This window comes from Pithys albifrons, chromosome 5 (genome assembly GCF_047495875.1).
Source record: "Pithys albifrons albifrons isolate INPA30051 chromosome 5, PitAlb_v1, whole genome shotgun sequence".
Lineage (NCBI taxonomy): Eukaryota > Metazoa > Chordata > Aves > Passeriformes > Thamnophilidae > Pithys > Pithys albifrons.
Window position 1 is genome coordinate 38,411,773 of NC_092462.1, and position 72,089 is coordinate 38,483,861.

Consider the following 72,089-nt stretch of genomic DNA (forward strand, 5'->3'; position numbering starts at 1 on the left):
AGTTATGCAAGGTCAAAGTGAGTTTCAGTTCCAAGGAGTATAAGTTAAGGCCAATAATGTTGGAAGTGCTTTCTGTGGAGAAACAGCATACATTTGCTTTGAAATAGAAGCATTTTGCTCTGAGCTCCCTGCCTGCCAAGCAAAATGTTAGTAACTGCATCTAATACTCCTACTCTCAAACAGACCAAACAAATTCAGAATTGTGTTTATCACTGATTCTAAAATTCTTATACAAAAGCATTTTTTATCTTTTGGATAAAATGAAACTTCTGGTTTCCCCCTTAATGCTAAGAAAGTGTTAAAAGCCTTTTCAACGTGATGGTAACACAGAAAAATTATTTTCTTACAAATAAAGGATTGCAGGGAAATCAGAGGTATGAGAATATTTACTAAATAAGAATATGATATTTTTATGTGAAGAGTCCCGCCTTACTAAAGTAATCCCATATAATTTTTTTCACTGAAAGGGTTGTTAAACACTGGAGCAGGCTGCCTGGGAAGTGGTGGAATCACCATCTGTCAAAGTGCTCAAATAGCATGTGGATGTGTCACCTGAGGACATAATTTAATGGTGAACATGTGGTGGTGCTGGGTTGACAGTTGTAATTGATGATCTCAATGGTCTTTTCAATCTTAACTATTCTATGATTCTCTAATTTGCCTTCCATCTTGAAATTTTTTGCTTTTGCAAAGCCAATAAAGACTTTATCAGTAATTGCTGCAGCAGGGGCCTATGAGTGGAAATTCCCTCCATAGCCTTTCAGTCCATTTCACCAACTTGCTTTCCAAACTTTGAAATATGGGGGTTTTGCCATAATTTGCAAGCTATATAGTTGCAACCAGTGAGGGATGCACTTGCTGCATGCTCCAGATCAAATCCTGCTGGTATATAATCCAACAAACGGTTAGAGGAAGGCAAATGCATTAAACTCCTCAGACCTCTCCTTTGGCACAGTTGATGCTGGAGGGATGTGCAAGCATTCAGATTATTCTTTTCCATCCCCTTCTGTTATGTCCAGAGTTTCCTTAATGTAGCAGCATACCAGGGCCCAGGAAGACCATTAATATGTTATAGATACTTCTTCACAGTCAATTTCAGGTCAGCTTAGGAAAAACCCCTCTTTTTCTCAGATTAAATTAGGTGTGTTATTGTTGTCCATCAAGGGTAACTCAGAAACAACTTGTGTGGTGTGGTATGTGTGTGGAGCCCTCCTGCTGCTGGCAGCACTGGGTTTTTTTCTACCATGAACAGAAATTTGCCTTCCTTCATCAGGTTGTCTGCATGGAAGCAGACTTTTGCTGTTTCAGGCAGTGGCCAGTCTCAGAACTGGTTTCAGGTTTCTGTGTATTTTTTTTTCTTCCTATTACACTACAATTCACATTGTCGTTATCAGTTACTTGTTACGTGATAAAATCCTGCAGCCCATTTTTCTGTGTATAACTTCTAAACCTCTGAGTCTGGCTTGGAAAGTAGAACTGTGCAGTCACACTCAGTGATTTCAAGAGAAACATGACACTTTGCACCCAAAAAAGTCATTTTGACCTTCTTTTCCTTCTAATTCAAAGCCTAGAACTTGATTTCTTTTTAGGAAGGAAATTCTTAGCCAGACCCCGTACAGTGAGTCTTTATGCCATTGCTTGCCACCATCTGACATGAACTATTTGTCAACAGATTAGAGTTCAGGTTGGTTGTAGGGTGTCATAGTGGTCTGAAAATGAGTAGTTCCAGAAGCACCACAGTGTGGCCCATGTAGAGGTTCCTAAAAAATTTTATGTGGAACCATTGAACAGGCAAGGTTGGAAGATACATTGAAAAGCCATCTGGGCTAACCTTTGATGGGAAATTGTGCATAGATGAGAGTATTTAGATGACCTAAAACATCACAGAGCTCTCTGTCCCAGAGGATATGTCTTTAACAAGGCTTTCCTGAAGTTTGGAATTCTTTTATTCTCTTGACTGGAACTGGTTCATGTTCTTCCCTCATAGGAATTTTGACATTTCACCTCTCAGGCTGTGGACTAATCTCCAGCCAGTGGGTGACACATTCCTCTTCAAGTTCTTCTCTGTTTAGTCATCTGATAAATGTGTTTCACCAGAATTCAAGCGAAACTTGGCCAATACCAATCTGATTCTAGATAGTGGGGAAACACTCTGTGTCCTATAAGATGACATAAGACTCTACAGATTTACTTCCTTAGTGTCTACCTTTCCTTCACCTTCTCATCCTTGACTATCAGACACCCTACTGCAAAGTGCGAAAGGTAAAGCTGTAGGCGTGGAAAGGTCAAACATGAAAAATAATGTAACTGCATTTCAGCCTGGTACTAACAAAACATGAAATTCAAAACAATGCTTTACTAGATAAGGAAGAACTGATTGCACATAGAGTGGTCCGAGTCCTCAACTATCAAATGTTCTATCTGAACTCACATCATTTAAGGCAGGAAACCCAGAAAAATCTGTTTCCTTCAGATCATGCTGACGTAATGGTATATAAGGTAATTAACATTCTGGATTTCAAACTGACCTACTGGAATCCTCCAAGGGAAAGTGAGACAAGAAAGCAAACAAAACATTTCCTTTCTTTTCCAGAGAAAGATAAATAGGAACTGCTAAGCAAGCTCTGACAAGCTTTAAAATCTGATATGAAATTGGATTGTATTATACCACCTAAAGAGGATGCCAGAGTCATCAAATTTTTAAGACTATGTTGTTCCACTAAATAAACCTCTGCTTAGGAGTGAAAAAGTAACAGCTGATGACCAGAAACTCTTTTAATCCAGAACTGAAATGCAGTGTGTCAGACTAAAAACTGATGGTTTAAAAACCCTAACAGTTTTCTAGACATTAGAGGGAGCAAAGCAAATCATCTTGCAAAATGTTTATTGTTTAAGCCACTTAGCTAGAAAAAATGCTCAGAGGCATAAAATCTTCAGGAAAATAGTGGAAGAGATTTCTGAATGGCAGGGACCAATTATTTCAGTATTGAATCCAATTTTAGCTTAAAAAGCTAACAAATGTGCTTGAAGTTTATTACCCTTTCTCCTTTCCTTTCCCTAATTCAATTAAGTAGATGGAAAGAAGAGCAAGAGAGAATGTGCTTTCTTTCTCCGCACAGAGGTGGCTATTGATATAGTACAGGCTGAAGTCAAAGGTTCTTGTGACAAATTCATTTAATTTGCTCTTTTGGTATGTCTACCAACTCCTGCTGTCAGAGAAGATACACTATCATGGTGGATTTTAAAGCTGTTCTTTTAATCAAAGGTGCGATGTAAGGCAAGAGGTTTGCCATTTACAAGCTTCAAGTTTTTTGCCCTTTTCTTGGCCACCAAGTAAAAGAGTGGTGCAGGATGTGAAAAAGTACACTGATCTCCACTGGATTTAATGAGTATAGTTTTAAAACTAATTTTATACAAATTTATCACTCATTTCATTTTTTGATATGTGAGTGGAATTATGTATCCAACAAGAGATATGCAAAACCCTCAAAAGCTGCCAAAGAATACAAGTTATACAAGCAGGCATGTCACAGGCTGACTTAGTGACTCAAATCTTGGCAGCTGCCCTATAAACAAAGCTACTGAATTGGTTAGAATCTGTCTAATCATAGAACTTTTTAGTAGCTCACTTTCAAATATATTCTTTAAAGAATTACTAGAGAGTGAAAATTTGATTAAAATGCATGAGCTACTAATGAGTTGAAAAATTCGGTCTTAGAAATCCAATCATAATACTTGTATTTCAGTCTCTGGGTTTTAATCAGACATGAATAACTGCTAAACCTAAAGCAAAGATGTGCAAATCAAAATGCATTCTCTTTCTGTATTACTGTAATTTACATTTCTGCTTTGGGAGTCAGAGTGCTGCTCCTGTGCCAAACACTGCTGTCAGAGCTTCTGATCACCTACAAAACTGACTTTGAATATCAGGCAAATAGGATCCAGCAGTCTAATTAGAGGCCTGTTCATACATTCTGAGCGCTTCAAATACACAAAACCTACCAGAATACAAGGAAGAAAAAAGTAAAGTAACTAGAAACCAGTAAATATGATTTTGCAGGTCAGATCTTTTCTCAGAGCTGTAATATTATAGAGGTAGCCTAGCTCTAAGACGGGGTAGCCATGATGCTTCTTAGCAGTTATTTGGCTGTTTATAGAAGTGAAAAATGTATTCATACTCCAATAGCAATGAGTGTTAAGCATTAATATTTGTTGAGAACACTTTTGATAGCATAAAATTATATGATTAATTGATAGCAAGCCCCTTACGAAAAATCCCAGTAAATGAAAATTTTGAATGTTTGCAATACTATAATGCTACAGTCTTTAGAGGTATTATTTTTGCTGATCTGCACCTGTGACTGTAAAATCTAATCTTGTGATAGCTCTTTCTCATTTCATTTCTGCTGGAATGTTGTGCTTTGACTTTCAGAACTGAGAACTTTATCACCTCTGCTCAGAGAGGAGTGAAAGAGTATTTATGGTGAGTTTGGTTTGACATTTCCATTTCATTTAGAAATTGAATGAGAACTCAGTTAATGAAAATTTCCAACTACTATTAGCAACGCTCCAGTTTGTCACATGGAGCAGCATTTACTGTTAGTGAGTGCCCAAGTCCACATAAGATAACAATTTCTTATGCATTTTCTTCTGAATTTTGTAGCTGAGAAGCTGCGACCCAATACATCTGGAGATGAACTTTAGTTTTTTAGGATAGGCCCAAAATGACTTTTAACTGAATGTTTCTTTGAATATCCAGAAATTAAGAGAAGTTGTAGGCAAAGAGCTCACAAACTAAGACAGCTAATTCAGCCCACTTTTATCCAGAAGGCAGAGAGCAATGTCATGCTGGAGGGAGATGTTGGAGGGAGGCAGAAAATTCCAAGTCATTTCTTTGAGGGATTCTTACATAGTTCTCACCTTCCCTGAGTACAAGTGATGTCCAAAATTCTTAGTCTTCACAGGAAGATTTGACATGCCTTCAGGACCTATATGCTGTTAATATTTCACTGGTATATGTTATCTCTTTATTTTTTTTCTATAGACCTTAACACAGATTCAGCAGACTTGGAGACTGGGTCTAGTTTCACTGAAGCTGATGACATCTACGCTTTTCCCTGAAGGTTAGCATGCGTTTTCAAATACTGCTTTGCATGCAGATGTTTCCATAAAATCATGAATGTTTCAGTGATAAAGTTGCATTTAATTTGAGGACAAAGATGTTTTATTGTCAATGCAGCATCAAGGCTTGAAATTTACAGAAATGAAATTACTATGATTGCTTTTCAAACTATTGCTAATTGAAAATGCCAGTAACAAAGTCTAAGATGGTTTTCGTCTCTATATTTTCTAAACAGACCCCACAGATCTTTGCTGGCACCCTGTAGTATTTTAATTTATGCTACCCATGTGGTTTCATATCAAATGATTTAGAGAAACTCTAATTTTGAATTTAATTTCAATGTGTAGAGTGATTACTGAACCATTTTTCTTCCTTAAACTGTATAAATTATTATTTTTCGAACAGTATGGTATGATAAAAAACTGAGAGAAAATTAGTGGTCAACAGCAACCTTACTATTCATACCAATTTTTATACAGACTCTGTTGTTCATGGAAATGAACCTTACTTTTTCAGCCACAGAGTTTGCACCATATAGGTGTCATAGAAAAATATCTGTGCTGCAAGATATAATACTTTCTTCAGTTGAGTTGAGTAGCACAAAATTTGTACTTTATGGAAACATTTTGTTCTATGCTTGGGAGGGGTTTTTTTGTGTGTGAGTTTTTTGGATTTGCTTTTTTTTGTTTGTGTTTGGTTTTGTTTTTGTTTTTAATAGTTGGCATATTAGGCATAATGGGGAATGGCAATGAATAATGAGGCTACTCAGATGGTATATTTGATGATTTTCCAAGGATCACAGACACAGAGGTGGGCCTCCTTATTATGTTTTTTGTAGCACTTTAAGCAGAACACACTGTTGTATTCAGTAGACAGTTCTGTTCAAAAAATACAATGGCAGTGTATGTTCTTTTATACTTCTTCCTGTCATTATTATTTGGGTGGGCGGCTTTCAAAGAAAAGTTGGATTTTCTTTGAGTCATTGTTTTGTTTTGTTTTCCCCTTCTACAACTAAAAATTAATAATACTATAAAAAAAAAGTAAATTTGTCCTGCCACAGAAATGGACTAAATGATCTTAAATGTCTTTTCCAACCTAAGTGATTCCATGATTCTAAAGACTGTCATGAAATATTTGAGAAGTGTGCACTATCACAGACATTTCAGTGACTGTGATTATTTAAGATAATACATAAAATAATGTGTAAGAAATTAGATAAGGCAATAGATTTACCTCAGCAGGTGGAATTTTAGGGATAGATAATATGTCAAGGATTATACTTCACTAATGTATGAATGTTTAAATTAAACACTAAATTTAATTTTGATATAGTTCAGAAACTGAGAAGAAAAATCAAATTAGGCTAGGTAAAACTTGCTCAATAAAATCTAGTTTATACAGATTTAAGCATATTCCATGAACTACGTACACCAGATTTGGGAGACAAACTGAGAAATAATAGTTCATAACTTTTGTAAAAGTTACAATCTTCAGGCATGTGCATAGATAGTGAATGTTGCTCTAGAACAAACAACAATTTCTATTGCATGTGTAGTCTGTGAGTGTGTAGATATATAGAATCATAGAATCATAGAATCGATTGGGTTGGAAAAGACCTCCGAGACCATCAAGTCCAACCCTTGGTCCAACTCTAGTCCATTTACTAGATCATGGCACCCAGCGCCACGTCCAATCTGTGTTTAAAAATCTCTAGGGATGGTGAATCCACCACCTCTCTGGGCAGCCCATTCCAATGCCTGATTACTCTCTCTGTAAAGAATTTTTTTCTGATATCCAACTTAAATTTCCCCTGGTGGAGCTTAAGCCCGTGCCCCCTTGTCCTATTGCTGAGTGCCTGGGAGAAGAGACCTACCCCCACCCGGCTATAACTTCCCTTCAGGTAGTTATAAACAGTGATGAGGTCACTTCTGAGCCTCCTCTTCTCCAGGCTAAACAACCCCAGCTCCCTCAGCCTCTCCCCATAGGACTTATGCTCCAGTCCCTTCACCAGCCTTGTTGCTCTTCTCTGGATCCGCTCCAGCACCTCAATATCCTTTCTGAACTGAGGGGCCCAGAACTGAACACAGTACTCAAGGTGTGGCCTCACCAATGCAGAGTACAGGGGAAGGATCACTTCCCTGGTCCTGCTGGTCACGCTATTTTTGATACAGGACAGGATCCCATTGGCCTTCTTGGCCACCTGGGCACACTGTTGGCTCATGTTGAGCTTCCTGTCAATTAGTACCCCAAGGTCCCTTTCTGCCTGGCTGCTCTCCAGCCACTCTGTGCCCAGCCTGTAGCGCTGCAGGGGGTTGTTGTGGCCAAAGTGCAGGACCCGGCACTTGGCCTTGTTGAACTTCATCCCATTGGAATCAGCCCATCTCTCAAGTCTATCCAGATCCCTCTTCAGAGCCCTCCTATGGCTACATATACGTGAAGATATGTGTGTGTATATATGTATATGTAAAAAATTGCTATCTGCATTTTCTCTAGCCTTGCATTAATATATAACAAGCACAGTAACTCTCTTAAATCAAACCAACAACAATACTGACAGTTGTCAGCTAATTTGTGAGCATTGCTGAGGGCAGTGTACTTAAACAGATTTACAAATGCAGAGATGGATAAAAGCTCCATAAAAGAACACTATATCTGTTTGAAGTAAAATTGCCAGAAGGATTTTGTACAAGGAAGTTGATTCATTTTTGTAAGAACCATTCCAGAATAAGTAGCAGAGAATTCAGTATTCTCTCCCCATCTCTGGGTCTTTTTCGAGAACTTCACTGTTCATACATATTTGAAAGTAACTGTTTGTAGTGTTAATTGCAGAAATAAATCTTCAAGGTCAAATGCTGTACAACATTTTGAAGTGTTAGTCATTTATGTAAATAAGAATGGCTAGATGAGCTAAAATAGAACTATTTTTTTCTGAGGATTTTTACATTCCTTTGTTCCAAAAATATCTGTACTTCCTCTGATCTTCTGTGGGTTTTGTTTGCAACTGTGGGAAAGTGCACTGAAAGTTGTCTTTGTTTTTTTGTTGTTGTTGTTTGTTTGTTTGAGCACGAGCAGAAGTGTGCTTATTCTCACGTTCTATAGTAAAGAGTTCAAAACAGTGTAACTGAGAGCCTGATTTCCTATTCTTCTTTCTTTACTTTCTCAAGGTTGTGACTGCTGAGGGAAGGTCTCTTAGCTAAGAGAAAATGCTGCTGAGATACCTTGAGCCATTTCTGTGGCATGAAGCATCATGGGAACTAATAAACTGATTTTAGAATTTGTCTGAAATTAGTGAAATAAGAGATGTCTTAAGTAAATATGTCCTCAGTGATTGATGAAGAGGCACAGCTTTGTTTTGGTGTAGATGGAGTGTAGTTCACTGCTGAAATGCTTGTGTTTAAGGTAGGCCAAGGGAAAAAAACAGAGTCGTCAGGGTGACAATAAGGGAATAGATAGATCTTTTACACCCTTCTTAAATGTCAGTACAGCAAATCTCTGCTTCATAAGGCTAAATCTAGAGCCTTCAGTTATCCAGAACTCCTGGACCAGATGTCAGACCAACCACCAGATGATCATCATCCTGTCCTGTATAGCCTCTCTTCAGTGTCAAAGTAGAAAGGCTAGGAACCCTCTGATGAAAGTGAAAGCTGGAAAAGTTCATTTCTTGTAGCAAGAAATCAATTCTCCCTCTGCAGAAGTAATAATCTCTGTAAGGTTTGCCCAGCAGATGCCAGCACTGAATTAGCACAGAGCTTGTATAAAATTAAAGGAGCTGGATATATAACTGTTGCAAATGCTTCACTGCTGAGTGACTGCTTGAAACAGATTTTTTTTCATTAAAATTAATTTTTACTGTGAAAATCCTGATTTTATCCTCTGAATCCCTGAGAATAGTCTGTTAGTCTGACTCTATACTGTCAGCAAAGATTAAGTTTTAAATTTGGGCTACAGTTCATAGTAATGATTTTCCACTTAAATAATAAGGTTAAATTACTTATTTTAAAGATGTCTTGGGTTTATCTTCTTTGCATCTTATATATTTTACCTGATCTGTTCTCTTCCTCTTTACTGTCCCATTCAGAGTAAGTGCATAACTCTTGTTGTTTACTGTCCCTCTAAGTTTGAATTTAAAATTTGACCTGACATTAGGCTGTGCTTTTCTGTACTTGAGAGGAAAAGAAAATCTAAGTCATATGGTACTATCCTTCACTTTCATTGAACCATCTGGATTCCTGGAGGTAAAAACTGTCAGCATCTCTTGACACAAAGCAAATAGACTTAGCTGAAAGGGAAGTTCAGGCTGGAGCATCATCATGTAGAAAATTTAGACCAGTTCAACACTGGAGGAAGGAAATCATTATCTGTCAGAAGAGCCCCATCCTGCCTGTGAGCCATTGAATTAGATACCTAATGCTGTTGCTTTAAAGATTAGTCTCATATTCAAGATTTCAGTTTAACCAGATTTTAGTTTTATTAAATTTTATTTTATGTTCCAAACAAGAGGAAAGGGTCTATTCTCTCATATCAGGACTTCCTTAATTAAAGGAAACTTTGAGAAGAACTTGTTACTCCATGGATCACTCCCTCAACAATAAAATTAATACACATATGATTTTATGATACTCATAATACAAATTAATTCTGGATCCTTCTGAACTGTACATAATGTAGTGTGTTATCTACAAAATTATGTTGATGACTGTATTTATGTAGCTTCTAAGTGCCTTGATTTCAGGAAATAATAGAAATAAAGTAACACTATCATGTAACAAAGCATTTGAAATGCCTTATGATTTGGGTTTCGTGTAGGATCATAATCACCGAAAAGACAGAGTTCACTAATAATCCTTTATCCTTAAAATATCCTAGTTGAAATTGTAAGGACCCACTCAAAAGTAAACTCATGTCACATGGGACTGAAAGTTCATTCCAAATAGTGATCATTATATGAGTCTAGATTATTACTTGCTATTTTATGTTCTTGGCAATTATTGTATCTCATTTAAAATATTTGTTTTTCCTTTTGGCTGAGTTTCCCTACAAAACTGGAACAGTTGTTTTAAAAATTATGGTCTCCCAGGCAAAATAAATTAAGTCTTGGAATTATGTCAAGGCTTTTAACTGAAGTTTAAAAACAATCTTTGTGCAAAAATGAAACTCACTTTCTTCCTTTAAATCATCTTTCTACCTACTGCTTCTCTGAGTGTTTCTCTCTGTAAAGCAAACATATGCTCTTTCTCTTTCTTACTGGAAGACTTCCAATGGTTGGGAGGAAGTCTTACAGGAAACCCTTCCAAAACATATGTAGGACTTGTTCTTCCTGTGCAGATAAAACCCTGAGATGTGTTTAAATGCAGACTAACTGAAACTGGAAAGCTGTTATATTTGGTTTAGGGCACTTTTTAATTAAAAGGTAGAAATTTGATGGCTATTTTTCCCATTGTAACTTGCATCAAGGATTTTGCTTCATAATAAATGTTTCTTCCACTGAGTTCCAGATGTGCTAATATTTTGAGATTTATTTTACTTTACATGTTTATTTGATCAAATGAGCATGTATTGGATTCTAAGACTTCCTTATCAGATTATCATAAGGAAATCAGTGCAGCATGTGCTTTTCATGAAATTTTCTGTATGGCTTTGATTTGAAAACATCTGTCTTTTGAGTTACAAAACTAATCCCGAAGAAAAGACCCGTATGTAAAAGAAAGATGTGACTTAAATTCTTTCTCAGATACAGGCTTAGGTTTTCCAGGTGTCTTGGGAGTTTAATTGTATATTTTATGAATCTAATTTTTTCTTGTGTGACTATTGATATACCACATAAATGGAATCTACTTTTAGCATACTGCCAATTCAGAGGATTAGAATTTTGTACAACTGCATTATCACAAGTTAATTGTGCAATACCTAAACTGATTAGCTCTAATTAACTTTACATTTATTTATGTCTTTTCTTCTTCCAGGAAGCATACATTGGACTTCTGTCTTTTTATTACTAACATTCTTAAATTATATATTCTTTCACTGATCCCTTGGGAAAGCTAACCCACCCTTTTAAACAGATATTTCTTTTGGGAGAGCAAGGAGTAGAGATGAACAAAAGCAGTCAAGACAGAAACATATCAACAACAATATTCCCATCATTTTTTGAAGTGTATTACTAAGAGAAGCTGCTGAGTTACTATCTTAGTGTAGTGTTTGCTCGTTACATGTTTTGCATGTAGTAGCATTATTATTAAGCCTTCCCTTGTTGATAAACTATACTGAAATATTCCTTAACAAGGAGATGCACAAAGGTAGATGATTATCACCATTAGTACATAACACATGCTGAGTTCAAGTTTACATCACATCTTTTCCACTAGTCTGCTGCACATTAGGAAAAGCTCTGATTTTAATGAGACAAAATTAGAAATGAATGCTGTCAAATCAGATAGAAGTTGTCAGTCCAGAGGGATATACAGGTGCTGCTAGGGATGCTAACGTTGTGGCTAGCATCATGATGAGTAATTCAAAGTGTGTGTGAGTCTGTTTCTTTTCTTCTCCCCACCCCAACTTCCACGAAGGTAAATGCTAGTGTTTCCACTCTTTTAGATACAATGCTGAAAAAAAAAATCTATGAAATTTAAAGTTCAACTCCTAAGAAGGGTAAATGTTAACTTTCCCCAGCTTTCCCAGGAGCTATTAAACCTTCCTATGCTAGAAGACTAATTAAATGACCATGTAAAAAGTTATTTCTGTCAGGCATGTAACCTATGGCATATCTAGGTTTGGTGCAAAAAAGTAGCTGGGGATTGACCTGGATTCAGAAGGTCCAGTAGTGGTCAGGAAGCAAGAAGCTAAATTTTTATTTTCATTGCCTCTATATGACATGATACATCTGAGAATATGTATTGTGAAACCAAAATGGACATGCGTAAAACATGAAAGAAACCAGACTATTCAGGATTCAAGTAAAATTTTAATCAAACAAGCCAGAAATTAGATTTAAAGGTTTAGAAAATAACATTTAATGAGTAAGCAGACATTTCAATCAATGCCAAAGTATTTGTCCTTGTATGTACAGAGAAAAATTATATATATATATATTTATAAAAGAAAACAAAATATTTCTGAACTATTTTATAAATAAAATCCAAAACCATAAAAATCTGTACGTTTTTAATATGATATGCAACATACTCAGTTACATATATATATATATATATATATATATATATATATATATATATATATATAAGGAATGTGAATTTTTGCCTCTTGTCTTATTTAACATTTCATAACAAAAATTAAATTCTTAAGTCCTTATGGAGTTTGTGGTCTAGATTCCTGAACTGAATTCCTGGTCTGAAGGATTCAAGAGGTAAGTAGGCACAACACTGAAAAGAATTTTAACAAAGTAAGTCAGTAAGTCAGATCCACCAAAATGTGCTTGGATTATGTAGATCAGAACTACCAGAATGAAAAAAAGTGGCCCCTTTGCCTAAACAATAATAAAAGTCTTCAGAGCAGTATGTTTATCCTACTAAACAAATACTCTTATTAGTGTTTATAGAATCAGGATAGGGTGGTAACATCTTCCCACACTAGATTTTCTTGCCCATTTCTTTGTTATTAGGATGCAAATGATTGGACACTGTCACTGCTCTAGGTACAACACTAACCTTTTCTCTCAAAATTACTGTTATTAAAACTTTGTATATTAAAGAAAAGCCAAGAGTACTTAGGACAAAACTACTTTTTATCTCTTTGATGATGTAAAGGGTGTTTGGCCATATTGCTGAAAATGAATCCCTTGGGATGCTGTTATCTTCATAACTTCTCCATTTAGAGTATCATCTTCAATTATTGTTATCAGTCCTTCCGCAATTATTGATGGGCTGAAAGAAAAAAATTATTTCAGAGTCATGATATAATAGAACATGTGAAAAGGACAAGTAAAGAAACTTAATATAAATCTATTTATCCTGAAAATGAGACAAATTGGTGCTTGAAAAAATTTATTTTCAAGAAAAGCAGAGGTGGTGTGAGTATTTTGCGAGAGATATTTATTCTCCTTACACAATCCTCTGCAGCTCTGCTGTTGATTTATCCTGTTTCTGTAGCAGGACCGACATAAAAATTAGCATGAGGATAATTTCACTTGCAGTTTGCTGTGGTCAATAGGTGCAATATATTTTACATATGGAAAAGTATGTGTGAAACAAAACAGTCAGACCATTTTCTTTGTGCAGAAGCATCTGAGCAGGCAACTGTTAGAAACTAAGAAAGTGTTAAAAAAATAACACTTTATGTGTTTCTTGTTCTCACAGGCTGTCTGACATTTCTGCTTTTGGCGTTTGTTGGCAATACTGTAATGGGCCAGACAACTTCTTGATCTGATGCATAATGGCTGCTATGGGCTCTTAGGAACTTTGTCCATTTTTTTCAGTTCTTGGTCTGATTTCTGTCTTGGTTTACTGGTAAATTTTTTGAAAATTCAGTGAAAATTATATACCTTGTATCTCACAACAAGTTTGATTAAACAAATTTATGAGGGAACACCAAGATCCATTAAAAACTAAACACACTATAGTTAACAGGATTTTTTTTCTGGGAATTGGGAATGCATATAAGGATATATTAATGTGCAGGTTGTGCTGTTAAAATAGTCTTAGATATCTGCCTTTTTTTTTCTCTCTGTTTATAGGATAACACATTTGATAGACTTTTATCTGAGGCAGCATTTCCCTTTTATTTTAATTTTGCTATTATTAAAAGCGCTATTGTATGTCTTTGTTCTTCATGAAAAAGGGCAAAACCCCGCTATATCTGACTTTACTTACTCCATCACACCATAGAACTGCATCATATTTTTTATCTCATCCTTATATGAATAATATTGTCCCATATTCTCTTCTTTATCTATTGACTGAAGAATTGGTGTGTTGACAAATCCTGGACAAATTGTATTGAGTCTCACACCGTAGTTTTCCATATTAGCAGCTAACTAGAAAAGAGAAAGGGTTAGACGTTTATCATCAACATTTTGAGACAGTATTGTGTAAGTTTTGAGATAATGAGATTTAACACTAAGTACTTTTCAGCCTTTCTAGGTAAGCCCATTTTGTTGCTACTGATTGTTTTGTTTCAACAACTGAGTCTGAAGCACATTTGCTCTAGTAATCATACTAGATTACCAGGAAAAAAAACCAAACCAAAAACATTTGGGTTTTTTTTGAGAACAATTCTACAGGAAATCAACACTCTTATTTTCATGAAGATTTTTTCTATTTTTTTTGTTATTAGTGCTCTTAGCATGTCATTAACAGTATTCTAGGGTGAAGATGTAACTCTTTTAAGCAAAACTAAGAAAAAATATTCCAAATGTATTCTTCTAATCTTATAGGAACTTCTTTGTTTAAAGAAAACTCTGAAATAAAAGAAAATCTCTAAGCTTGTATTAACCTTCTTCACATCAACAGAAATAGGATCTGGTGTCTGCGCCTAGAACTGTAATGCTAAACCTTTCTAGTTGCTCTGTTGTCCCTGCCAAGGTATGAATCTATCACTGAGCATTTTCACAGGAAAGTCCCTGGGAACTCCAGGAAAGAGGCATGAGGTTTTTTTCAGGAAGCAGTTCAGGAACATGATGAAAGCAAGAAGCTCAAGTTGTTCTGTGCCCTCAGTCGTGGTTCTACCAAAATGTGTATGTAGCAAAGAAGTCTCATCAGCATCCAGCTGTATGCTGGATGAATTTAGCAAAAGCACAGGACTTATGAACTTTACATGATATATTCAAGAATAACCATAACTGTTTAACACTGCATTCTATTTATTTTCATATTTAACAGGAATCCTTCCAGGCATTATGTAAGTCACATGTCATTTTCATGGTATGGTAGTCTGCCCTTTTGGTCTGGGGAAGAAAAGAAAGTGAAGTCCTAGATATTAGGTATCAGACTAGCCTAACATTAGGCTGTACTGCCTTCCCTGGTAAATACTGTAGTTCACTATGTTTATTATTTTTCTTTTTCCTCAACATTCTCATGTTCCTTAAATACAGCATTTCCTCAAATCTCCTTTTGCAATTAGGTGATGTAATTTATACTTATAATGAGAAAACAAAAGTGCAAGCCTCTGTGTCAGACTCATGATGTGTCTAATGTGGCATATGAAACAGTTACTCATACTGTTCTTCTTAGATTAATCTGAAAAAGAAGTCATTTGTGTGAGGATGGGGGCATAAAATAGGAATAGACTATGCAAAGTCTAGTTCTATGTGAATAATTCTGGAAATCATACTGAAAATTTTATATAAGTAGATTATCTTTAATCTATCAACAGTAATCATGTGTGCTCCCTCCAAGATAGTTTATTATACTGCTTATTCAATTTAACTAGAAAGCTTTGGAGTCAGAGCCTGAAACTTACTACGAGGTCAACTTACATGTCTCACCCTGAATGTGTAATTTTGCATTTTCAGACTATTAAGAGTCAGTAAGAATAAATAATAATGTGCTCAAGTGACTTTTGTACACTTTCGTGCCTATTTATCATTAAAAAATAAGCAAGCAACCTGAGTTACAAATAAAGAAATCAAATGTTATGTGACTGGGACAGGCTTCTGAAAAAAAATTTAAAGCTTGAATTAGAATTTGGATTTTGTACTCCTCCGACTGTCCTTAATTTACTTTACACCATCTTTCTTCCATGCTCCCAGAACCTCAAATTGGTCATAAACACACAGATGCTGGACTTATTCCATGTCTGGATCCCTTCTGTGAAAGGAGGGAACCTCCACTGCTTCAGACACTTTGTTTCGTTTCAGCAAATTAGTTCCAGTTGTGTGGCTACAGAGAAGGAACATGAAAAGCTTCAGCATGTTCCAAAGGAGCTGCTGATACTCTTCAAAAACACATACTTACTGCTATTGATCGTGTGAATCCAATTACACCATGCTTTGTAGCACAGTACACAGGTTGGAATGCAGCAGGCATGAGTCCTTTAAAATAAAAAGGTAGCTGAACAAAGATGCTGAGCATTCCTATTTATGATTACCTTAAACACACATATAGGTCTATAATGTGAAAAAAAATGTGACATATTTATAGAAATGCAACAAAATAGAGTAATGAAAATTTGTGGATTATATTTTGTAATATGAGTTAGTCTGGGAAAAGATATGAGGCGGATAAAAGGGTCAGAAGAAGTGTAATAAAAAAGCATAACTTTTAAGAGGAAAAGTTGTATCTATGAAGTATGACTTAAAGAGACAATAGGATGCAGAAGAAAACACGAATGAGATTTTTGAGTGGTCTTCTATGAATTAGTAAAGTATTTAAGTATATAAAAGATGTCAAGTATTTTAGATGAAGTATGACTCAAAAGAGAGAAAAGGATCTGGAAGAAAACACTCATGAACAAGATTTTTGAGCCATCTTCTATGAATTCATGAACTATTTAAAGTATATAAAGGGTGTTAATTTACAGTGAGTTCAGAGAGGAATGTGGGAAAGCAGAAGCAAAATAAAAAAAATTACTGCTAACATTGTGAACCTTGATGGTGAGTGGAGGAGAGCACAAAATTATTATTTATAGTAGAAAAAGAAGAGAGAACAGAGGTTTTGAAGGAAAACTAGGAACTTAGTTCTAGTAAGACTGAGTTTGATGGCAAAAGAAGGCAACCAAGAAAAAATGACAGACCATGAGTGCATATTCATTCCTGCCCATTATGTCAAGAATTTCCACTGTAAAAAATATGTATGCCAGACTTGCATGGGCTCTTTGCTCTGGAAACTGTTTTGTCTGAAGGAAAACACTTTCTAAGACAGCACAACACTCTAATTACAAATCTGCAAGTGTCAAGGTTTTATCTTGGTTTATATGCTAACTTAGGGATCCAGTGAAACCAAGACTGTGTATAGGACTGTTCAATAGTGGTTGTTCTCTTAAACTAATATTTATTTGCTATGATTCTGCTTGAGAACTCACTTTATGAAAATGACTTTTGCATTGTCTCCTGTGGGTTGTGATCACAACACAGGCTTAATATTCTTTTTGGTGACTTTTGATGATCATCACCATTTTTCAAATTGGAAACATTGGAATATTAGGACATTAGAAATATTATGACGCTGCCTTTTGAAAACTCATAAGTAGTTTTACATGCTTTATATATTAAAAAAAACCCAACAACAAATAAAAACCAAAACCCAAACCCAAACCAAAGCAATTAGGCTGCAGCTAACAGAAATAAAATAGAGAAAATCTACAGGGAGACACAGAAGAGAAGTTTAGAGGTAATTTTATTTGTTTTTTAAACACAGTAAGACAAATTACTTTTTACTTGAGAAGGAAGAGAAACAAAGTCAAGAAATAAACAAAGGAAGGGCACAGCTCACGATAATGAAGTGGAATAAAGTTCAAAGATTGACTTAAACGGCAAAGACAGCAGGAGTAACTAAGCAGGAAGGGAACAAATAACATTTTTTTTTGAAAACCAGTTCTTTTCTAATTGAAATTATTATTTTTACTGAAGTGGAGAACGAAGAAAAAATCAGTTGACTCATTTACAGCCAAAGCAGCTAAGACTAGTCCTAGCATCCCTCATACAAAACAGTGACAGCCCTGTAATACTTTTGTTCCTGAGTTTGGTACTTGGAACCACAGTGTGGGCGTTCCAGTTCTTAGCCACCTTCCTGCCCTGGGAAGATCTGTGGTGTGTCCTAGGGACCCTCCTAGCAAATACTTTATGACGAACAACTGTGTAATATTGATCTTGCTCTGCCTAAGTATTTATTCAACCAGTGAGCAAAGATGAGTTCATAATAGTTAGGACATTCACTTGTTAGAAAATCTGGGTTCTATTTGCTGCTCCATGAATGTTTAATTATCTTATGCAAAGCGGAACGGCAGTGAAACAACTGGAGAACATTATGCACAAAATAATGTGGAGAGGAAAGGAGGGGTGTTCATTTGGCGAGTGATGGGGCAGTGTACTTCTGGTAAGTGATGCATGTGGGTTTTAATCTCTCATATCAATAAGAGGCAGCTATGGTTAGATTTTTCTTTCTCTGTATGTTGCTGCATGCCGAATTGCAAATTATTTGGTTTACCAAAACTAGTTCAAGCAGACCAACAGTAATCCTGTGCTCCAGTGTTAACTGCTCTTCCCTTTCAGTCCACTGAACAACTTTGATGAAAACAGAATTAAGCATTTTTCTCCAGTTATGCTTTCCCACAGAACACATGTTGCCCTCAGAGATTTGAACAAGTCTCTTTCTTTGAGTAAGATTTATTAGCCTTTTCAGTTTTTAGTTGGACTTTGGCCATTCTCATTTTCTCCCTGCATATCCTTGTGACATCCCTGCAGTCCTCCTGAGTGCCAAAACAAAGGAGACACAGAAATCCTAGCAACATATCTAAGCTGGGCCATTTCGACAATTTTTTTAATAGTGAATTGTAGTCTCACGGGAAATTTTCTATGTTTTTTAGCCTCATTCCAACCAATTCTGCTCAGCATTCTTTTCACAAAGAGAAGGGACCAGAAGCTCTTTCATGATGCTGAGATGAAGGCTCCAGTTGTACAGCCATTGACATGAATGCTCCCCTGTATCACTCTGACACAGTCCTTACTCAGTGGTATTAACCATATTCTTAGCTTTATACTTGTAATATACATAGGATCAGGTCCTAAGAAAGCCTGTTTGCTGTGATAGGTGCTTTAAGGATTTCTTTGAGCTGAAGCTTTCTATATAAGAGGAGGACAAATCAGCAGCTTGTGGAATCTTGAAGTTGAGTGCACTGATATGGCTGTACAACAGAAAGATGTCCAGATTCGCTACACATTGAATAACCTCTCAAAAAAGTAGCATGATGGCATGCTAGAAATTTCACCATTTTTAAGCCGTCTATGAAAACTGTAAAGGGATTTTTAACAGCTAGAATCCAGACAGATACAAATTCAGGTTTACAGAATACCTTTTTGAATATGAAAACTATCAAAAGTGTGTTCATATACATGAATTTCTTTCTTTCTTTATTTTCAGAGTGTAGAGGTACTAGCCATCACAAGGTAAAAGACAATGTTAAATTTAATCAGGTAAATAATCTCTTAAATTAAATTGTTTCCTATGCTTTGTCTGTTACTTGTAACTATTTCATTAAACAAAATAAAGGTAATGTGTAGCTTCCCACAGAAGAAATTTTTGAACATTTTACTCCTTGAATATGAAAACAAAAACCTACAGTCACTGGAATTTTTTATGGTAACAAGTTAGAAGTAAAATACATCTCTCATTATCTCCGTTTAGCGGCATTACTTCTTACTATGAATACACAAATCCAGCAACAGTCAGATTTATAGCTTTGAGACACAGTTGAGTGCATGCTGCATGTGCTTACATATTTCTCTCCCTCTCTTACTTAGTTCTGTTCTGTGAAGAGACTAAAGAAAGGAAGACTCAGTACTGGAAAGGCAGGGTGGATGCCTTGGCGTTAATCTAGCTGAATGAACACTGTAAGCATCCACTTCATAGGAAGCATTTAAGTTGTTCCGTGGGTGTTTGAAAATGTAAAACTGTAAAACTTTATTCTGTCCCTAGTCCAAATAATTGGCAGAATTCCCATGGAGAAGAACTGGAAACTAATTAATGTGTAAAGCAAATATTATTGAATGTTATGTAAGCACTAAATACAACTCTTCTTGCTGCTCAGCAAGACACAGGAATAGTTGCTGTCTGTGTCTTATAAAGAACTTGCACAGGGGGGATCAAAACCACTTAGCAGTTTAATGATCAACAGAGGCTAGCACTAAAAAAAGAAAACACTTGAAGGGAATGTTAAGCAAGCCAATGGCAGTTTGCCTTTCATATATGGAATAAACTGCAGGACTTAGACCTTCAGACTGGAAAGGAGAATCACAGTCATAAAGCACAAATAGTAGTAAGTAACTAAGCAATAAAAATTAGTATATGTTAGATTTTAAAGTGTGTTTTTTCTTAGGATGTTGGAAACAATTCCTAAATACAAGCCGTATAAAAGAAAACAAAATAAAGAACAGTTTATTTTGACAGATACTCACCATACTACCCACAATGGCACAATGTTAATGTTAAATAAATAAATAAAGGAAAATTTTGATCAAATCATTAAAATGGTGCTTACAAGCTCTTAACAAACAGAACAACAAAGCTACTAGGTCTTAAAAGCAAAATCATTTTGTGTTCATTTTAGACTAATTAGAAAAGGAATCAGACTACTTGCTACCTCTGCCCTTTCTTAAGTACTGCCTGGGCACCAGGGCTCCTGTGTAAATGTTTAATCTTTGACTTGTGTTCATGAACTCTTGTACTGCAACAGCAGTTTCCTTCAGGTTAATTTGATGCCAATACAATGTCTATTCGAACCAACAGAGAGAAACTTACAGGCGTCAGTGGGCAATGTCTTAGGCAGGATTAGAAATACTGAATTCAAAGTACATGGAGACTTCTAATAAATAATCTCTCACCCATACATTTATATATATTAAGTCAGATCCTCAAGATCCATATGCATTATGTTAAAAGGGTGAACTAGACTTTTTATCACAAGAGCTAAGGTTTACAGAAGAACTTAGTACTCAGAACATCCACACCTATCTACAGGAAATGGTGCTGAATTCTGCCTTATAATTAAGCAGCAATAACCCTGACCCATATCATTCAATTTTTATGCCAGTGAATTGAAATACAGTTAAAGCACAGATAAATAGTGAGCAAAGAAAGCACCTGCTTAAATTTGGTGAAATATGAATGTTAATCTTAAGGCTTCTCACGCACAGGGAGATGACATCTGAAAGGACTTGGAACAGAGTAGGTGTGTGACAATCTTCCTTAATAAAGTAGATACAGTCTACTCCTATATATTCCTACAAGTATGTTCCTATGGAATTGAATGGAGGAATTTACCGCATGCTCTTTAAATATGAGACTGACAGGTTAGGAAAATTACTGATGTTTTCTATTGAAGTGTGTTTAAAAAAGCAAATCAAAGTTGGGGTCAAGTGATATACTTCTGTTGCTGTGAGGAAAACCATGTCAAAATAAACAGGGAAGAGCCATAAGAAAAAAGGAAAAATATGACTGATTAGTATAATTCATTTACTTTAGAAAAGTACCAGTAGAAAATGTTTATGCAGAAAATATTCTCACCTGCCAAGGATGAGATATTAATGATTACTCCTCCATTGCCTCCATTTGTGTTTCTCATGTATTCTAGGCCAAGGTAGGTTCCTCTAATCACAGATGTCTGGTATAGAGGGGAAGGAATTATTGAAGATATTCAAAGATTATTTGAAGCTATTAAAATATCTTACTGAATTATCGATGTTATTCGAAGTATCTTTCTGTTATGCTCCTTCAAACTGAAACTTGCTTTTATTGCGGTGCTTAGAACCTGTATTGCTTTACCAGTGATCCTACTTATACTTCGAAGATTATAAACACAAAAGACACTCCACAGTATAGCAACTTGGTAACTTCAGAAGCAGAACCGCAATAAATAGAAGTAACAGCAGTTTACTTATTTTTCTTAATATCAATAATCAAACTAAAATGTTACAATGTGAAATAAGAGCTGTAAAGAGAATGAAGTAAGTCAATTATAGGTGAAACACACATCTTATCTAAAAATATAAGTGATAGATGACCTGATCTAAATCCCATAATTTTTGTTGAGACACACTGTTCTACATTATAAAAAATGTACAGACTGTATCTCAAAATAGCATTCGCACTTAAAACTGCATTTGGTTCAAGTCACAAAAAATTTACACTTTTTAGGATTAAGACTGTATTTCTGGTCCCAAGATACTAAAAATTTGTATTACTTACTCACTAAATTTACAGGACTTTTACCATTCCTCTCAAATGAAAACTTAGCCCAAACAGGCTAAACAGATAGGGTAAAAAAAAACATTCTAAGAGATGTGAAATGGAGTTAGCATAATATTAGCTGCAGTATGAGATTTTTTTTTTAAGGAGGTACTTTGAGGAAAAAGAAAATTTCTGAAACCTGTATAATCCTGATTCCTTAAAATCTGGTTTTGAACCCTACTGCAGTTAGAAATTCTGCTGGGATTTCTCTTGCTGAACTTTAGATATTTAAACTGAGATGTCCAAAGACACAACAAGCCTGGGGTTATCAGCCTCCTGAATGAAACATGAGAGAGATTTTCTCCTAGAGAGTAAGTGACTTTACCTGAGTGTAAAAGGCAGAGAAAGGCAGCAGACAAGGCTTCTCATGGAAGACAGTAACTTTAGTGAAGTGTTCCAGTGCTACTGCATTAGTGATTCATAATTATTTACCAATCGTTTTAAATCTCCCTGTAATCATTTCACATTTGCTCTACAATTTCTACTCAAAATGGACAAATGTATTGCATCAGTTTTAGTCTTACATAAATAATAGTTCATCTTTGAATTTTATGACTATTTAGTGCTATTTATTGAAACAAATAAATCAAGAAGTTCAAAAGATGAAGTGCACATCATTATTTCACTGAGATTTTTGACCAGAAAAGGCCTGCAGAATTGCGAATGATGGAGACAGAATTTTCCCATATAAAAAAACAGTGACAAATCTGTATGTGCTTCAAACCTAAAGGATGGTGGCTAGGTAAAAGGCAGAGGGGTGGGGAGAGGAAGCTTATAAAATCAGAAATTCAACTGTTTTTTCTGCCATTATCTAAATTTACCAATCAAAACTGCAGTAATTTTTGAGACGGGTATTACATTTCTTTCTTATTAGGTGGTACTTTTAGACATACATGTTACATAACATCAAATGGAACTTCTAATTCAGTTTCAGTTATGCTTCACGCTTGTTGATTTTAACAGGAATCAGATTTGGAAGAATGGATGTCTTGCTTTATTAATATTACTCGTTCACTTTCCAAGTAACATGAAGCTGCCCATTGACAGAGATAAAATAACCTCAGACCTCATGACCAAGTTCACTTTGGCATTTTGATAATGAATCAGCTTTTTTCATTTTATATAATTGCAGCATTTAATGTGATATTTTCACTACTAATATATTTTCATTATACCTATTTCCTTGCATACTGTAAAAAAATCACAAAATATGAATATTTCTAAATTATGAAATAATATTTTAAATTTTTCTTAAAGAAAATATTCCCGTAGAAAGCTTTTTTTTGTTTCTCTCCTGGAATGTTCTGTTTCAGTTAACATGTTTTTAAAAATATTTTGATTAATATCAAAAGGATGTTATTTATTGTTTAAACAGATTTTTCAAGATTTTCTTTAGTACTGTTCAGTCTTGAAATATACCAAACTAAATCTGATTTCTCTTGCATGTCCTGGAAAGTAGCAGAGCCCCTATAAAGGTAATCTAGTACTGTTTAATGTTGATTGCCACATGTAAATTTGATTTATCAAAACCAAATTGTTAATGCCCAGTTGTGTTGCTGTAAGGTGTACTTATCCTGATCATGAACTTACTGGCACCTCAATTCAAAGTAAATTTGGACTTAAGGGTGGGTGGTGTTTTTTAATATATACATATGATGGGCTGTACAGGAAAAAAAAGGGGTTGTACAAAGATATTTTAGAAAGAAAGGGGTTAATGCTCTCTGTGGAGAGCAGGTGCAGGTCCTGTCATCCCCTGGAGCAGTGTCTCAGCCTGATAAGCAGAAAAAAAAGAATTCCACTTAGGATGATTAAAGAAAATAAATCAGTTGAAGAAGAAAGTAGCTTGGGGCTCCTTAAGGATTTTCCTATTCCTTGAACCTTATACAAAGAGATAATAGAGCTAGATGAGTCCTTGTCCAAATCAAAATTATAAAGCTAGAAAAAAAGTGGATTGTTTGACTCTCCTATAAAAATTACTGAATTGTTCTTTTTTTCTCTCTAGAATCCATTAACTTAGTATTTCTTCAAGTGGTTCTCCTTTACATAAAGGTTATTGCCCCTTACACCTGCTAAATCCTTGTAATCCTCACCTGTAATCCTTACAAAAAACTCATTGAGTGTGGCTGATTTTGGGTAAAATTGGCTATTTATGATGTTTGGCCTGATAAAATAAAGAATTATTATGTTCTGCAGATAAACTCTGAACCCCGTATCCAGGGTGAGAAGAACCTACTTGTCTGCACACTAAGCAGATGGAACTTTAAATGAAAAGTACTGTGTGACAAATTTCCCATTCTCTTGCCAGAATCCACATCTCTCCAGGAGAGAAAATCCTCTCAGTAGTTCTCCAAGGAAAACAGTGGTGGCTGAACTTACACTATGGGAGTCACACAATGTGCACTTAGCAGTCTTAGTGGCACTTTCCAGTTGAGCCAGTTGATCCAGCTGAGTTCAAAAAGTGAAGCTGGTTCTTCATACCAGAGTGTCAAACACTCAAATGAGGAAGAGGTTTCACAAAGAAAAACAGTGTTTAGACTACTGTTTTCCAAAGAAAAATAACATACTCGATTTTGTTTTGTTATAAAATCCTTCTCCACAAGTGCATAAATTGCAGCCTCAGACTTTGGATTCCTAATTGTTGACATCAGAATACTTAGTCTGAATTCTAGACATAAGATCATCATCTGTTACTTTCCTATACTGTGAAATACACAACAGAAGGTAAGACAGGGAAAGAATTATGTGTTTTCTGCACAGGTTTCTGGTTTTGGGATATTATAAAAAAATGTCTGTAATTTCCTTTCCATAAACTGAAAGAAACTAAAGGTCTCCTCAGATTGTGTAGTTCTCTTATTGTACTTTACAAATTAATACTTTAATCCCATGCTCTTAACCAACAATAACTCATAGACTGTCTGTTGCAAATAGAAATTCTGGGAAAGTTAAATTTTAAACTACCTAATTAAAAAAAGTGGTCTGATTGGTTTCAGATGAAAATATGCCGGGAGGTTTTGTACAGGAAAGCAATTTAGAGCAAAAATTTTTACAGTTCCTTTGTTTATAACTGCATTTAGCTGAATGAATGTTGTTCAGACACATGTCAAGAACAAAGAGTATTAAAGTAGTCAGGTATGTAATCAAATGTAAGTAAATCAAAAATTGAGACAGTTGATCGTCACCCAGATCTTTTGAGCCTGGCCATGGAAAACTAGTATCATTAAAATCAGAAAATAATTTAAATTACTGTCCTTCTACCTGTTGAAAACCATGTGATCTTAGAAATACTGCTGTTTGTTTTCTGACCAATATACAGTGTTTTCCTATAGCACATAATGAAAATGGGCCATCAAGGTGCACTGGAGGTCTGAGTGTGCTCCCAAGAGAGGCAGTTTTACTCTTCAAGTGTCAGTAGAAAATTTAGGATTCTTTCCAATAAATTTATAATGTCAGTGTGGGAGTATCTCCTAGCATTAATTTTCATAAATTACAGATTTAAGTTAGAGATCAGACCCTCTGAAGCACCATATAGTAATAAACCCAAAATAATATTGACAGCATAGTAAAGGTTGTAAAATAGTTGTGCAAATACTCAAAACATTTTCAGTTGCTTTTGTGAGTATCATAATCAGTAACTTATTGATTTTTAAATGGAAATTTAGGTATCAGTGTCGAAATTAGAAGTAAAACTTACAAAATATTTGATTCTTGACATTTCTGTGTATTCCATGGTTGTATAGTTTTAATTGTATCAGTCACACTGAGCCTCACCTAAAATCCACTGTGCAGGCTGGAAGGGCACACCCACGTGGGGAGACAGCCCTTCCCAAATCTTCGTTCGCGAATCCGAGCCATACATTTATAAAAGAAACCATATATTGATACTCTGATTCTAATTAGACTCCAAGTCTTCAATAGAGCACTAATGCATTTTTTTCTGCCTTTGGGAACCAATGACAGCCACTGTGTATAAAGTTCTTGTATTACAACATTGTCCTTACTCAGTTTTCATACTTTGTGTTTAAAAAAAAAAAAAAGTTCTTCAGTGATGGTGCCCAGAACATGATTAATCATCATCTTTTTCAAGAGACAATTGCTTTGAAGGTAACTTTGTACGCAAAGCTTTCTTCTAGTGTTTTAAGGAAGGTGTTCCAATTGTCATAGTTTCTCATGCCCATTTAGTAAGGTTTTCCCTTCCACCTCTTGTCTGATACTTCTGCTGTCTCCTTATGCATGCTAGTGTTTCATACTGAGAAAATATATTAGCACGTCCAGTGTTGAAGATGAGTACTATACTGCTTCAGAGTGGTAGTAATATAAATTCCTTGAAGATAAAAGAGGGTAATCTGTCCTAACTTTTTATGTAGGTTCCTGAGATAACACAGTTCAGTGTTAGGGATACTGAACAAAAATGAAAGAGTCATTGACTTGTGGTTTCATAAGGCAGGTTAGCACAGAGCTGGAATTTGACCCAAGATCATTTGCCTTTCATACTGTGATGTTGTAAATTGATGGCTATCTATAAGGAAACATTTAAAGTACCTTGGTAACTGGGTAAGACAAAGTTCAAAAGTCTGAAACTAAGTGCTGCTAGTGGTATCCATGGAAAATTATAGCATTTTGCTGTTGGGCAGGAAAGTGGGGCTGATTTTTTTTTTTTCTTTAATGTATATTTTCCAAGAAGTAGACAAGTTGTAGCAAGCATGCAAGTCCCTTGGCATTCCGATGTAGAGGTTAGTTTAATTGCTATATGAAATTAAATCGAAGGCTCTCGAGTTTGACTTTACAGCTCAAACTGTGGAAAACAAGAAGTCTAGAGAGCGAGAGGCAAAAAGGAAAAAGGAATGTGCAGTAGGATTTGGTCATTTGCTACAAATCAACAGCTTTTTTTACAAGGTTGAACTGAAAACACTGTGTTTTGGGTTTTTTATGGTTCAGTTTTCATTACTTCCCCCCTTCTCACTCCACACATGTCCATTCCTGAAGGACATAGGAATAGTATTGCATTTTGAATAGCTGGGTTTAAGTTCTTAATTTAAAGAAATTTGCTTTTCATTTTACTCCAATTATGGTTGCTATAAATATGCATTAAAACTGTAAGCTAAAAAGTTCATTGACTTATTGTGCAATTGAGGTGGGTCACTATGTCCTTCCTAGGGCAGTATGAACAACAAAAATAATTATACCTATAGGCTTCTTTATGTACTTAGAGGACTGACCTCTCATGTCACTAATTCCAAAGGAAATGCTTCTTACTTTTTGGCCAAATCTCTCCCTACACACGTCATCCCCTGATATAAAATTATGCTGAAGAATAGGCAACTAACTAGTGCATTTCTAGTTGTCTTAGAAAGCAAGCTTGGCAAACCAGTCATCTATGTCATTTTATCTTCTACAGATGGCACTGTTTTGGTTTGTTTCTCTGTTGGTGGCAATAAGAAATGGTGCTTGCCTTAGCCTGTATTGTGGGATCCAGTGTTTATTTCCAGCTGCTGAATCCAGTTATGTGTCTGGATCACACTATTTTGGGATGTAAATTCAGTCGTTGACATTTCTCTTGATATACTGGGAAAGGCATGCAACGTTTATGGACCACAACAAGGTTGCAGCATACTCCCAAGAGGTCCCTTTTGCAGCATATACAGTGGAACTGCCTTAGATGATGAAGTTTTTGTCCCAAAAATAAATTCAATTAATCACTTCTGACATTTGCTAATTATCCTTGTGGTTTCTGCCACGACATTGAATGGCCTTTTGAGTACCTTACTGATGAGCAAATAAACTGATTCTGCAAGGTTTGCTAGTTCCTAGAACATTTATTTCACCACAAACTATATTGAACAGAGTCACACATAAATATATGATTTTGCATTATATTCTCTTTATTTCTAATCTAAGGATTTTGTAGGCCAAAACTATGAGTTTGGTAGACTTCCTTTCAGTAAAGGACTTTTCTAAATTAATGGAAACTTGCTACATCTGCCATTTATGGAAATAAATTATGCAAACCCATGAAAAATGTAAAAACTTCGAACTGTTGGGTATTTCTACATTTTTCTCAGTAATGAAGGATAAGATGTTAATGCACATGAAGAAATTTTAAATAAGCATTTGAATTCTACTTCTCTCTGGGGAACACTTAAATAATTGGATTCCATATGACTGGGTTTTTTTGATGTGTTCAATTTATGTTCTACAATTAGGCTTACTAGAACGTGTTAAAAAGTGTGAAATCATCACACAAAAAGGAGATAATTGTGATTTTGCTTTCAAATATTTTCAAAGATCTATTTAATTACATTTGGAGAATTGGTTTAAATATAACTACAAAATTAATTTTTTGGTATAATAAAAAAGGTAGTCACAATGTCACATAAAAGTGTTTCTAAACTTTTAATTCAGGTAATATTTAAAATGCAAGAAAATGTGATGCCAGTCCTGTTACATTTAACTGTATACTGCAACCTATGTCAGTTTTCAGAAACGTCTTACATGAACATATAAAAAGGGAACCTGCGTTTCATTCAGGGGGTTGTCTTTAGCATAAAATGTTCTAAGTGCGTTTGTAAAGAGAAGAAATACTGTATTTACAGCAGCCACTGTAATTACAGTGGTTCTAGAAATACGTCATCAACACTAGATAAAATTATTGAAGTTTCTTAGAACACCCAGTTGTATTTAACTAACATATATTTTCAAGGCTCCTAAAGATATGGGCCCTTTTCTTGCTTTATGGATTTGAAGAGAAAAGAAGTTAGATTATGAAATTTTTGGAACCCTTAGGTAAAAGTTCTTATAAAGTTGAATGCAATAAACACTGTTCTGATGCTGGGGGGGCTGTGCTGTAGATAGAACTCTCAGTAAGAATGTATGTGTCATACGTCCCTGTGCTATTCTCTGCATTAGTGTGTGTGTGTCTGATGAACTGTTGAAATTACACTAGCAATATCTGTTTAAGATGGATTTTTTTTGACAATAGTAACATAAGGAAACACTAGTATAGGTATGAGCATTTGGAGTGACTGTTGACCAAGCTGATACAACTTATGTCAATACCATGTATTTTGGAGTTTTGAGGCGACAAACAGATCGCATTGCTAGAATACCTAACTAAAAAAAGTAATAGAAATATTTATAAAGTAATTAAAAGATAGATGTTTTCAACAAAATGGATAAAAATGGTGAAAAACATTTCAACAGAAATATCTTTTTTAGTGGTTGATATTCCTTCTCTCCCCCATCCTCACCTTTATCAAGTTGTTTTTTCTTGCTCTCAGGAAACTGTAATGGACACAAGTAGAAATTGTATTTTATTCCCCTCTTTTTACTTTCACGTTAAATCCCACTTTTTGAACCTGCTTCTTCATTTCTGTTCTTCACATGTTCTTAAAGAGTACTAGCAGAGAACTTCCTCACACTCCTTTAAAAATGCTCCTAAGACGAACCGGTTATGTGAACTGTTTTAACCATAAAGAACACACCCCAGATGTGTTTGTTCTAATTTATCTTGCTCTGCACTTCTCTATTGTTGTACTTTGTACTTTAAACTGGGGCAGGCAATATTTGTAGTTTCAATAGATAAATGATATCACTAAGACAACAACTTGTATGTATGGGGTTTATTTTCAATTTTTTAAACAAAAAATATTTGTACAATGTGTATCACAATGTCTGGCTTTAGTAATTATTCCTGTTTGAAGTAATAATACAAAGAATACTTAAAATATGCTACAACAGAGAAATAGACATTTTAAAAACATGTATTTCAGATATATTTTGCTCCTTTCAATAAGAAGCAAAAAATATTTTATAGAACTAACCAATATAAGATATTACATGCATCAGCTGTTATTCTTCCATTGTTATAATTAAAAAAGTGAAAAGTACAAAGTGTTACATCTTGGCTTATGAAAATTACAGTATAACTAGATAGAAGTGCTCTATGGAAATAAGCTTATTAGTTGACTCTGTGTCAGACAGGGAAAGAATAATCAAATGAAAAGGTAAGTGAAGATATTTGGATCTTAGAGTGTCCTTGATTTAACCCTCATGTTTATTTGATCATTTTAGATGTTCTTTCACTCACCACCATGTATTGATGAATTTTTTAAATACTTTTATGGTGAACTTACCTATACAATAACGTATAAGCTATATAACATTCCCTTGGGGGAAAAAAAACATTGAGGGCAGTAGCTTTATAGTTAGGCATATAAGTTCCTAAGTCTTGGATTTGAGCTTTTGTGGTACTTGAAGTGATTCAAACCTACCCATGGTCTGCTTCTGCTCAATCTTTTTCAATAAGAAAAAAAAATGTAATCCTAGAATTGTTTGGGCTGGAAAAGACCTTTAAGAACATCAAGTCCAACTGATTACCCAGCACTGCCAAGTCCACCACTAAATCATAACCCCAAGCACCATATCTATAAGTCTTTTAAATACCTCCAGAGATGGTGACTCAACACTTCCCTAGGCAGCTTGTTCTCATCCTTGACAACTCTTTTGCTGAAGAATTTTTATCTAAGATACAGTCTAAACCTCTCCTGGCACAACTTCAGACCACTTCCTCATCCTGTCATTTGTTACCTGGAAGAAGAGGCTGACTTACCTCACTACAACCTCCTTTCAGGTGGTTTAAAAGAGTGATAAGGTCTCCCCTGAGACTCCTTTCCTCCAGGATAAACAGTCCCAGCTCCCTTAGCTGCTCCTCATAAGACCCTTCACCAGCTTAGTTGCCCTTCTCTGGACATGTTCCAGTATCTCAATGTCTTTCTTGTAGTAAGGGGCCCAAACTGAACATGGAATTTGATGTGCAGTCTCACCAGTGTCAAGTACAGACAGACATTCACTGCCCTGGTCCTGCCAGCCACACTATTGTTTGTACAAGCCTTCTTGGCCACCTGGGCACATGTTCAGTTGGCTGTCAATCAACACTCCCAGGTCCTTTTCCACTGGGCTACGTTCCAGGCATTCTTCCCGCAGCCTGTAGTGCTACATGGAACTGTTTTGACCAAAGTGCAAGACTGGGCACTTGGCCTTTTTGAACCTCAGACAACTGGCCTTGGCCCATTGATACAACCTGTCCAGATCCCTCTGCAGAGACCTTCCAGCAGATCAACACTCCCACCCAACTTGGTGTGGTCTGCAAAACAGTAGAAGGAGGTTCTCAATGTCTTCTGGTTGAAGCTCTTAGTATTGAAAAATTAACACTCTAAGTTAGGATATTTACCTGGACAGTAAATATCCTCAAGATCTCCTGATCAGAAGTGCCCTGAAGTTTTTGAGATAAATTTAAAGGTGAGTCACAGTCAAATATGTTTCTCACATGAACTTCAGTTTTTCCAGTGATGCCTAACTATCTGTGGTTGAGATATGACAGCTGGATGGATGCCTACAGCAACTTATGTCCTGTGTTAAAAGCAGGCACAAAAATAGAGGGTAATAAATCCTCTAGAACACAGATGACATCTTCTTTCAATTCAAGGGATCAGTATTAATAGATTCTGGTAGTTGCATATCACTGAGGATGACAAACTACTGTTACTTCACAATATGAAGTTTCCTAATGTTTAATTTTTCAGAACACTGTAGAAATTAAAGAAAGAGGAAGAAATATACATACTTAAATCTTGAACAATATGTAAAGAATAGACAGATATAAAAGGTCAAGAGAAAGGTGTTATGAATCCTAATTTTTTTCCAAATATCTATTTTGACATTAATTTTTCTGTAACCTGTCTCATATACAGCTTGCATTACTTGTCCAGGAGTTATTTTGTTAGTTTGTTTTCATGGGAACATTAGGATTCAAAGACAGGTACCTTTGTCCTTAAAATCTCTGACAAAACCAAACAATTTTCTTATTCTGAGCATTCTTGTAGCATGACAAATTTCATATGAGAAAAACTCCACACTTCACCCTTCAAAGGTTCCTTTTTCTACTTTCTTTGCAGTAAGTATGATCATGGGGTGAGTTTTTGAATAACCATTGAATTAGGACTTCACAGGTGGTAGAATACAAGCTAGTCAGAATTTCTTTAACCTAGAGAGTTGGTCTTTCCTTTGGAGCTTAGATGTCCTAGCAGTGTACTCTAAATTTAAAAAAAAAAAATCAACCAAAAACCAGATATTGTGGTCCTCATATCAAAGAACTGGTACTAGTCTATTTGAAAATGAGTTTTACAGGCTCATTGAATGTATTAAATTTTAGCAAGTAGGTGCTCTTAAGCAGTGTGCTTCTACCAGTGATGATGATGAAATGGACTATGTTAAAAACTCAGATTATATGCTTACTTTGTTGGTGAGGAATATATGGACTCTTGGCTGAACAAGTTTTCTTATAATCCCAGCAAACAGCAACTTATCCTCTAATGCAGGCCAGCTGAGCCTCACAAGTAATTAATATGTTATAAAATGTTCATATAAACAGACTGGCCTACTGTAGATGCAGCGCTACTGCTTTGAGCAGTTATTTGTTACACGTGTTTGGAATTTCATTGGGTTTTATAGAAAGAGAATGTTGTCTGGTAACAGATAGCCTGAGCAGCTTCATGCAGAGCTGTACGTCTTAGACAGACAGTTTAAAGGACCCACCACACACCCTTTCTTGGGTTAGTACATACTGACGGTTGTTGTTTCATTAACTGTGCTTACGAACCTAATAATCAGTGTTTGGTCATATGTCACAGTCTCTACAAGCCAAGGGCTGTTAAATGTATTCAAGCTTTAAATACTGAAACATGAACATGTGAAAGGAGATAATGCTTACCAAGTTAGTCTGTATAGTGCTTTCCCAGTCCTTCTCATTGTTCACTCCAGCGTTGTTAACCAGGATATCCAGCCTTCCAAAATGTTCAATTACTTTTTTGAACGCACCTACGGTAAGATCCAAGAGTGAAATTTCTTAGCACTTGTGGCAAGTAAGATATAAAGATACAATGCATGTATACTAATTAATGCTAATGCTAAATCTAATGCTTTCTTAGTCTACCAAAATGTCTTCGTTGTTTTCTTAACCACTAATGAGCAGCATGCAATTAAATTCTTTATCTAACATGCACTAATATTAGACATTGTCAGGGAACTGAAAGGATTATGGTACCATAGTTGCCTTTTCATTCAGTTTTATGTCTGATAACAGGAGCTAATGAAAGTTCTTCGCACCTATACATTTTGTATTAGATAGAATGTTCGACACCCTATTTCACAAATTAATCATTAATAGCTTGATTTGTAACAGGTTGATTACAGCTAGTGAATTAAAGATTTGACACCATCTATTTTAAATGAAAAATAAGCTTCGTGTTCTGAACAATTTTCTTCATTCAGTCCACGTGTAACGTAAAAACACAATTTCAATTTAGTGAATAATTAATATTTCCACTTCAAATAATTCATCATGATTCTTGTTTAAATGTATCTATTTATGGATAAATTGTTATACATCTTTCTTGTGAGGTAACTTTAATAATGTGTTTAATTCAAATCTTCTTTGTTCTGATGATAAAAATAGTGACCTACTTTCCAAAGAATTTCAAAATAAAGAACTGGGAAACTTCCACAATCATGTTGTGCTCTCCCAGGTGACAATGTTAGAACAGAGATAAAAGATGTGAATGGAAAAAACATGATGATGTCATAGTGAGGAGCAAACTCATCAAGCCTGACTCTGCTTTGACAGGATAGCTGGATGAGATGACTTCCAGATGTTCATTCCAGACTAAGATTTTCCAGGACTAAAGACATTATCTGACATGTACATATACCTTGTTTGTTTTTCCCTCCAAATATTGATCCTTATCACTAAATATTTATTATTACGTAAACCAAGACACCACCACCTCAATATTGTTTTAGAAAACATTTGGTGACTGAAAATCTACAGATTTCAGGTATACTGAAATTGTGTTTGATAGGTCTTAATGAAATAATTTCACTGAAAGGTGATCCCAGGAGCATCTTCAGTCTCTGATCTTTAGTATTTGACTATTCAGGAGGATAGCAGCAGCTTTCAGACATCTACCTATTTTCTCAGCAGTTGCAGAGATTTATAAAACTTTCTGTTTCTATGGCCAGTACTGTTACAGCCTGAATTCTGCAGGCCCATCATATTCTTGTCATCAAAACAAGAGCCAGGCAGCTGATGGAAAAAAAATTTATTTATCCAAATGCCTTTATTGTACAATTTTTTCTAATATTCTTATTCCATACTAGAATATTGTAGTATTACTAAATCCTCAAGTTTTGGCTGTCTGCCTTTTTGGCTTCTCTTATGTTTGTTGCTAATTCATTCTCTGGTTTCTCAACTTAACTCTTTAATCACATCTCATCTTTCCAATCCTGCATCAGCAATGGCAGATGATAACCTCTGACTTTATTACGAGCAGAACTGAGTATTTAACTTAGTTTTGATGAGTAAAATAAATACTATTTTGGTCCTCAACTTTCAAATTTTGGAAGCTGGCTGATTTCCTTTTGAGTCTCCTCTAAATAACATCTTTCATCAACTTAATTCTTAATAGACTCTTTTACCTTCAAAAACCACCATAGATAACAGCAATTTTGCTAATTATTTGTTTATTAGATTCACAGCCTTGACTGGTTGTAGTTTTCTAGTTTACCTATTGAGAAAAGAGCCAAATCCTTTTCAGCTGTTGGCATATCTATGTTAGGAATATTTCTGGTAAAATTTGTCTGTCTACAGTAATTCCATCTATTACCTACCCACAAAAAGAAGAAACTCATGGCAGATCCTTAGTAAAGTTCTCACCCACACATCAGTACAAGCTGACTTGTTTTTCCCTTTCCAAATATGGAACAATTCCTTTACATTGCACACTAGTTAGTGCTTATGAAACCATAAAAATTAAAAGCAGATGATCATATGAAACATTGAGTGAAGAAGAAAAAATTAAGAGGAGGTTCCATTTTAATGGAAAGATAAAAAAAAAACAGTGGAAAGTAAGCACCAACAGGTGTTATATTTGAACTTCCTAAAAAGCCCTGGAAAGCAAAAGTAAATGAATAGTGATTTTGCAAAAGTAATTGATTTTTCAAAAGTAGGACAAACCAGAAGACTTTTGTGGGAGACTATATGAAAGAACCACCAGAGAAAAGAGTACAGGCAAGACTTGAATTTAGATGAAGCAGCTGATTTCCTACCCAGAAGTCTCATGTGCCTACATATACTAGTTCTAATACTGAGACTTGTTTCCTACTGTAAGGGCTAAAGTTAAAAAAAAAGAGGAATTGCACTCATGCACATGAATATGTTACTAAATGTATTTTAGTACCACGTGACCTATAACATAAAGTACAGGACTTGATTCATCCTGAAAAAAATGAAAATAAAGCAGTCAAAAAAAAAAAAAAGACAACAAAGAACACCAAAACCAACCTAGAAATCACAAAAAATTGTAAGGCATATTTGAAAATTTATGGTAAGAAACATACGGCAGGATTAATATGATTATCAGAGAAACATAAACAGCAGCCACTCTTTCGCTTTGTGAGAGCCCATTCTGATCCTACTCTGATTGCTCTTTTACTTTTAATTTGGTTCCATCACCTCCCTCACTGACCCATCCTGCTCACTTCAGCTCCCTGTTGGTCCTGTACTAGCCTGACGTGAAGGAAAGGAGGAATTGTGGGAGAGAAGGCACACTGAGGTAACACCCATACTGTAGCACATGTTATTCCTGCACCTAGGATGCTTTTTCTTGCTCCTAGATTACTCCTCCCACTTGGAGAAACAGTCAATAATCAACCAAGCTGATAAAAAGTGTTTGCTGGTTAAAGCAGATCTCATATTTAAAGTCCAGAATCTCTTACATACAGACAATGTAACGCTATAGAATTAGGCACAATCATGCTGGCTCAGAACAGTGAACAATATTACTGAACTCTGGAATAGCGATAATGTTTTCTAAAAGAGAAATGGATTTGTTCAATGACCACTCTTGAGAAAGTGACCAGTTAAGTGTAATGAACGAAAACAGAACTAGAAGTGTTCACATCTAGCTTTACAGAAATGAATCTGGGGAAAGGGCACTGAAAAAAGGGATGTCAAAATCTGAAATCTGAGTCACTAGCTATGACTGTATCATTTAATAATGAAACTTTGATGAAGTGATGTGTCTTTTATAAAATATTGTGAAGGGTACATCAACGTTACATGATACTCTAAGAACTCAGTAGGGAAAACATGTTTATTCATTAAGCGAAAATCGAAATGCAAATAATTAATGAGAGAAGCTCCTTGCATTCCCTGCATCTGCAAAATGCGTGTGAAGTGTTACCACCCCATAGGTAGCACCATGATATAGCAGAATGCCAGTTTTTGCCAGTTCTGCTTTGAGCTATGGCAGCATGACATGAAAGTAAGTGTGTTGTATGGAAGGAGCACTGCAACCCAGCACAGAATTTATTACTCCTGTGACGACGGAATGTAGCTTGGAATCCGTAATGAAGCCTCATAAAAACCAAGTCTGAGCTTTAAAGTTTATATATATTACTCATAAAATAACAATTATCCTCTGCAGAGACATTCATGCAAGAATATCACACACAAAACTCAATGGAAAGGATTTCTTTGGCTTTTCTTTCCCATGTGCCGGGCAAAAGGGTGAAATAGTGTCAGTAATACTTCACATCTGCACGTTCAGAAACAAATGCTTTGTGAGTCAATGCCAGAAGCGATCGGGAGAAGGCTGTCCTCCAGAACCATTCGCTGGACGCTAACCGGTGCGACAGCCCGGGCTCTCCGCTCTCTGCGCCTTACGCCGGAGCGCAGCGCTGGGTTTCCCTCCTACCTTTCAGCTGCTCCTGATCCGTCACGTCACACTGGATGAACACCGTCCTCTGCGCTTCAAACTGCTCGTCCAGGGCCGCCTTGCTCTCCTGGCCGGCCTCGGAGTTGCGGTCCAGCAGGGCTACCTGCGCGGGGAGGGAGGAAAATTAGTTGCGGGCAGGCGGGCTGATGGACAGACGGACGGGTCCCCCGCCAAGCCTAGCCGAGCCGAGCCCCGGGGCTGCAGCCACCTCGCCCTCGTGGGGTGTCAGCTGGTGGCAGTGGGGAGGGGAGGGGTGAGGACGGCGCGGTTTCCGAGGCTTACCTTGGCGCCCTTGCCCAGCAGCGCCTGTACGAAAGCCTGGCCGATACCCTGCGCCCCGCCGGTGACCAGAGCCACCTTCCCATTGACGTGCATGGCCACAGCACTCCTGCCGCTCACCCCGCGCCCGCCGAGCCGCAGCAACCCAGCGCGGTGTCACCTGCCCGCTTTCCTTCCTCTCTCCTCCTACTCCTGCCGCCGCCGCTGTGGCTCATTCCCCCCCGCTCCCTTCTCGTGTGACCGAGAGCCGCCCGGAGCTGCCTGGGCGGGGGGAGCAGGGGCGGAGCAGGTAATTAAGTCGTTCACCCGACTGTTTGGAGGAACCCCAGAGATCAAGAGGCAGAGAGGAGACGAGACTCATCCCCTCTTCTCACCCACGGGCTTGCCGGAGGCGACTGGCTAGCGGCGTCCCCCGAAAAACGGGTCACAGAGCAGCTACAACTCCGCTCGGCGGAGGAGACCATACGCGTGTGTGTTAAGAGCACTTGAGCCTCCATAAATCGCGTGAGAAGCTGCTACAAGCTTTGATATGGGCTCTTGGCAGCTCTTGAGGCTCTGTGAGTTTTGGTTGGCCCAAGTTGCATGAGCGGCAGGGTGAGGAATTAAGAGTTCAGCCTCGAAAAAAACAAACATAGGGCTCTTTTTTTCCCACTTCAAAACAAGCAACCAGACTTCTCCCTCTTATTCTGCTAGTAAGCAGAATCTATTTGCATGAAAAAGCATCCATTAAATGTTACAGATATTAGACATATGAAAATAAGTGCTTTCTAGAAAATTTCAGCTATATGGATATGTAGCTCATACCTTAAAACATGTTTAACCACTTTTACAGTTTATAAGCCAAATTCCAACGTCTACATTCATGTGAACTGTATGCAACTAAAATATCTCAATACCAATGCATATCACCATACAGTAGAAATAAGAGCAACCGTAGCCATCTAAATATGAAATAAATTTTCTTGTCCAATAGCCTGTTATGCAACTCACAAATGTTATTGCACAGAAAATGCCATGTTGTGGACTGTTGAGTAGGTAGGAAAATTCCACTGTTTCAGACCTAAGCTCCTAAACATGTACATCATGCAAGTATGTGTGTGTATTAACACACACACACACACACACACACTTTTCTTTTGTGTTCTCTGTTTTCTTTTGCCTGGTGTATCAGGTTTAAACTCTTTGCTTGTGCTTTCAAGGCCGTGAAGTACTCTGACTCAGACTTCATCTCTATCATTAATGTCTGTTGTCATTTCTACAGACTTCTCAGCAACAGTGAGAAGTCTTTTTTGCCTTCTCTTTTATCCCAACTGCCTATTTTCAACTAGTCTCCCTTCATCTATGGGATTCCCTTCTTTTGTATTACCTAGAAGAAAGAAATTGCATCCCTCCTAACTCCAGCAAACTGGTACAGAACCATTAAGGTAACCATGTTACCTAATTGAGTAAATTGATTCCATTGAGTAACACAAGATCTTGTTATTATAACCTTTGTCCTTAAAAATGTGAACTAATATAATCCAGCTGCTAAATTGGATCACAGCCATTTAGTTTTCCTAAAGATCATGATTCACAGTACTTCATAAGAGCAGTCAGAGCTGTCCTCTGGGGTTAGTGATTTGTTTGAATATGATACCCGTGTTTCTGGGAGGACTCCAGATTGCTTTAGAGATGTGAAATTTGTGCCACATAAAGTGTCATGCCTAATGATTTCTTTCCCAACCAGCTGAGCCAGCTTCCCTAATTTGTTGATAAGTACAGTGCTAGGTCAAAGTCACATCATGAGAGCTGTATTACCACAGAGGGACCCAACAATAGCATTGCAGTGGAGTCTTTCAACTCAACCCTGCTTGGCCCCCCTTCCTACCCTTCTACACCCCCTATGGCCAAGTCATCTGTCATGGTCTTTATTACCACGATGTAATAATATGTTTTTAAGCAGCTAGGCAAAGGAAAAGATCAATAAACCCCTTTGCATTTCCAAACAGCTGTAGTTGGAATGACCTTTGGCAACTGTTTCCTAAATTGTTGACAATTTGGCATGAATGTTAAGAACAATCTGGACTCTAGAGATGCTGGAATGCTTTAACATCTGAGTGCACACACTGTTTCCATAAAACATAGCTTACAAGTCTGTATCCCAAAGATCAGCTTGGTTGAATATAATCCTGCGTATCATAGATTGGAATTGTTTGGAAGTTTCTACCCTGTTTTTGTTGCTGAACAGATTCTTTCCATTATTCCATTCAGGAATCTATATGACACATCTTTCAAGATGGCAAAAAAGGCTCCATATTGATATCCATAATCTTGGAAAAATATATTTGAAATATGACACAGTGTTCCTGGCTAGAACAGTATGTGACAATTCTGCAAATCTGGGAGGAAGTAATAGAAGGCTGGCTCTGTGATTTTCCTCTGGAGCCAACAGAGATTGCTTGACTGTGAGGGATATGCGTGTATTCCTCATTCAGACTGCACTGGATTTGTTGCCAGCTCACTACAGGTACTCTTAAGAAATTTGTTGCAACATAGTCCTTTACTGCCCCATGTTTATAATATGACCAACTGCATAAAAGATAAAACATTGCCCATAAGAAAAAAGCCCCTTGTAGACATTTCCCTTGTTAGAAATCCAGAGTTAGCATCTCAATCTTCTTAGTCAAACTTGGGGGGAGAGGTAGTTATGAAATATTTTTCCTCTGGGATTCATAAATTGACAGTTTTTGAACTTTCAGTTTTCAAGAAAACTTTCAGAGAAGCATGAGGACTTCCACTTGTCAGTGTTTCAGTGGTCCACCATTTCAGACTACCCATCCTTAAGGAAGAAAAGCACCCAACTTCACATAAAAAGTTGGAAGGGCTGTCACAGCAAGCAATAGCATACTATATAAAGGATCTGTCTTCCTGAATGGCCAGTTTGCAGAAGACTGAGTATATGCTTTGAGTACCTTATTCTGTGTGTAGTGATATACTGATCTAAGCTGATATGCAAATTTAAAGATTTTTTAGATAATTAATGATGTTGCATTACTGCTTGGTAGAGTCAAACCAAATCTTATCATGTTTATGGGGTTTTTTTTCACTGAAATGAAATGTGCACTTGCCTTAAAGGTTTTTTATCCAATACATTAGCTAGACTCAAAAATATCACCAACAACTATTATTGGAAATTATAGGCATGAAAAGATACTGAGTCCATGAATGTTTGATTTGGATGCTTTGAGAGATAAAAAATTCCATACAGGTAATCTGTATTTTCTGTTCAGAGTTAAGAAATAATACTAGTGAATAATGTCTTAGATACTGACACTGTTCAGATTAAATCTTTCACACGCACTCTTGCTAAGGGTGCAATGCCAAATGGTTATTCACATTTGCATGTTATTTGTGTACAGAATGTGATTTCATTTACTGCTTTCTAATAGACCTTTCAGCTAGCAGCATGTCTGGCTTTTTGCTTTCCCTTTGTGTCTATGGTGCTTCCTTTTCCCTCCATTTACTTAGTCTGTGGCTTATGCTGCACCCTTCTTCATGGACCACAATGGCATCGAAGTGGGAAGAGACTCCAGGTAGTTTTAATGTTATTGTAAAGGAAATAGGAATATGTTCTCTCTTAGACATGTGCCACCCTGTTCATTCAAACAGCAAACAATACCTCACTTTTGTTACCATCCCTTCATTCTTTGTAAGGTATTATTGAGGTTACTAAGAAAACTAAGTGATATCATACCTGTGAATGGACTCTTAGGCAATGCATGTAGCAGGGCATACAAACACAGTTAAGCAGCTTGTGCACTTTGGTATATAGCTTAATTCATTTCCCCAGCTTCTACTGAGAAGAACAGGTGCAAAACAAAGATAGAGAAATGCCACAAATGTCCAGTTTTGCACAGGGTAATTAAAAGACAGATTTCAGGTCACATAGTTAATGTGATGTGACCAAACCTTCCTTAATAAGAAAATTAAGTGTTCAGCAAGTATAAAATATTTTTATGTGTATGAGGCTTTTTAATAATGCAATTTTTCTATGATATCTCTATATGTATTAAGTTGAAAGGCATCAATTACTGAATAAGAAGATGAGGTTATGCAGCTATGCTTTATTTCAGATATTATACCGAGCTGTGTATACATAGACATAGTCTGGTTGCTAGAAATATCTAACTAACTCAGAGAGCAAGAAACTGAATTAAAACAGTCTCAGAGATTTGCCAAAATGCATTTTTAAAGCACAACGTCATGTCAGCTCATGGTACGTGAGTGACTGGATTATTTTGCTCATCCAGGAGAACAGAAGTACATGCACAAAAATATAATGTACTTGGGGAAAATGAGCAAAACAGGATATATAATAGTAGACTACAAGAAAATAGTTGTGAAAATTTATTTTTATAGTGCTCTTGCTATAAGTTCAAGATGTCAGGACTTTCATGGTGAGATTTGGACTAATACACTAAAACAGTCCTGTGATTGTCTGTCTTTTCAAAAATATGAAGCTGGATAGGAGAGAGCATAATTTGGGTTAGGTTTTGTTTTTTTTTTTTTTTTTTTTTAAATACAAGAAATAGCAATTGAGGTTAGTAGTATTGTCATAATAGAAATGGCTGTTAATGCATTAGCACTATATGAGAATAAGAAGGCTTTGTTTAGTGGCTTAATGAGGATCATACAGTGAAGGCTAGATCATTTTTCATTTTAAATTAGAGAAGGGAAGTAGCTGATGATGAAAAAGGGAATGAGAAACTTGTACAGTGCAATTTCCTGGTTCTTAAGAATGTCTGAAAAGCATACAGTTTTTGTGAAAAGATTTGTCAGAGCATGTGGGATGATGTTACAGTAAATGAGAGGCAATGACTGGTTTTTAGATTGCCTTCAACTGGCATTAGAGAAGGAATTCTAAGAGAGAGAGAGTTTCCTGTCCATTTGGAAACATCTACTACTACTGAAACAAAAGTTTTGAAATAAAGAAAACAAATATCTAGGGAAAAGGTGAAGAAAATAGCTGCCTCAAAGCTAAGGACAAAATATTTAGAACCTCTGTCTTGGATACCTATTCAAAGAGGCTTTCTAGCTCTCCAGCATGTCTTTCCTTGATCAAATTCCTTCTGTCATGTTCAACATTCATTTGGCTGTATCTTAGGCATAACAATGGTAAAGTATTCAATCCATTGTCCTACATATAGGTCAAATAATTGAGCAACAATAAGCTGCTTGTGTTTCACCATAGATATTTAATGATTTTAATGAAAAAAAAAGGAAAAGCTCAAAGCAATTAAGGTAACACAACATTCAATGGGGATATAAGCATTACTGTTAAAATAACCTCTTTTAGTTACTAGATATGTAGGGGAATTTGGGGTTAATCCCTTGCCTGAGAACCGATACACATTTTAAAAAAAAATATAGTTTGCTGGAAGAATGACAACATGAGCATGAGGCCTTGCTAGGAAGGCAGTTCTACAAGGTGTTAAACTTCTCAAGGCTCAAGCCAGGCTCTAACTGAATAAGGAAAGATTCAGTGTTAAATCATGCCCTGAACTTTCTCTATCTGATATAATTATAGGAGAACCTTTAAAACCCTGTATTTGGCACTGTCTTTAAACACCACAGCAGCATGGCAGCTGGCAGCAAAAATTAAACAAAAATATGTGAACCCCTCCCATGCCTCTTGCAACTTTGGCAACATGCTATATGCAGGACTGACTTTCTATTCTATTAATTTGATTATCAAGCTATCAAGCAGTGCAAATATCTATACATTTGGAAAGGAAATATTGTAGGCTTACACTCAAAATTGTAAAGGGCTTCTTAAAATGCTACTGTGAGCGATTAAAATCAGACCAGCAGCCTAGTAGAGTAACTTGTGTTTCTTAGAACTTCGTAATTTTCTAGTGCAAGTGATTTGTTTATTTCCTTAAAGGATTAAAACCACAGAGATAAAACTAACGGGTTTTGATATTTGTTGAAATGCTGGAGTATTTATTAATTATCTTATTTGATAAATACTACAAATGCACTTTGAGTAATATCCTGTTGAGAAGAGAAAAAAATGGATTTTATTATATTTTAACTTATAAAAATAAGAACATTAAAAAAAGATGAATCTCAGAAAACCTTCATTCCAACTCTGAAAAATAAGGAATTAACAGGGAGCTGCAAATCCAATGAGGCCTTCTTATTCTGTTTTCCAGTTTTATATATGGTCTAGTGGTGATAGTTGTCTTTCAAGCTAGTGTTTTGACTCCCTCCTTGGGTTTTTTTATATACACATAGTCACTGTCTAGGTACATCACTTTCCGGATGTTCTGTTTTAGAAAAAAATCTATCACATGCAGAGGTTTTTTTTTTGAGCTCAGGCAGACTGTTTTATGCTGCAGAGTGATTGTTATTTGGCTGTTTTAGGAAACTTCCACAACTGTCTTTTCTACAAAAACTTGGAAGTGTTACAGAAAACTTGTACTGTGCTACAGGTAAACATCTAGTCAGAAGAATGATATAGTGACAGTAGGAAATTATATGACAAAGTGAACCAAGTTCAAAGAAAAGTATGAAAAAGGAAGCAAAAAACCTGAGTGATGTACTTACTAGGAATTATAGTTGTCAAGTAAAATGAAATTAAGAAATGGGTCAAATGTTAACACCACAGCACTTTTGCTCATAGGAAGTTCATTCTTTTAAATTGTTTTGTTATGCTTAGTGTTATGAAATACATGAAATTGTATCAGAAACTGAGTAACAACAAAAATAGTATAAACCCATGAGAATTAATTTCTTAAGGAAATGTCATTGTTGAAATTAGTTCATGAAAATACAAAGAAAAAAGCATAAATCTTTACTTCAGGCATGGTTAATATAACCTTAGAAGTAGATACTAAAATAATAACATTAAACAAAAAATCTGTAACAATGTAGAGTTCTATGCCAAAGGGAGAACCATAGCTAATACATAAAAATTTAAACCAGTCGCCTGTTTGTGAAGTATTTTAATTAGTAGAAGTTTATAATCAGTCAATGAATATTATTTCTGAGCATTTGAAAGCAGCTGCTGAGTGCTTATGGATGGTATACACAGGTTCCTTTCACAAATTCTTAGCTGTGTGGCCTCCAGAGTAAATAAGTTGCATTTGCTGGTCAATTGAGAATAATATATTGTGGGGTTTCTAGCTGAGATTCTTAGATGAACCTTCACTTAAAAAGGAATATTCAGGGTTTTAAGGAACTCATCTATGCAGCTTGGTAAAAGAAGCATGTTATGCTGGTATACTTACCTTTATTTTTTAATGAATGCAGCTACAACCATCATTCTGTTCATATTAAAAGCTCCAATCAAATATTTAGTACAAATCTATGTGGAGACATTATCTGCACATGCTGAATTAATTTGCTGAGATCTACAAATTAGTTCCTATTCATGTAATAAAGTTTCCTTCATATCACCTTTAGAAAGAAGCTGAAATCCTCAATGTAATTATTAAGGTCTGTTCAAAATTGCCATTATATTCTGGAATATCTGGAAATCTTACTGATAAGTACATTCCTCTAAGACATAATAAATAACTGATATCTCTCTGCCAGTTTATATTGCTGCCACTGGAACAAGTAGACATAAACATCCATTTTCAGAACTGTTGTCTATCTGAAAGCCTTCTTTTACTACAGGAAAAATTATATCTTTGATTATGTTATGAAACTTGAAACCTCATGAGAATTGTGTTGGGATGGTAAATCTATAATGCATCACAAAAATTTTTAGGTAAAGCCACATAAATAAGTCTTCCAAGACATTTCCGAAGTCATTTGGAAACAGAATCCACAGCCACATCAAATATGCTAACATACTTAGGTATTCAAAAGGTCAGCAGTAAATTTAAATGACAACACAGAAAACCTAATAAAAATTATTAGGAAGTAAATGAGGAGCTGGAATTTTATGAGGTCATATTCAGAGGGAGATGGAGTAGAAACAGAAAACTGATATATTATTTTTAATATTATTAGTAACTAGCAGTTACAGTATAGAATTTAAAAAAAACCCTCTCAGCAGTTATTGGATTAATTCTGTCTTGAGGTAATTCAGGCAGAAGCTGGCAGAAAAAGGAGATTAACCTTATGTCATCTCATATATGCACATTCATAAAAATGGCATGAAAAGATTAAGGTTGCATATGTCTATGAACTGGAGACAAAAAATATTTCCAGGAAATATTTAATTTTGCTCATGAACTAAATTACTGCATTTCAAAAACCATTTTCTTAAAATGTAGTGTTTTAAAAATATTTTTAATTTTCACAATTATAGAACTTCATGAAAGAGAACATAAAGTACTTTCTTAGAAATTATTATGAGCACAACTATGAAGAGGGTTGGTAGCAAAACGTAAGAAGCTGTCTTGCCTTTCTCATTAGAATTTGCCCACTTAGAATTCTTCATAATTCTACCATGTCAAAAGTAAAATATTTTCATATCAGATGTTTTCTTCAAATTGGAAAATTGCAGGCAAAGACAAGAACTGAGACTCCCTCATCTGCGTGCCTCATGTGCTTTGGTTGTGTCTTGCAGAGCTACAACTGCAAAAGTACTTTGTTAGTTTTCAAACCAGCGCCCAGCCACAACACCCTCAGGAGGTTATTGTTTTTACCAGGAAAACTGTCTCGCTGACAGTGCTAATGTGTAAAGTGTAAACTGCATGTTAATAGTTGTCTAGTAGATGCATAAAATATTCCAGTCTTGTGATCAGCCCTGTATGCTGTGACGTGAGCAGTGAGTCCAGATACCTATCTGGGCTTTGCGCTTGATACCATGGCAATGTCTGTCTCACTAGATTATGTTGTTGTGCAACTCCTACTTTTCAAAATAATTCCATAGCAAAATAATTGCCTGGTTTGGGCTCTTTTTTTTCCTCTCAGGGAGAGGAGAAGGTTCAAATCTACATTTCTATCTTTTGAGAGGTGTCATTTACCTATGTAAATAGAAGCTGCTTCAGGGTTTAAGTATTTCAGGCACTCGTGTGATACAGGTAAGGAAGAAATTTCAGTAGGCCACATATACAAAGTGAAATATAAAGGCAAAGACACAGCAAATACCTTCTTCTTATTTTTTCCTATTACTGCCTTTGAAAGTATTTAGAAATGTGTACCATGCATTAATTAACAATTTTCTGTTAAGATAGGAAGATGATTTATTGGGATACTTAATTTCACTCCTAAATTTTATAATGCACTACTGTTGATGGAGTCTGTAGAAATGAAACCTACACATGACTACTGAGATACAGCTATAATCCTGAGATTGTGGGCCATTGCTTGTGGGTCACTTCCAACTCAGAATATTTTCTGTAGTCATCTTTTTATGGACCTAGACCTTCCTCCTTATATGACTGAATTTCATTTCTTGGAATGGAGATTGTCAGGACCTTAACATTATACTATTAAATAAAATTTTCAATTTTCTGAAAATTTCTCAGACAAAATTCTGTGAACCATATAAGACCAAAATGGGTCCTGATGACAACCTTAGTATTTTTGTTAATGTGAAGTGAATCAAACTGGATCATTCCACCTTTCTAGTTCCCTATAACACACCATATTTCAAGTCACTATTATCTGTAAGTAGGGATGTTCAGAATTTCAGTATTAAGAAAGTTCAAATTTCTTAAGGAACCATATTTATTTTGACAAGTTTCAGAGAAAAAAACCCCACATTAAAACAAGACCATTCTTGTTTTATTAGTAATGATAAGATTTCTTTTGGCAACATTAATTTTATTCTTAATTTGTTTTGTTATTCTTTATTTGGACTTTTAATTCTATTAGTTTTGTTATACCAGAAGCAGTTTCTGTTATATGTAATATTTTTAATGTTTTTCAATTTTCTAGTAGTTCTTTTTCCCCCAGAAGTTCTAATTTCATATTCCATGACTAATTTCTTGACTATGAATTCCTTTCTAGTGATAAAACTAGTTATGAAATGTGAGAATTTTCCATAAAATTGAAATTCAAATTCTCAGCCATTGGCTTATTACATTTAAGGCTTATTACATTTTAAGGCTTATTAGACAAATAAATTTAGACAGATTGCCTGGAAAACAAATAAGGACTACAAGACTGCATTCCTATGAGTGAAACCATTTATTCAATTCCCCCTTAATTTTTACTGTCTCACAATTATTGCCTTTTTTTTTCTTTTAATCATAAAGCTCTCATAAGGTGCTCTAATGTGTGCTTTCAAACATTTATTAGATATACCAGGATATGATAAAAAGATCATACTCCCAATTTTGGTGGGAAAATTAGTGATGGTTTGTGAACCACAACCTAAGTGTAAAGAATTTTTAAGCAGCTGAGACAACAAAATCTATAAGGCAATTTACAGCAGAAGTATTGCAGCAGAGGTCTACAACAGAGTTTAATTAAGGTGTTCTGGTGGACTGAACATATTTATAATCCAGAACTGAAATCAAAAAAGCCCACGTCAACAGAACATTTTCTCAGCAATGCTAAGATATGAGTTACTTGATTCCATCTGGTCAATTTGAATCAGTCAAGTGAAATATTCTATACATAAACTTTTCATACAGTTCATTGAGAGAAGGTGGTGTGTGACCTAAATGGTAAACTTTTCTGCTGAGCCACTTAGATCTTGTGAGTAAGAATGTTAAGCATCACATAGGACTTATGCACAAGCCCTGTGCTTTGGGTGTCTGTTGATTTGGCTCCAGCACCCCTTCTCAACATCAGTGTCCAACTAGACAGGAATATCTGACTATTTGAAAGACAGATACTAATGCTGGCAGCATCATTACAACATATATAATGTGGTTAGATTGTGGAACTATTGCCACTGGATGTCATATAATTTTAAATAGGTTCAAAAAATTATCAATGAAGTTTAGCTAAATTAGACACCAAATTACCATCACTGAAGGTGAGACAGCAAAATGTGGAAGACTTTATATATATATACACAATATATATATGTTCTGATCCATTCTGGTTTCTGTCAAAGAAAGGATTCTAGAATATGTGGATTTTTGTTCAGAATGAGTGCAGTCATGTTTTTGGTATTATGGCACTACTATAATGTCTATAAACTTAAAGAACATTTTTTCCAAAGAAAACAGATTATATTTGAAGAACGTTTGATTTTTTTCTTAACCTAATTTAGTTATATTCCATTCTGACCTTCTCCCTATATCAATTATGCATTCAATAATCAAAACATATTTGCATGCGTGTATCCAAATATTCAAAGCTTTCACACCCTTCTATATCTAGGAAATAGACCAGTTCTCCATGTCATTAATTTCTATTTGAAAGATAAATTAGCCTATTATGAAATACCCAAACTGGTGCAGCTGGTAAAAGAGCAGCAGTATTTACAGAGTATATACAGTATTTCCTGCCTTAGGTGACATTAGGTGGGGCTGGCAGTTCACTGCCAAAAAAAGCATATGTATGTTCATCTCAAAATGAATTTTGATGAACCTATCTGATTCCAAGCCTTAAAAAAATTATCTGTGCTTAAATGAGAAAAAAGAAATTTTTATATGTGATTTTTTAGCACTTAAATAGCAATATTTTTGTTCTTTCTCCTTCTGGATTTCATGAGATTAAGGTCAAACCTATAAATCCAGTTTCTGGATTTCTGATTCCAAATTAATTTCAGACAAGCTGCAAGTATTTAGTGGCTCTTATGAGAATCTGGTATGACCAAGATTCCACACACTAAAGACAATTTAGCAACAGAGTTTGTAATATAGTTTAAAACAACAGAAACCCAATATTTTACAGGGGATGAAGAAAAAATAGCATTGCTTTGAACAGACTTTCATAAGTGTGTTATTTTCAGAAATTAGAGAGGTATAAGACATTAAAATACATCTAAAACATTCCCTATCTCTGTAAAGATTATTGAATTACTTGAATTCTTTAAAAAAATGAGTATTCTTCATAAAGAAGAATAGCACAATGCCTCTTATTATCATTGGATTGTCTGTTCCTGAATTTGCTTATTTTATTTGGGATCTTTTTCTTTTACAAATTAACCTGGTTGTTTATTTAATTCATGTCTATCTTCTGTAGTGTAGTAATATGTTCTCCTGAGATTAGTGATGTAAGGTCTTCCCAGGTATAAGACACAAGTAAATTCTGTATATGTAGAATCAGAAGTGTCTTGTAAATACAAAGTGTACTGCTAGGCTGGAGCCTTCAGGTCTTCTTTTGGCATTTTTTCTAAGGTCATTTTTTCACAGCATTAGGCATGTGGATGGCACATTTGTTTGCTCTAAGTTTTCAGTGTAACTTGTATGCATGAAAAATGAGACTAGATCTTGGCACCACTGTAAGTTCATTTTCCATATCTCTTTTGATTTTTTTTTTTTTAAGTTTCTGGGCTCTAGCTCAAAGTTACTAACCACATCTGGCATCTGGAGCAGATAAAGTTCAAGGCAGGATGTCTCAACAGCCAGCAAAGATGTCAAAAAATTTAGAGTAACTGTGCAAATTCAAAATCATACACTAGCAATCCAGGGATCAAGACAAATCAAATATTGCATGACTATATTCAATGAAGCTAAGACACACATTAATTATTTTGTGCTGATTCACTTAGGTACATGACTAATCAGGCACTGTTAACACAGTAGCAAACTCAAAAGGGAAAGAGAGATGGGGAAATCAGCAAACTTCAAGAAAATATCAGTACCAGGAAAACACTTTGCTTAATGCTTAATTTATTGCACAAATTCATTGCAAGGCTTCCTTCTGTTGCTCTGAGAACAAATAATCAGCCTAAACAATCAGAGATGTGTCTATACTAGCCTTATGCTCTTCATCTTTCAACCATTAGTGTTAGTGAGGAAGCAGTCCTCATGGTAGCTAATACAATACTATTAGCAACAATAACTCTTGGCATGCCTGACTGCAGGTAGCTTGGGGCTCAAAGGTAGTAGTAACTTTCCCATAGCAGACCTCCCATAGTACTAGAATTATTCTAGTTTAAATCAGGGCTCAGAGAGTTTCAGGCCAAGATCCACAAAAACATTATAGTCCCAAAAGTGGAGTTGTAGGTGGTTCAAGCATCTAAATCCAAGACTGTGGACCTCAAAAGCCCTGCTGAGCCATGTTAGGGACTGTATTTTTGGCAATAAAACTCCTCTAATGCAGAAGATTCCGCTATTTTCAGTGACTGACAATGTTTCAGAATTAAGACTGGTAGCTGTTTGAAACCTACATCTGATCAGTAGTCAAAAAAAAAAATGTTTCTCTGCCTGAGTATTTACCTGTTCTGCTTCACATTAACTTCAATCAAAATACGGTTGTTTTGACCACTTTTTTTAAAATTTACCGAAGAGGCAGAAAAGATGATCAGTTCTCTGTTTTGTGGAATATCTGAGCAGTTAAAGCATTTGCATAGAATATGTGGCTAAGGTATTCAAGATTTTCAACAAAATGAATGCACTAAAACCCACATCTCCCTAGAAAGTGACTTAACCATAAGGCTATGAGGTTGTATAGTGCTACTGGCTTTGGTGTGGGGAATGTCTTTCTTTTGAAACTAGAGCACTTTAAGTACTTCTTCAGTAGTTCCTGAGGAATGCCTGTGTATTTTAAACTAAATGATCATTTTATGTAGCTGCAGAAACTACCAGGCTTATGTGAGATAATTTTGTTGTTTTTAAGTGTACCAACATGATTCATTTAAATTCTAGACAAAAAATTTTCTTGCAAAGACTGCAATCTGACCCTTTGGGGAATAAAAATTTTTGAAATTATCAACTCCAATTAGAAAGTCCATCTTACCATAACTGTGGATTAACTTTTGAATCTAGATATCACTAAAATAGTCTTCAAGAAGAACACAGAATAAAATAATAGGTACAGAAGTAAAGCAGAAAGATCTGTGAGTCTATGGAATACTTACATGGTTGCTGTTCATTTAACCTAGAAGTTGCATCAGCAGGAGATGTAATTCAACATGACATAAACTAGTTGTGACTAGTATTTAAAAATGAATAATTTTGGAAAAAAATGAGGTAAATAAATACAGCTGAGTATCAGCCTACTTTGAGACAGCTGTTCTCAGTTTGTTTTTCTGGCATCAGGCAGTGTTCTTTTGTCACAGAAGTGAACTGAGTTTTCTATGCTGTGGTTATGAAAGGCATATGTAGTCAGAATTAAAGTAAAATAAGAAAACCAGAACTAAAGAGAGAGAAACAGAAAATGGGTAGAGGAAATAAACACATAGTATATTATAACTACAGTTTAGTAAACCATAATTGTAAAATACAGATAGAGTATCCTGTGACAGGGAATTTGCAACTAAACATCTCTTTTTTCCAAATTTCAAAAGAAAAATAAATTCATGGCTTATTCCTAAATGTTTAAGAAATTGGGCTGTATACATATGTCAGAAAATTTCAACTTCATTTTCAAATTGTAAGAACTTAGTTTGTATGTTTATAGACTGTCTCTAGTACAGTCAGAGTCAAATAAACAATAGTCAGCAAAAATGAAGATTTTCACCATATAGCGAATATCTTGAACTTTGAACAGTGCCTTTTCTGGCTATCATCTAGTCCCTAAGAATTCTTGACAGAAAGCTTCAAAATAGTTATTGCTCAAAGGTAAAGTACTGAACTAAATCTTTGACCCACACTGTATTCTGTAAGACACCTTTTACCAGTTTAGAGACAACAATAGGAAGGATTCTGCAGCTTAAACATTGGAATCCATTTAATTTTAAATGTTTTGAGGATCTTAGACATCCAGTGACAGGTTTGATATGGGGCATTCAAGAAACTCAGATTTTCTGGAGCAACATGCAAATGTAACATAACTCTGAAATCTAAGTCTGCCCTATGCCACAAGTGGAGATTTCCTAAAAGTAAACGAGTTTCTCTGCAACAATTCTGAGATCCAAGAATTATGCTGAAGGGACAGAGCATATAGGTCCATGTGTATGTGTGTCATAAATACACATATATGGAGACAATGAGTTAGTGAGTTCATGGTAGTGTTAAATGTTTGAGATCACATAAATAATTAGTTATCAATCCACTGTGAAGTAATTTTAGCTTAAGCCTAGTGCTTTCTCACCTTAGAGCAACTCATGCTAAAGGTATCCTAGCCATGGAACAATATGAGGTAATAAATAAAAAAGAATTTAAATATTATTCTGTCATACCAGAATGTTTACAGGAACCAAATATGAAATGAATTATTACCTCAGGATGACTCCAGGAAGATATTATTGTGTTTGGAAGATGGAAGATTTAAAAGAATGTATTGCCTCTGGTGCATGAAAACCTGTTGTTCATTTCAGTTTGCTTAATGTTTTCATTCCTAGTGTTTAATTTAGCTGTGGTGACTATATGCTAGTAGTTGCCATGAAAATTCTTTATTGCACAAGTACAATCAAGTAACTATTCACTTATGCGTCTTTGGCAGGATTTTAGCTGCTCAGTTTGTTCCTAAATGCTAACACCATTGTATCACTCCTGAATAGAGAATAAAGTTTTCAAGTAGTCAAAGAATACTCTGACAATCAGATCTCTGAGGTGTCATGAAACTATTCTGCACTTTACAAGCAGTTTTCAATAAAGTTGGCACAAATTTTTCATGAATGACATTTTTGCCACAGAAAATACTGGTAAACCATAGCCACATAATTTGTATCGGCTTCAGAAAAATTTCCAGTAGCATGCTCAAGCTAATTGAAAAATATGTTGGCTATTTAATATCATTGTGGTTTTACTGTTTCATTCTGTCTTCAGGAAGTTCTGCTTCTATTTCATGTTATTGCATGTGTCTGTTGACTCTGTGAGGTCACACTGGTGATGGATGTGGTTCACTGTATCAAACTGTTTAGCCTGGAGGAGACTGAGAGAGGATTGTTACCAAGGTATATAAGTATCTGAGAGGAATGTGTCAAGAACCAGGCTCTTGTCAGTGATGCTGAACAATGGGATGAGAGGAAATAAGCAGAAACTGGAGAACAGGATGTTCCACCTGAATATGAGGAAGAACTTTGCAGTGAGGGTGACTGAGCACTGGAACAGATTGCCCAGTGAAGTTGTGGAGTCTCTTTCCCTGGAGATACTCAAAAGCTGTCTGGACACAATCCTGAGTAAAGTGCTCTAGGGCATCCTGCTTGAGCAGGGAGGCTGGACTAGATGACCTCCAGTGGTAGCTTCCAACATTACCAGTTCTGTGAAACTGTGGTAATACTTGAGGTCTGCCACTTATTGTAGTTGTAAGTTTGTCAATTTTAAACTGTGTCTGCTTACAGTGGTGAAAGAAGTGATTGCTGAGAGGAGTAGAAGGAGGAGTCACTGCACAGGATTCTCTAGAAAAATGGATGGATTGCAAATGTAAGTATACTTTTTTGAATGATGAAAAAGAGGATTGGGAGTTATTAATTTTTCTACTCTCAAGAAAGAGAACTATCCCTTATAATGCAATATTTCTTCTTGATCTGGCAACTTCACAATTCCCAAAGCCACAAACTGTGTTTATGGTTCTAGGAACAGCAGTACAGGCTGTTCACAGGCAGCATTTCTCTGACCAGTACTTCAGAAGGAGAAACAGAAAGAAGTCCTCTACATCTGGAAGATTGCTAAGTAGAATAGTTAATCTGGAAGTTGTGCAACATGAATCCCAAGAATCAGTGAATATAAATTACCTAAGCCAATCTCTGACCTTGAGGTACAGCCATTCACTTTGAGAATGTTAATGATGTGGAAGAAGAAGGGCATCTCTAATCAGCCTAGGAGCAACTGAGGTAACTTCTCCAAACTTGCAGAACTTGCCAGCTATTTCCCAGAGATTTTCAATTAATTCTGTAATTGTAATCTACTTTCAATTATGGAAAGAATCTTGTCTGCTTTTCCCACAACATCTAGCTAGAGGCATTCCCTACCAGGAGATAAAGTGACATATTATTTGGTAAAGACAATCTTCACTTGTAATTTTTTGAACCCAAAACTATTGAATGGACAGTGTCCCTTTGCTGACCGTATGGATGTTTTGACTGTGATCCGAAAAGGGTAGGGACATTAGGCATGATAAAACAATCAAAAACAAATTAAAAACAGTCATAGAAAAAGTATGTCCCAGAAGGTTACTTCAGGTGAACAGCAGTCAAGCACTGTGTCTGCTAGCAATCTGAATATACGTTTTAACTGTTGCTTCTCATGATTTCATCAGTTCATTCCAGTAACGTGGCTCAACAGACTTTAGCAAGTCTTTTCAGAGGCAGCAAAAAATATCATTGCAAACACCCTGGAGCCATGAACTTCATCATCTAATGTGTGTGGATGCTGACCACAGTTATGCTTCTAGTCAATAACAGAGGCATTATTTACTTTGCTGCTGCTCCTGCCTTCACTGACAGGTTTCCTGTAGTCTTAAAAAGGGAATTCACCAGGCTCTGTAGATCCATGAGAAGAGCACAACTGTACAGAGACAATGTTGGCAGAGTACAACTGATCACTTACCTCATCAACAACTATCTGTATGATGGTACTGCCTCATGGATCAAACAAATAAAAACATATGGTAAGGAGGACAGGTCTTAAAAGAGCAGTTTACCAGGTGTTGCATTTTCTAACAGGTGAAGAACAAAATGCTCCCAATAGTGTCTATGGAAGAGCACAGTGTCACGAATGAGAGATCCTGGGAAGCTTCTGCTGAATTTTTGGAACATGAAAATAAAACTTCACAGGCAGTACAAAATGATAACTTCTAGCTTGAAAACTTAGAAGTTCTTAAAATGCATGTAAACCCCTTTTTCCAGGTGGATGTTTTAAACTCTGAAAATGAGTCATATTATTCACTCTTCTAGCAAACAGCTGTTTCTATGCATCCAGGAGCCAAAACACTGATAAATCAGTTGCTACTTGCTTTCTTTCATCAGGAAACAGCACTTCAGAGGAAAAAGAAGTCCAGAAAAACCTGAAAGACATCACTGAAATCTATATTCAAGTCTGCCTGCATCAGACTGAAATAGCCTTTAAATTTCTCCACACAACCCCTATTGAACTTTTCGTTCCTGTATCTTGAGCAACATATCTATCTTCTTTTTAATACTGTGAATAGGACCATGAAAATTGCCTAAATAGAAGTGTTCCTATAACCAATTTTGATACAGTCATATACATGATTATATGCACTGCATCAAGTAATTGTGTGCAGTCAAGTCAAAAGTAAACTCATGCACAACCTCTTAATTGTGAAAAAGAAAAGAACAACCACATGATGGTTGTTAAAAAGAAGCCCGACACATTTCAGGAAATAAAAATACTGAATAAAAAAAATTATTACTGAAAACCAACTATAAAATGACTTCTATAGTGTAATTGAAAACAATTCATGTTTACACTATCCTTATAGAAATCAAATTAATGATTTGGTATGAAAAAATTAGTCTTGTAAATATTCTTTGCAGAATTTATATTTTCTTTTAATGTAAATTTGATCACTACTTTGGCAGATTAGCATTACTCGCTTGAGAATTCACATTTAATATGCAATGGATAAGAATTTAAAAATCATATTCACCCTATGTTCTTCAGACAGGCTGAACTGACTTCAGCTTTACATCTCTAGCCAAATCTACTTGCTTACCATAGCACATTCTCTTTTAGAACAAATGACAGATAACCTTCAAGACCTTGCAGAACTGTACAGAAAATAACAGGAACTAAACTGTCTAAAATTGAAAACAAATTTCTTACTGCTTGAGAAAATATTCATAATGAACATTTCAAAAAAGAAAGTTGTGGTCTTCTTTGAGGAAATTAGGATTGTATTTCTTTGGGTGATGTCTGATGCTAGAAGATATGTTTTGGGGTGAAGGCGTTCCAGAACATTAGAAAACAGACTGAAAGTTTGCTTATTAAAGAACCTACACTGATTGATGTGACAGTTCTGAACAAAAAGGCTTTACACAAAAAAAGCCATGGTGAACAAAGAGGGTGTGGTGATGTAAATGCAGAATGTTTCTTCAGTGTTGTGAAGAAAATGAAGAACCAGGATTTGATCTGGGAGACTAAAGTATAAACTTCTGATATAAATTGTCAAATGCAGTCACCCTTGTGTTGTACATATTTTGTTCTTATAGTTGCATGAACGCACAAGGAAACGTGGTCTTCTTGAGCATTTTGATGTACGAAACTAGATACAGCACACTGGTTCTTTCTCTGTTATGCAAATAATGGTCTAAAAAGTAAGGGAGAGTGTAGTTCAGTTCCCCTTTAAAAAGCAGTTATGTGTCCCGATGCCTTAATCAGTGTTTCCAAGTGAAAGAGTCATTCCCTGGCCATTGGGCAGACCTGGAAGTATCTGTCAAATTGTCAAAATATGCAGCTGCAAGACATTGCAGTGACTAAGATATGGAAAAGGAAGCAAAAAATAAGTTTTCTGTTTTGGCTGCTGAACCAGACAATTAAAAAACCCCAAAACATTTCCTATTAAATGAAATATGTTTTGTTGTTTGCTGTACTGAAATAAGGTTAATCCTTACTTTCCTTCCCCATTTCATACAAAATCCTTTGTTAAAAAGGAGTGCTTTCCAGATTTTGTCAGAAATGCAAAAGAAAGGAGTATAATCACAAATCCAGAAAAACGTCGCCTTTTTTCCAGAAAGCTGGGATGTTCAAACGTAGAACATGGAGTCTGGCATTCTGTATGAGAGATTTTTGAGATTTAAAATCATGTCCTTTGTCTCCTCAAAAGGCATTCTGACTTCCTAGATGCAGAATGGCTATCTTAACTACTCCTACAACAGTCTGTCTTACGGAAACTGTAAAAAGGAGTGAGACACCAAAAAGCAGGAAGGAGAAGTGTCACTCTAATCAGTGGAACATTCACTATAGAAACCTGGACTACTATTTCACTGCAGTGTTTTAATTATTATTGCTTACAAGGACAGGTTTAGCAAATAATCACCAAGTTATGAAATAATTTTTTACCACTTTAATCTCAGCCAGCCTTTTCTATGCAAGCTGGTGCTTACTTTTTATATGTTCAAATTTGGGAAGTAAAAATTGCATTTCATTTCATCTTTTCCTTATTTCTGAGGTATGAAAGCATGCAGATTTTTAAATAAGTTCACTGTATTCAGTATTTTGGTATTTGAAAAAAACCCTACCAAGTAGAAAACTGTTTTACCAGGACAAAAAAAAAGTCTTACCACCATGGATTGATTTACAATATTTGTTTATATTTCTCTGCAGTTAAAGCTGCCAAGTTTGCCTTCTCTCTCTCTCTTTTTCTCTCTCTCTCCTTAAATGCCTATTACTGTATGAGCAAACATTAAGCTTTATCCTGTTGTGGTTAAATGAGAAGGTTTAGCAACTTCATTCCATGCCTTCAACCTTAACCGTTCTTACCCACGCATGTGTGTCTCTTGCTACTGTTTGATCTGTCCAGAAGAAATTTCGTTCAGAATGTCATCTGTATGGAGTTTCATCAGACTTATGAACACATGATTTGGGGCATGATAACAGAAGTATTTGCTTCAAGTTTGCATCTTCATTGCAAGTAGATAAGGAAGAGGAATATAAGGCATTTTTGGTGCTCATGACGTGGGTGTAAATTGCTTGTGGGAGGGAGCCAAACAAAAAGGCAGAGGAGACAAATACTGCCCATGAGAATTCCAGAGGAGCCGATGAACACATTGATGGTGCCAGGCCTTGGTGTGCAGTCATCTGAAGTAGTCACAGACATGCAAATAAATGAACTGAAACTGGTTCATTCACAACAGAAGAATACCAGGGTGACAGGAGGAATGGAGATCCTAACTAACGAGAGGTGGTGGAAGGCTATGATTTATTTAACTTTGAGGAGGAAGGCTGAGAAGGGATAAGATTGCACTCTTCAGGGATAAACACCACAGGGGAACAGATCTGTTTAAGTTAAAGAACAATGTTGGCACAAGAACAAATACATATATGCTGACCCTGAAAAAAATCATGGAGTGATGTTCAAAGAATATTGCTAACTATTAATAAAGTGTTTTCAAGTAGTCACAGTCATCCTGCAAGTATGACCAGTGTACACCTGCAGCTGTAGCTAAGGGATTTACATCTCCGAGTGAGGGTGGATAGTCCATAAGCAGAAGACATCGCCCTATAGGTGTATTTCTCTAGTAGCACCAGTTTTTTCACTTTAAGTTTGGTTTGTTGAATGAGTGTGATGTTTTTATTAGCAATGGTCCAGTTGTAAAAGCTCTCTTCCAAGCTCTCTTTCCAGCACATATTCCCAGCACATGTTCCCATGGATCTCCTAAAATTTAACTGAGAGACATTCAGTTCTTCTGTACTGTGATATGATTCAAGAGCAAGTTACTGATTTAATGTAGCATTAAGTTGCTGATCTGCTCTCTATCTGCCATGTGTATCAGATCATAAAAAATGATATGAACAGTAAATTCTAGTCTTAAAGCCCATTAATCTATGGGTGACCTGACCATACATTCACTGGAATCCAGGGGTTCATCGGTATTTATATATACTAAGCATGCATGTTTTAAACAGCAAATTATTTTTCCCAACAGGGCTTTTGTAAGGTGTCAGCAATAAAAGCTGCTATCAAGCTTTGTTATGACATTGCAAAGAGAAAGTAAAGGGGCTTTGAAAATTACATAATTTACAATAGATTATTTACTTTTGACTGTCACTAATGAAATATTTAAAGCCCTGCCCAAGTTGTATTGCAGAACAACATTAGGGGTTATGAACTTAAAAGCACCCGTTTTTTATGTAGTAGACTAATATGACATGTGCTATCATATGTTGTAATGTTTTCCTTGCAGGTAAAGCCTCTGTTCTACTGGCAGCATTCTACTGAGGAAAAATAAATCCAACTAGTGAAGACTTTCTCTAAAGTAGCTTCACTTTTGTAGGGAACATAAATATAGGAGCAAACACTTGGCATAAAAAAAAGCTAAGATAAGATCTATTGAGAACAGTAGAGTTAGATAAAAGAAAATAAAATAATTTTATGGAACAAAATAAAAGTTAAAGTCTTTTAGTTACCAGCTTTTCCTAAATTGACATATCACTGAGATCTTAGTATTTATTTTTTTGTGACAGAGTTGAATAGCACTTTCCAGAATTTAAATAGTGTCCTTCCCCTAGATGATTTACAATTCAGTGAATCAATCCAGCAAACACTGGTTGAAAACCAATGGTTGAAAAGCAAAACAAGTTTAATAAGTTTACACTCTTACAAGGATCAACATAATATTTAGAGTGATAGCTAGTAATAACGCTTGATTTCTCCAGCAAGAAATAGCCTGTTTTTTAAAAAAAGCCTTTTGTAAAAAAAAAAAAAAAAAGAAAAGTAGATACTTTCTTTCAAAAATATTACAGAATCTTGGTCCAGATAGCTTAGTGTTGACCAGGACTAACCTCTTTTGCTAGAAATGTGTGCCTCACATTTGACTAGTTTTTGTTTCTAAAAATGGCAGCAATTTTTCTATGGTAGGCATATTTATAAGTCCGATGTGGACTTGTCTGTGTTTATTAATGTACAAACTGACTACATTTTTTCTCAAAGTTTGAAAAACTGCATGGTCTGGATATTCTCCCTGGTATCTGTTTTCATGGAAACTACCTCCACCCCTCTATGGGAATTGTTCAAAATCTGCTGAACCATTCAACATCTATTAGGAGAAACCAAACAGCCAGAAAAAAACCACTGACAATACATTCATGTTAAGTCTTACTACAGAATCACAAAATCATTTAGGTTAAAAAAGACCTAAGGGCATCGAATCAAATCTTGGAGCAATTATTTCCTTGGAACATCATATCAAAAATTAAAAGAAATTCTTTAAAAGTATTGTCGGGTGTCCTGCTGTCTTCTGACCTCTCATTAGTCATATTGATTGTTGTTTCAATAGCCTTCCAAATATTTTTTGGAAAAAAAAAATAGTAAACTCAACAGTAAATTTTTGAAATGGAAGATCTTAGTGCCTTTAACATTTTTGATCTTGCTTTGTCACCTGACTAAATCTTGTTTTTACAGCAACTGGGAGCCAGAGTCGGGAAGCAGAAAAAATTAAGTGAAGGAAAGGTGGCAATTAGTTTGAATTGCTCAGTCTTCACTGAATGAGCATTTGCTGAGCAGTAACTTGAAAAACAGTCTACATCTCCTGCAGGGACTTGGAGTTTCTGGTACACAGCAGCACAGACATGAATGTACTGAGAGGGAGGAAGACCATTTTCCTAAGACAGTAGAGTCACCAATTTTCATGTAATTCCTGTGTGCGCTGTACTTCTGTCTGAGATTTGACCCTCCACAAAGGTAAATGGAGCAAAGATGAAATGTTAGTGTATAAGTAACGTTCCTCTTTTCCTTTGGTGCAAACTAGTTAGCGTCATCCAACATGAACTAGGGAACGGTATAGTTATGTAACCATGTCTGCTTTTTACTTCAGGATTGTAGACATCCTGGAAGTCATAAATGCTCTGAAAAGCTTCATTTTATTACTGTGCTTTTAAAGATGTCACAGGCATTTATTTTTAAAAATGCAGATGGCTTCCCAGAGGTACTTCCAGTTAACTGCAGTACATTCAGGTTTTATCATACATCAAGAAAGTACAGAAAGTTTTCTCACAAGCCTTAATGGAGATGCACTTTTAGAAAATGCACTACTTTAATAATGAAATTTCAACTGTGCTCTTAAAATGGTACAAAAACTGATATTCAGGGTAGAAAGGAAATCAAATGGAACCTGAGGTAAATGTAATCTTGACCAGAAGGATCAATTTGTCCAAAATAGTTCCTGTTCCCTTCAGTGGCAGTAGGTGAAATGCCTAGCACATATTTTGGTGCTTGCTGCTTTAATTTTTTAAGTGCAATGGAAGCAGTGTGTGAACTGGATTCCTGGAAAGCAACTTTTGGTCTCCAGAACAAAATTGTATCCAGGTTGACTTGTATGCAATGTTTTATCTGTCTTTGTGTGTGCCTGTCAGTCTGTAAAAAGAACTAGGAGCAATAAGAAAGGGTAAGAAGAGTACTGAATACTTGCAATTCTGTTGCAATGTGTGGCCAGTCCTCTGAGATGGGCTCTGAGGGATTTCATGTGACCTGGCAGTGTTTGCTGGTTGTAAGAGCTTAAAAGAAAGAAGAGACTTGAACTCCTATTAGCCTAAGTTTTCCTCACCTGTGCCATTTTGCTTCCCCACATGGTAAGTGAGAAGTTTCACAGGGGAACCAAATTATAGAATTTCAGCTGAAAAGCATCAGGACTGAATTCTGGCATGCAGATGTTCTGAGACATGCTCATTCTGTAGGCTGAAAATTATCTTGGGTTAACTTCGTAAAAGGCGGCTTCCACTTTAAAATCCATCCCAAATATCCCGATTCACAAGTAATTTACTGCTAGGATTCGTGCTGAAAGGTGTTTGGTGGCAGAGGTGAATAAAAAACAAATCTAGAACAAGTGTGTTAATAAGGGAAGTGTTAGAGAGACAAACTTAAGAGCTTCCTGTTCTTCCCTGAGATCTGTAAGAACAAGCTGTAACTCCAGCACCTGCCTTATGTTCTGTGTATCACCTCAGCAAACATGTCATTTATTAAGCCCTGATGAGGAGAAAAAGCTTTATTCAGGCCTGCAGCTACAATTAAAGGGGTGCTTAACATTTCTCTATTTCAAACAGACATTTAAAAGGCAGATTGATGAAGAATGTACTGTTCAGATATGGGCACAAGATATGTAAAACATTTCTTAGTTTCTCAGTACTCTTAGTATCTTAGCATCAGTAATTTTTCAGTTTAGGGTAGGTTAGATATATCAGAGCTGATATTTAGACCAAAAAATGTAGAAGTTTAAGCAGTCATCATCAGGTGGATTACCTGCTGCTAGGACTTCTCTGAAACTGTATGTGGACGTTGTGGGAAGAATAAGAAATGGAACTAACAGTAATATTCACAGAATCACAGAATAGGCTGAGTTGGAAAGGACTCACAAGGTTCATTGAGTCCAACTCTTAACCCTGCACAATATCATTCCCAAGAGTCGTCATATGCCTGAGAGTATTTTCCAAACTCTGTCAGGTTTGGTGGTGTGACCACTTTCCTGGGGAGCCAGTTCCAGTACCCAAACACCTTCTGGGTGAAGAAACTTTTTCTAATATCCAACCTAAATCTCCCCTGATACAACTTCAGGCAATTCCCTCAAGTCCTGTCACTGGTCATCACAGAAGAGATCAGTGTCTCTCCCTCCTCTTCCACTCACGAGGAAGTTTAGCCTGTGATGAGGCCTCCCCTCAGTCTCCTCCAGGCTGAACAGACCAAGTGACCTCAGCCAAAGTCATTCGCCTTCTTCTCAAGGTCCTTCACCATCTTCATAGCCCTCCTTTTGACACTGTCTAAGAGCTTAATATCCTTCTTATATTGTGGCGCCCAAAACTTCACACAATATTCAAGGTGAGGTCACATCAGTGCAGAGCAGAGCAAGACAATTCCCTCCTTCAGGTGGCCGGTGATGCATTCCCTGATGCCCACCAGGACATGGTTGGTTCTCCTGGCTTCCAGGGCATTGCTGACTCATATTCAACTTTCTCTCAACCAGGATCCCAAGGTCCCTTTGCATGGCACTACTTTCCAGCATCTCATTTCCCAGTCTGTACCTATATCCAGGACTGTCCCATCCCATATGCAGAATCCGGCATTGCCATTAATGTATGTGAAACAATTCTTTTTGTTGTCCCTCACATTTCTGACCAGCTTCAACTCCAGTTGAGCTTTGTCCATGTTAATTTTGTCCCTACAGTGGCAAGCAGCATCTCTGAATTCTTTCCATGTCACTTGACCTTGCTTCCACTGGCATGAACCATCCTTTTTTGCCTTTATTCCAAGAGAAGATTCCGATTCAGCCAATCTGGATTAATACCTTAAGGGAAAAAAAAAGGTTGGAGGCACTTTTTGTAATTATCATGTTACTTCCATATGCTTGTGGAGACTATCCATCCCCATCTGGTGCTGCTTTCCCAGAGAGGGAATGTGTTGGTATGTTCTCTGACCATCAGCCTTTATTATCCCCTGTGGCACTGGGGCTAGATGAAAATGGCTCATCAGCTCACCATGATTCCCTTCTTTGGGAGTGCCTCTCCCCTTCCTGTGTGCCCAGTAAGTTTCAATGTCTGTGTATCCCACAGGCCACCATGCACAGCCCTGTTCTGCCAGGTGATGTGGGGACAGATGCCTTCATGTGGCCTGTGGCAGGGCTTCAGGAGCCACTTTAGGCTGAAGCCTGTCACAAGCCTAGCCTGAGCGATTGCGACAGCACAGCCATTGTGGACATCTGTGTATCTGGGACTTGGTCTGACCCACAGGCTGCCTCCCTGACACCAGCCCCTTCCTAGTGCCTGGCTGGGGTGGCGAGACAGTCCCTGTTCTGACGGATGCTGAGGGAGTTCCCATGGCTGTTGGCTGACATGCAGAAATCAAGTCTGAAGGTGGTCGTGGCAACTGCTCTTCACGTGCACAAACACAGGTGTTATTTTCATGAGAAAACATTTGCATTAAGCAATCCATGGTTTTTTGAAGTTCTGATCTTTCAAATCAAGTGTTCAGATAACTCACAAGTTTAGGTAGCCTGGTTGTCAGGAACCTCGAAACTTGTTAGTTGTAAAGACTGCATCCCTCCCTCAGATGCTCTAGGGACTTTCAAATTTAGTGTAAAGCAATTCCATTAACTTCAAGATTTCCCATAATTCCTTATTAGACTATTTGTTGTCTTTGCTGCTACGTTCTGGAACCAAAAGTTAATAGAGAGTTCTACTCAGCTGGCATATCCAGCTAATTTGTTGTGAACACACCCATTCAGTGATAAAATCACCCATATATTTGCCCCATCCCCACTCCCCCCAACAACAAATATTGTCAAGGTAAGGAATATTTCTTTCTTTTGTAGCCACACCTGGCTTACTGTAACCATGTGTGTTCATCCTACATGGCAAAACTATCAGCCTAATTTTGCAAGGGTTAGAATAAATAACCATACTTTTTTCCAGCTTAAAGTGTAGCATCCATAAATTCTTCCTGCCAAAGGAAAACTACATGAAAATAATTTTCAGAATATCCTACTCTTCCTAAAAATGTCTGATTGTGACTAAAATGTTGTCTTGAATCTACGTAGATTCTCTGAGCCTGCTAGTTTGAGGCCTAGCTAAAACTACTACAAAGTCTACTCTTATTTGCAGCCATTTAGACCTGGAAAATATACATTTACTTCAATAAAATGTTTCCAGATGTACATTTCTTTAGGAAGAATTTGGCTTAGGTCCTTCTGGTTAAAATGTTTCACAGGGTTATAATGAAAATTCAGGTGATGCAATAAATTCTCAAGCAAAACTTTTGCCCTTATGTTAAACTTCTCTAAAATGCCCATTACATGTTGCAAAAATACTATGAAAATATCAGGGGAATATAGGGCTTCATGATGCTTTTATCTCCAAATCTCGAATAAATTTGAAATCAGGCTTATTTGTAAATTGGAAAAGTGACAGATCATAGCCATTTTTGCCTCAGGGACAAAACCAAGGGATCTTCTTAATATACAATTGGTACACAGGGTTATTCCTCTTCAAAAGAAATCTTCTAAAGATCAGATCTTGCAAAATGTTAGACATCTTATTATGTTTCAGTAGATAAGCACTTTCTATTCAATGCAACTTACATATATGTATAGTTTACTTGTAAATTGAAGTTCTCAGAGAATATATATAAATATATATATATATATAGCCATTGTTTGCAGTCATAGTATCTGAACACCGTTTTCATAGGCATATGTTTAACAATGAATTTATCTCTCATGTTGTGATTTATTAAATTTAGGTCACTGAAGGAGAAATATAGATATATAAATAATATCCTCTTATTCTTTGTGAATAATACATGGAAATGGAAGTGAAATAAAAAAATATGTGCAACAATAAAGTAATGGGGACTTTTGTTATTTTAAACAGTTAACATCTCAGCAATGTTTGATGCTTAAATAAATATATAGCCAGACTATTCTTCTAACTTGTTTTTTATTTAGATAATGGGTATATTTGTCTTTCAGTATGTTTATTTAATATTTGTATCTCTCATTAGACTCTTAAAAGCAAATATTCTAAAAGCTCTGGTAATGCTTTAAAATAACTATGCAGTCTCTTACTTTAAAATAAAACAGTTTTGTTTAGTCTAAGACTGCTGTGACAGCATGAAAAAATGAAACCACAGCATAAATAGTAGCAATCCACTTTGTCTCTCAGCTTACTGACATAAAATCATTGAATCTGTATGTTAGGAAAAGAAGGCTAACACAGCTCCTTTCAGATAAGTGTTATTTCTGGTAATGTAACATTTCAAGGTAATGTTACAATTTCACCTGAGATCAAAAATTTAACCTATTTCAGAGAGGTGGACTCAGGTAAAATAAATTATTGCATTAGGCAAATAAATCACAAGTGTTCTTTCAGTGCTAGAAAAAAAAATCTTCTATTTGGACTGGAAAATTTCCAGATCTCTGTAAGACCAAGGAAGTAGCTCGTTTCCCAAGAGGTGAAACAGTTTTTAAACTTCTTCTCTTCTTCCCTTTTCTTAAAAAAAAACAACCAACCAAACCAAACCAAACAAAAAAAAAAAAAACCAAAACAAAAAACCACAAAACCCCCACAAAAAACAAACAAAAGGATAAAGTAAATATTTTTCTCCCTATTACAAGATCAATTACAAAGAAAGCCATGTGAAATTTATATTAAATCAAATAAAAACTTGTTTTCGCAAAATGAACACCAAATCATTGCAAACTAGAATATACATAAGCAGTGCCAAACACAGCATAGAGACCATATAGTGCCATAATGCTTATCTTATTTGTACCACTGTTCTGTCATTGTCAGAAGTAATTGTGAAGGGAAGGCAAAATAAATTTGTCAGTTTTCTGATGCTAAGTGGCAGGCATGCATAGGAACAGCTCTTCATTTTAATGCCACTTTACATCTTAGCCTTGGGTAAGATTTGCTGGGGATTGCTTTTGATTTACACCTGCTCCCATTCCAGCTGTCATGCCTTGCTCCTTATTCTGTCCTCTGGATTTTGTAGTTAATCTTCATAGGCATTAGGATGTGATCCATGAATTTCCATACTTTCTGATTTCTCTTCCTAACTTTTTCAACACCAGGCATACAGTGAGATCAAGAATGTAGCATTCTAGACAGAGATCTGCTAATGAGATTTTGTTGGCAATGGCTTGTGCAGTTATGCCAGTTCACAGAATCTCAACCACACATATGAGACCTCTTGCAAATGGAAGTTTCCTAACAATTTTTTGTGACTAATTTAAAAATATAGTATCACAAAATACTACCTCTGCCATTTCACATTAAAAATATATCAGACAAATAATGTCCTCATCATTAAGCTCGAGGCATAGTTCTGACAATCTGCTGATGGCTGTGTAGGTTAGAGATTGCTAACCACTCATCTAAACTCAATCTTTATCACCAGCTCAGTCTGGTTGTGAAGACCGTCATGCAGGTCTTTGTATTGTGTGGAATAAACCATTTGGCTGGATGTTTTGGCATAGTACCCTTTGTACCTTTGAATATTCTACTGTCATGTGAGTATACTTAGACCTTATGAATCACAGCAGTGTGTGGCACATAGAAAAAATGATTTTCAGGAGAGTGATGCAGTCCTCTCCTTCAAAAATGTGTATGTTGTGTATCCATCTCAAGAAGCATTAGCTTTTCTCATTAGACTAGTTTTCTAGGTATTATTTTATCAAAACTGAGAGTAGATAAAATATTTAATTCCCCCGACTTCAAAAATGTATCCATTCAAAATTGATTTGGAGATATTTTGTAACTCCTGGGAATCCCCTGTATTTTAAAAACTCTTTTCTACAATGATGGAATATATTCACATGTTCAATGGAAAATGGACTTAACAAAATGTGGAACAACTTTCCAAGCTATTCTGGAAAAGCTAATCCAAGAGTTGCTTATGTACTTACATACTGCTTTATGTATTTGTTAATTAGACATTTCATCATAACAGAACATACTTTTGATTAATTGTCCTCTACTTCTGATATACCAATAAATTGATTTGCTAGTTGAGTTATACTTACCTAATCAATACATGATCTGTCCAGCACAAGATCTTGTGCTTTGGAAGCTGTACTATAAATGTAGAAATGATAAATCCGTAGTCATCTGTGACCTACAATCTATGTTGGAATGAATTGCTATTTTATTGAGGTCCAGGCAATTTGGGCTGCTTTGGTAATCTCCTCTATAATCTGACCTCAGTTTTCTGTAAGGTTTGCATTGCAGAATTATTATGTGTATGTCCTGTTTACATTCACCTATTTTGTACTCAGTGTAGAGTTGAACTTTGTAGCAGACAACTGTTTTTAGTATCTGCTACAGTATTCCATTAGATGTGATTCATTGTAGTTCAACAACAAAACACCTCTCTATTATGTCTGTTCCATTTTTTCTTCTTGAATCTTTGTGTGCTATAGTACCTACTGGCAAACATGGCAGCCGGGTTTTCCTTCTCAATTTCTATTAAACTTTGCTCTGTTTCAGTCAGAGTTCACTTTACTTGTAGTATAGAAATTCCTAAGCTACCTTTGCATGCTCAAATGATGGTCAGGCTAGTCTAGAAAATTACACAGTGCCTAAAAACAATGTGGTGTTTGGAAGGTGTAGCATGTAAACAAGTCAAAAATATGTTTCTCCATTGTTTTCTGCCTCTCAATACATTCTGCTAACATTGCTATGTCAGCTTTAGTGGAAAAGCTTTCTCAAGGAAATACTTCCTGCCAGAAAATCCTGCCTTTGTGATCAGTTTCCCACATCTGGACCTGACTACGTGCCAAAAAACATGTGTAGAGGTTGGGAAAGCATTATAAAAACCTGAAGATGAATTCAGAAGTTGGAGGAACAAGAGACAAGCTGAAACTAGGACGCCTTGCCTAGTCTTCTTCTGATCTCTCCTCTCAGCTTGTCTTACCTTCTTTCCAACACCACCAGCTGTCATCTGCCTCGGAGAGACTGCTTGTCAGCCTGGAGAGAGGGCATCGGCCTAGAGCGAGACTGCTTGCCAGTTTGAATAGTCTGTGACTGTCTGTGGAGGTATATCCTTTCTCTGACTTTATCTCTTACAGGCTAAAATAAGGCACCCTCTTTTGCAGCTACACCAGAAGCCAGCCGGTCTGGTCATGAGGGGAAATAATGGCATTTTGCATTTCAAAGACTCATCATCCTCTTGCAGCCAAGAGATAACATCGTGGCAGAAACAGAGAGAGCATCTGCATCACACCCCCCCTCCCCCCCCCCTTCCTCTCAGTTACATCGATAAGGCACTCAAGTAGTTTTTTATGGTGGTATCTTTTCTCTGCTTCTATAATTAATCTTAAGCATTTTTCCTAACTTTTCTTATTTTTCCTCTTTTCCTTTCGCATCTCTCTCGCAATCAATTAATAAAAATCAGTTTATGATATTTACAGATAACTTGTTTGAGTTTTAATTTTGCTCAAGAGAATGATTCGAACTTGTAGTTCAATCTGCATAAAAATTAAGCAGATCTGAACGTCACAGAAGGTCAGACAGTAGAAGACTTAAAGCTATGAATTTATGTCCATGTGTTGGACAGCAAGCACTGCAGTCTTACATAATACAACACTATATCTAGTTGCTGCAAAGCTCCATTATGTTTCTCTGACCACTGCCAAATCCTCCTGTCGTCTCAGCAAAGCTCTCTTCCCTTGGGTACCCTCTGTGGTTACTTTAATTATCTGCAGAGTCTTTTGTACAGCTTCCAGTACCATAAAATTTTCAATTTTGCTTCTGCTGAAACATCTTTGTCGTCATCTCTCTAGATTCCTTTTGCATTTGCCATCTTTCAGTCTTCACTTGAATTAAATTAATATTTTCTACTTGGATCTTTGCCTTCCCTTTCATCTGTTTCTGATCATGTTCCACCTTGATTGACAATGTAATTAACATATCCTCAGTTATTGTGTGGATGTCTATAATAACTCCACATGTTTCACTGTTGCTTTGTTGAAACAATTTCCTCATTGCCCTTATTCCCAAAGCTAGATGTTATCTATTTTGTAACTGCCTCAGGAATTCCTTAGTCTGGATGATTTCTCTTTTTAAACAGACTTGCAAATATTGGTCTTTTTATTTTTTTTAACAAGTAGAGTAAATATGTTTACATCAAGTATGATGATGCTGAAAATCTGTTTGTGAACAAATGGAATAATGCTTACTAAAGATGTGTTACAATGTCTGAGATTAAGACAAATTACAACTGTGACTAAATTATAAACCTCTGTAAATATGTTCATTTTGGCCTTGACTTTCATTTATGAGATACTTGGGTAGAATTTTGAGTCTGTCTCATGCAAAGAGCCTATTTTTCTGGCCCAGCTTAATAATAGTGACAGATACATGTAATCTGCTGGTATGTTTACAGACCTTCAAGGGCTTCTTGAATCATACATTCAGGGGTTTTTTAGTGTGTGCTGGTGGCCTTAATATTCAACACTTGCACTAAGGTATTATGGTTCCTCAGTCTAACATGAGCAACAAGGAATTGAAGACTTGACCTTAAATGATGTTCAAGGACGTCAGTTTGGAACTGCTATCTGTTGAAGTGTAGTACCAAAGTAAGTGAGACCCAGGCATCTGACTTAAAAGTTGAACTGAGTAAAACTTAACTTCAGGCCATGTATCATTCTTGATTATTAAAATGTGGAAAACATATTTGCTGCACATACTAAACTATTTTCCTGTTCAGCATTATTCTATTTTGGGTGCAGTGTTAAGCAGATTCAATTTCATACATACATTTTGAGTATTATCATTCACCTAAACTACATTTGACTTTGCACAAGAAATTGTAATAATTTAATTTTATAATTTTGCAACTTTACTCTGAAGGCTGAGCAAAACATTACACTTGAGTGCTACAGCACATGTGCACTATTCCTCTCTATGATCTATTGATGTCTCTCTTACTCTGGCTATGTCTGCCTTGGTAACGGGGTCATCCATGCAATGTGTTTTCAGTGGGGAGAGATTACTTCAGGTTAGCTCTAGGCTTGCATGAAGTGAATGTCTGTTACCAGCTGAAGTGTTATTAGGCAGAAGTGCATTAGGTGAAGTCCTGCACTAAATATCAGTCTCACCCATAAGAATATCAATTCATGCACTTTGAGACTCCTGCAATGCAAACCAGAATGAAGTAATTGGAGGCAACTTGGGGACTTACTTCACAAGGGCGCTTTTGGCCTGAAACAGGCTACTTCAGAGGTGACCTCTGACTCTCAAATGTTGTGATACTCTCTAGGATGCTTTGAGATGATAAGAATTGTACAGCTGGTACAAGATTTCTATTTCTGTGCCTTCGTCTTGGAAGATTCTCTTATTAAGTAGTAATTTTTTTCCATTTGGAATCCGTACCTGTAAAAATCTTTTCTGAAGTCTCCTATTCCTGTCTTCTGCTCCATCTGGACTACATCTCTTTTGGTATTTCCAAATACCTAATTTCATACCTCTCACCTCTTCTGTATTACAAGGTTGTGTTACTGCTTTTTTTCCCTTTACACAAAAATTGATAGTCTGTAACTACTCTGATAAGTTTACCAAAATCAAAGCATATTGATAACCATTACACATAATGAAAGGCTGTTATGATCTTTGAGAATCCTTGCCTCTGTGAAAATTAAAGCAAAGCTTTAAAATCCTTTATTACTTTATTTATTCCTGGAGCTTTGAGGAGTGCTGGTCCAATCAGCTCTACTTCTCTGCAAAACTGATAAGAAGAAATTTAGCTGGGAATGGCTTACAGTTTCCTACTGTGTTTTATTAATATTGCTTTTATTTATGCATTTAGTTTTGTTTTAATTTTATTTAATTTTATTTTATATATATATACATATATATATGCATAGTCTGAGATAAAATAATCTATTCTTGCTTTAACCCAAATGATTTCACTTCTAATACAAGATTTCCCAGCTTCTGGCTTTCTATACTACAGGAATTCAGAGTGAGATTAAAGGATATTGAAAAATTCTCTTACCAAACACCATACTTTACCTCCATTTCTCCAGTCTAAGTATCTGTTTGTATGAGAGCTAGTTCCAACTTCTAATAGAAGTTTAGCAATTAGAAATTACTCATTGTAATGCAGCATCATTATAGTATAAATTTGTGATAACTTAGGGATTTGGGGGTTACATTTATACTGCTATATTTAGTATAGTGGTGGTAGAATCAGATCCCCTGTTCATGTTAGGGAACGGGACACTCTGGAAAAAAGTGTTGCATACATAGCACTTTATTAATTTAAATAACCTCATGCTGTTTAACAGGTGACTCAAGTAAGCAAAGTATCTTAATGTGGATTAGAAACCTGGATAAATGCAATCCTTTGGGAAGATTCAGTATAGCTTCAGTAAAGTGAAAGTCCTGCATTGCAAACCTCTTGAAGATCTTCAAAGCATACATGTAGCTAAAGACTGATAGTTTACCTGTATTCGTCCCAAGGCTTTTAGGGGGAACTTAATAGTCATAGAATAAGAGGTAAGATGCCACTGATAAAACATTTGTTAAAAGATAACCAAAACAGAATATATATGTTTTCATTACAAGAGAGAGTGATTACAATTGTAGTTCCACTGCAGCGCTGCCCATCAACATATTTCTAAATTACTTACAAAACAATATGATCAGTAGATAAGACAGTTTTCAGATATTATTTAATAGAACACTTGAAGATAGCTAAAGGCCCATAGAAGTCTGTGTGACTATGTAATGAAAAGGCAGTTAACATTCATTCTAAATATATACAAAACGCACATGAGGAAAAACAATCCTAACTTTACATGTGACCTGGCAGGCTGCAACTTTGCTCCTTGTAAGTGAACTGGCATTA

At 36.1% G+C, this 72,089-nt stretch overlaps 1 protein-coding gene across 2 annotated transcripts; it reads right to left on the bottom strand.

Annotated features, from left to right (window-relative positions):
- Nucleotides 1–12,106: 12,106 nt before the first annotated feature.
- HPGD (15-hydroxyprostaglandin dehydrogenase) lies at nt 12,107–37,442 on the bottom strand. 2 transcript variants are annotated; one of them, XM_071555174.1, is made up of 7 exons: nt 37,128–37,435; nt 36,825–36,948; nt 32,783–32,889; nt 21,295–21,391; nt 16,030–16,106; nt 13,948–14,111; nt 12,107–13,002 (listed from the first exon to the last, which is right to left on the bottom strand). In XM_071555174.1, exons 1-7 carry the CDS (start codon nt 37,218–37,220, stop codon nt 12,864–12,866), a joined length of 801 nt encoding a protein of 266 aa, XP_071411275.1. In that variant the 5' UTR covers nt 37,221–37,435; the 3' UTR covers nt 12,107–12,863. The 2 variants fall into 2 exon arrangements, with proteins under 2 accessions (XP_071411275.1, XP_071411276.1); XM_071555175.1 differs by lacking the exon at nt 13,948–14,111 and having other exon boundaries at nt 12,872–13,002; nt 37,128–37,442.
- Nucleotides 37,443–72,089: the final 34,647 nt, after the last annotated feature.

Bases quoted from the DNA above. Each gene is read 5' to 3' on its own strand.
- HPGD (XM_071555174.1), bottom strand. From the start codon at position 37,220: ATGCACGTCAATGGGAAGGTGGCTCTGGTCACCGGCGGGGCGCAGGGT. The intron at 36,949-37,127 runs GTAAGCCTCGGA...CTCCCCGCGCAG, and splicing joins TGCTGGGCAAGGGCGCCAAG to GTAGCCCTGCTGGACCGCAA. The intron at 14,112-16,029 runs GTAAGTATGTGT...TCTCTTTTCTAG, and splicing joins GATTCACACGATCAATAGCA to TTAGCTGCTAATATGGAAAA.